The 63,899-nt window shown below is 40.1% G+C and overlaps 1 protein-coding gene across 4 annotated transcripts; it reads right to left on the bottom strand.

The window, feature by feature from the left end:
• Positions 1 to 19,922: 19,922 nt before the first annotated feature.
• On the bottom strand, positions 19,923 to 52,259 carry DCT (dopachrome tautomerase). 4 transcript variants are annotated; one of them, XM_057707379.1, is made up of 9 exons: positions 44,174 to 44,922; positions 43,460 to 43,580; positions 42,508 to 42,807; positions 40,013 to 40,113; positions 39,711 to 39,877; positions 37,402 to 37,581; positions 35,651 to 35,786; positions 23,801 to 24,002; positions 19,923 to 20,424 (listed from the first exon to the last, which is right to left on the bottom strand). In XM_057707379.1, the coding sequence occupies exons 2-9, from the start codon at positions 43,518 to 43,520 to the stop codon at positions 20,252 to 20,254; spliced, it is 1,320 nt and encodes a 439-aa protein (XP_057563362.1). In that variant the 5' UTR covers positions 43,521 to 43,580; positions 44,174 to 44,922; the 3' UTR covers positions 19,923 to 20,251. The 4 variants fall into 4 exon arrangements, 3 of the variants coding, with proteins under 3 accessions (XP_057563362.1, XP_057563359.1, XP_057563360.1); XR_009049007.1 differs by lacking the exons at positions 43,460 to 43,580; positions 44,174 to 44,922 and adding exons at positions 23,397 to 23,545; positions 51,390 to 52,259 and having other exon boundaries at positions 20,289 to 20,424; XM_057707376.1 differs by lacking the exons at positions 43,460 to 43,580; positions 44,174 to 44,922 and adding an exon at positions 51,390 to 52,253.
• Positions 52,260 to 63,899: the final 11,640 nt, after the last annotated feature.

Genomic DNA, 63,899 nt, shown 5'->3' with positions numbered 1-63,899 from the left:
CTGTGGAAAACAGAATGAAGTTTCCTTTAAACACTAAATATAGTAAAAATAAATAAATAAATAAATATAAACAAATAAATAAATAAATTATAAAACTAAACATAGAATTACCACATGATTCAGCAATACCACACTTTCAGGTATATACCCAAGAAAATTTAAAATGGGATCCTCAAGAGAGATTAGCACTCACATGTTCACCAAAGTATTTTTTGCAATAGCCAAGAGGTAGATGCAACCTAAAAGTCCATCAGTGGATGAATGGATGAAGAAAATGCAGATACATGCAATGGAATACAGGTCAGCCTTAAAAAAGAAGGAAATCCTTTCATATGCTAAAACATGGATGAAACTGGAGGACCTTATGCTGAGTGAAATAGTCCAGCCACAAAATGATAAATGAATGGTGGCTGCTAGGGGCTGGGGGTGGGCCAGGGGGAAAGGAAAGGGAAGTCACTGTTCAATGAGATCAGGTTTGCAAGATGGAAAATTTCTAGAGATCTATCACACAAGGAGGCACATATACTGTACTATACACTTAAAAATTATTAAAATGGTAAATTTTGTTATGTGGTTTTCATCACAATATAAATAAATAAGTAGATGATAGATAGATTAGATAGATAGATGGATAGATAGATGATAGGTAAGAATGCAAGTGCCCTGTTTCCACGAAGTCCAGGGTCTAATGTAAGTGTGGGAATATAGAGCAGACTCAAACAGCTGACTGTATAATTGCTGTGATAAGTGTGATAAAGGGTTTCACCATGCACCATGGAGTAAAGAGAGAAGCAAAGGGGTGCTGTGGAAAGAGAACTGGTTAAAAAACACAAGACAAGAAACCTCAGAGGAACTGTGGTATATTGAATGATTAAATACTCTTCTCCACTCATGAGGTATAAATAAGAAGTCTCTACATTCCAAATTGTCCGAGACAGTCCCATTTATATCTGTTGTCCCAATGTAATTATTAATAGCACCCTTTCACTCTCTGGAGACTGTCCCAGGTTTGAATGATAAATGACTTGGTCACCCTCGCTATGAATCATGGCTATTCACAAGATCAATCTGAACTCAAATGTTCATGACACCTTATAGTTTTTCAAAATATCAACCCAACTGAAGATATACTGGGTATTATTACTGACAACTAAGCTTTCTATTTAAATTTACCCTGCCTACTTCTATTGAAAAGCATCCACAATTAGAATCAAGAATCCAAAAATAACTCTGCTATCATCAAGTACACTATATAATCCCAGCTCATAAATGCCCACCTCTAAACATCTCAAAATAGACTGTACTTGGAATTTAATCCCAGGTGAATTACCCTCCTGCTTTTCAGTAATTTTGCTGAGTTTGTCAGTGAGCGAAACCTCTGACAGTTGCTGTTGCCCCAGAAGTTGTATTCTGGTTCCATTTGCTGCTGCTGGAAGGATGTGATTGGAGGCATGTTTTCTCCATTTGTGATCTTAGCAGTCCCCAAACATGTACAATCATTTCCTTTTGTTTCCTGAGTCACATGCACAGTTTTTTGATGAATGTCTCTTAGTCGATGGCTCTCAACCTTTCTCCTGCCTTAGCACACAAGACACACGATGTTCACATCAAGTGGTACCAATAACTTCTTATGCATTAAATGTACCCCCCACCTTTCTCTCCCGCTCAAATGAGCATGTCAGAATGCAAGGAAGTGATGGGTATGAAGTTATCATAGAGTTAATGAGGAATTCACTCTAACTCATAGGTAGTCATTCACAAATTTCACTCATTCAGTCATTATTTCTAACAAACTACTTGCAACATCTCCAGTTGATTCCTACCTTGGATTTATAAAACTGTGCACTGTTCCGTTAACATCTGGGAGGATGTGTTCCAAAGAGAACAAAGTGTGACATAAAAAGTGCCACCTGCTGACACCTAACATATAAAAAGATACCTCTTAGATTGAAGGCCACTGGCAGAGAGGAGGTTACTTTTAATTAAATCAGTCTGCCCTTCAAAGGCTACTTCAGGCTCCGTTTTGTAGGAGCATTTATTTCTAAAGATATTCTTTAAGGATCAGATGGACATAAATGTGTAGATTTGCATTATCTATAGAATAAATATGAAGGCTCCTAGTAGAATTAAAAATATGATACAAATAATATTATGTAAGACTTGCAAGATCTAGCCAGTGATCTAAAGTCAATTCATATGTTTATACTACAACATATGTTTGGGAATATATATAATTGATCAATACATATTCCCTCTCCTCAAGAACAAAATAATAACACCTACTAAAAAAGAATAACAGCAGCAACACAAATAATAAAAATGCCTAAAAATTGCTCTAAGCACTTCCCATGTAGTAATTCATCTTACTCTAAAAATAAAATATTTTTTAAAATAGGAGGTACTATTATAGTCCTAATTAGACAGATGAGGAAACTGAGGCACTGACAAGCTAAATGATTCTCCCAAGGTCACACATAGCTAGAGTTTATAAGATATAGAAAAATGCTGAAATCATTATTCATAATAGCCAATATTTGGAAATGACCTAAGTGTCCATCAATGGATGAATGGATAAAGAAAATGTGGTATGTGTGTGTATATATATATATATATATATATACACACACGATGGAATATTATTCATCCATGAGAAAGAAGGAAATCCTGCCATTTGCAGTAAGAAGGATAGACCCTGAGGTCAGTATCCTAAGTGAAATAACTCAGATGGAAAAAGACAAACACTGTATGATATCAAATACGTAGAATCTAAAAAAGTTGAAACAGAGAGTAAAATGGTGGTTAGCAGTGGCTGGGGATGGGGCAAATGGGGAGATGTTGGTCAAAGATGTTAGTCAAACTTCCAGTTATAAGATGAATAATTTCTGGGCATCAAGTGTACAGCATGATTATAATTTATAATACTGTATTTATACTAGAAAGTCGCAAAGAGAGTAGATCTTAAATATTCTCAACATGCAACAAAAAATGGTCACTATGTGACAATGGAGGTGGTAGCTAAGGCTATGATGGTAATCACTTTGCAATATATGTGTATCAAATCAACACCTTGTACACCTTAAACTCACACAATGTTATATGTCAGGTATATCTCAATAAAAGCTGGGGGAAAAAAGAAAAATGCTGAAATCCCCACAGCTGGAAACACAGTGTGGTTACTTGAAGAGGTACACAGCTCTGATGGAAAGGAGGCCAAATTCTGCTTGCTATGCAGTAGCATGAAGGAAGGAGAGAGCTACCTTTGGAAATAATGATCTAGTGTGGACTCCACTGCAGGCAAAGTACATGAAAAATAGTCAGTGATCATCTCATTTCCATCTATGCTTTTACTCTGCCAAGATTTTTCAAATTGTGCTTCCTCTGCATGCCCTGGGGTATGGGGAGAATGCATAGCTCTGGGAACATATGCATTAAGCCATATGTATATGCATATAAATATATACGGGCTAGAATAATTGATCAAAAGGAGACCTGGGGTTTGTTTGTTTTTTTGTTCCAACTCCACATGCTCCATAGAAACAAAGAAGGCAAAGTATTGACTAGCAAAGTTCCTGTTCAAGCTTATGGGGTCTTGATGACATCGAGGTAAGCCACAGTGGCTTTGCACTGTTTAAGAGAGCGTCTAACTGCTTGACTGAATTACAGCTTTATCATCACACTTTCCTATTTATTACTCCGTATGCAGCACCCCGTCCCCTAGAGTGCTGTCGGAAAATCCCACCCCAGCTGCTGAATTAGCCTAATCACACATCTTCTCTACCCCAGCCCCGCTCTGGCCACGGGGAGGGGGCCGGGAGCAGGGGGGAGAGGAGACTTCGGACGTTCGGGTGATGACGAGAAGCAGGTGCCTGACATTTCCTCCACGCTCCCAGTCAGCACGGCCGGCTGCTGTCCACCCTCCACTTTGCCCTGAGCCTTTATTAACCCAGTGTGGAATATGGCAATTTCCTAAGCTGTGGTCATTACAGGAAAGGCCATTTCTCCCCATAAGCCTCCCCTTGGCTGCTGTGTTCCTCGTGCTTGTTTAGCTCGTGATATTTCATGCCAAACATTTGAGAGACAGTGCTCAGAAATCACCGGGCAGCTCGACTGTGAAATACCACGTGCCCATCCATCAGGGGAAGGAGTAGGCTGCAGGGATGTTGTGTTTTGTATTTGCTTTCCATTCATTATGTGTTTCTCGCTGAGTCTGACTTTTCCACAAATGTTGAAGCCGGAGCGGACTAATGGCGCTCTATTAACACCAACTCATGGTGGTGATTACGCATCTTTGGAAAGTGCTTAATAAATACTATTAAAAGATTCTGCTTTACAGTGATGGCCATCATGCCAGATGTGATATTGTGTTTTTAGACAAAGGCAATCTTGAAAAGGTTTCAAGGTAACATTTAAAAAGTAATCCTGCGTTTGGTTGCCTAGCAAGATGCCTCATAAGCATTTAAAACACATAAGAGGTTTGAGTTTAGATCAAGAATGTGTTACCAGATGGTGACAGTAATTACCCTGTCCCCAAACTCGAATTGTATTTACCCTGTCTTTTGCCTACCAAGTTGCCAATTCGATACCCAGCTTTCCAACTGGAGCACACCATTTCATATTTCCTGCTGGTACTCATGTATTAACAAACGTGTGCTTTTATTAACAGTGTAAGACAAGAATATTTCAGTCATGTTGTTACACCTACTGCCTGATACAGATCATAAAGGACAAGGATAAAATTTAATTTGCAATAACTATTTGCAGCCAGAGTAATAGGTGCCCAGGAGTTCTTTGTCAGAGCATTCTTGGCTTTTCATTAAGTACTCAGCCACTAAATTCTTTTCAACTCTGGCAGAAGCAGCCAGGGAACACTTTGGAAGCTCTATAAAAGGCATTCTCCTAATCTTCAAATCGTTGGAAAGACTCTTTAGCATCTGTTAAAATATTTTTTTTCCTTCTAATCTGCCTGAAACGAATAGGGAGAAAATTCAGAGATGTTTCTTAATTAAGCAATAACAAATGGCGGAGGGTGGTCTGTGCTGAGTTAATCACAGTTGTAAAGTATGAAAAAAGGAAAAGAGTTAAGTACTGCTAGATCCTTAGGCATCCAATTGCCCTCTGAATGTGCCTTACTGCTATTATAAAGAAATCTTTTCTTATTTCAAAACTGGAAGATCCAAATATGGAAAAGCTCATGTGCAAGGAAGAGGGTCAAGGCTACGCGTGGGGCAGGGAAAAAAAAAAATGTCAGCAACTTTCTGGCTTTGTTCTGGAGAGGGGAGGGAGGAGGCATCCAGGAAACCATGCAGGACAAGGGGGCTCTTGTCTCTGCACTGTTGTCATCTAGTCCAATGGCTTCTGGGAACGGCCTTCAGGACTGCCTCCTTAACCAGAAGGAAATACAACTACAAGAACTGCTGGATGTAAGGCAACAGGGAGGTGGTGGCCCTAATTAAGGCACAAGGAGCCCGCTTCACCTACAGAAATTCCTGGTGGGATTCTGAGCTATGTGTTCATTCCACACACAGCTGGTATAGACAGCTGAGAGTGGAAAGCTTTTTCCCCCAAACCAGTTTGCAACCCCCCTCTTTAAAATCATCAAAAAGGTGATGACCTAAATCTGTAAACCTACTTTCTAGTCTCTATTTTCAAACTAGGACTCAGAACCCTGTACACACCCCTAACCAGCAAATCTGGAGCTCACCAGAGAAGCACTGCAACTCAAACTTGCTATCTCTTCAGGCCATTGACCCAGGAGTTATTTCTGCTATGCTTACGCAACTCTGAGATTAACACTAGGAATTCACTCTGAAACAGTCTTTTACACTGTTGTACATACTTCTCACCTCTGTGAAAAATTCACTCCTTCCTTAGGTGACCTGATTTTACGGAATGACTTGTTAGCAATAGCTACAGTAGCAACACAAACAACAAAAACCTCTATTGGCTCTGCCATTATAACCGTGATTTTCATCCTTATAAGAACTGGATGGAATAAGTCCACCATGCCACCCAGTCACTTTGTATTGTGTATCTTTTCACTTTCATTTGACGTTTTATTCCCCAAAGAGACCAAACCCTGGTGGTTTGGAACTCCACACTAAATACTAGAATAAAGTACCTAACTGATCTTCTTGTACTTTCTCCTCAGCACAGTTGATCCTCGTGGCTTGCAGACTCCATATTTGCAAATTTGTCTACTTGCTAAAATGTATTTGTAAGCCCCAGATCAATACTCAGGCATGTCTACAGTTGTCCACAGACACACATATGCACAGAGCAGTGAAAAATGTGAGTCCCTTGATGCACACATCCCAACTGAGGTTGAACAAGATGATGTTCTGCTCTCTCATTTCAGCTCTCCTGCTATAAATGACCGTCCTTTTTGCAGTCTATTTAGTGCCGTGCTGTTCACATGTTTGTGCTTTTTGTTGGTGATTTAATGGCCCCCAAGCATAGTGCTGAAGCACTGTCTAGCAGTCCTAAACTCAAGGAGTCTATGATGTGTCTTACAGACAAGATGTGTGTGCTAGGTAAGCTTCTCTCAGGCATGTTGTAATGTTTTGGACTGTGAGTTCAATATTAATGAATTGACAATTTGTATTAAATCAGAAGTCTTTAAATAAAAACACATGTAACACAAAGTTATGTATTGATGGGTTGATGAAAATGTCAGAGGGTCACAGGAACCCAACCCTGTATTTCCCCCCAGAAGCAGTGATTCAGTATTCACTAATTCAGGGTTTGCTGTGACTTTATGGAACATAATTACCATGAAAGACAAGAATCAACTGTATTATTGAAATTGTTTACCTTTAAGTTCTCCCCAACTCAGCTGGCTCCAACCAAAACTAATAACATGTGCAGTGGTCCTGAAGTTAAATCAAATCCATTTGAAAGGAGGTGTTTTTTATAGTCTCCTCTTTCAACATCTAATATTATAGATTTTTTGAAGTCTTTTGATTTTGGCCACAACTGGACCTCATTAAGGCCACGTTCCCCAGCCTTTCCCCCATATATGTGTTGTTCTGTTGTCAATAGATGTGGCTAGTTAAGCCCAGAAAAGCCCTGACCACCTTTGGCCCTTTCCACAATCTGAGGGCTAAGAAAATCAATATGGTAGCCTGCCCGTAACTCTGCTCTGAAGAATAAGAGAGCCTGAGATGAGCTATCATAAGGAATATTTGGAAATCTTCTGGCTTTTGCTGGCCTAGGGACTCCACTGATGCCCATATGCTTTTGTAAAGTAGGGGGAATTCCTCTTTCACCTCAGTCAGTACCTCCAGCAGACAGAGCTACATCATTTATCAGGCCCATCACAAAATGAACACGAGGGGTGACTTGCGCACGAAAAAAGAGCAGCTACAGGTACTAAAATAGAAACCTTTTCCCCTTCTTCCACGGTCTCTCTCCCAACTCGTCATGGTGTGTTTCAGTTTGCTATTTAATGTAACAAATTAAACTACAGTATACATTGAATTGGTCGTCTTTATATTGTACACTAACAGTTTTAAATGAAAATATGAGTGTATTTGACTCTTGCCGAAATCATTGACCTCACACAATTCATTCTTTTCTCCATATTTCTGACACCAATGCCAGTTTATTATCATTCAATTTTTTTAATTTAATTTTTTATTTATTTTTATTTATTTTGCATTAGATCTTCACTGCTGCAAGTGGGCTTTCTCTAGTTGTGGCAAGCAGGGGTTACTCTTTGTTGCAGTGAGCAGGCTTCTCAGTGCAGTGGCTTCTCTTGTTGTGGAGCACGGGCTCTATGCGTGTGGGCTTTGGTAGTTGTGGCACATAGGCTCAGTAGTTGTGGCTCGTGGGCTCTAGAGCGCAGGCTAGGTAGTTGTGGCGCATGGGCTTAGTTGCTCCTCGGCAAGTGGAATCTTCCCGTACCAGGGATGGAACCTATGTCCCCTGTATTGGCAGGCAGATTCTTAACCACTGAGCCACAGAGGAAGTCCGTATCATTCTATTTTGAAACCAATCTTATTTTACCACTCTCTGAACCCAAACCCAAAACAAAACCAAGGAACACAAATCTTTACTCCATCTTTGAGTTTTTTAGTCCACAATAAATTACCAAACCATAGATGAAGACACTGTCCAAGGTTATCCATGTTCGCTCTGCAATGATGTAAGGGCTGGTTTATATGTTACAAACCAAACTCTACACATGAGTATGCATGTTTTCTTGAAGGTTTGAAGGTTCGACTGCCAATTATAAAAGCCAGTGTATTCTTAGATTTTATTTAGCTGCTAAGAAATTCCGAGCTAGATTTGGTGTCCCTCTCTGTAATGAAATTATGTCCAGAAAAGGATATTATCAATTCCTCTGTCCTTTTGCTTCATTTTATCATTTTGATATTTTTAATTATCCTCTGTTTTACACTTTATTTGCCTTTATCCTCCAAAGTTTCTGAAGATAAGTAAGGCAAAAATCCCATGGAAATGAAATGGTCCTACAGTCCTTTTTATAACCACAAAGCATGAACTTCTGATTCATTAGTTGAGATTCAGTGAATGAAAGCTGACCATCTATGTGCCAGCGCCACTTGGTGCCTTCACATGTGTTACCTAACTCAGTCCTTGCAACTGGACTTTCCTGGTGGCGTAGTGGTTAAGAATCTGCCAATGCAGGGGATATGGGTTCCATCCCCAGTATGGGAAGATCCCACTTGCCATCGAGCAACTAAGCCTGCGCACCACAACTATTGAGCCTGCACTCTAGAGCGCATGAGCCACAACTACTGAAGCCCACACACCTAGAGCCCATGCTCTGCAGCAAGAGAAGTCACTACAATGAGAAGCTCACACACTGCAACGAAGAGTAGCCCCCACTCTCCATAGCTAGAGAATGCCCACGTGCAGCAATGAAAACCCAACGTAGCAAAAAAAAAAAATCCTTGCAACCAACCTATGAAGGAGGCCCTATCATCGCTTTGTGAAACTTGAGGTTTAGAGAACATATATTTTGTCCAATATCTAGAACCAGCAAATGTTAGAAAGAGAATTTAGAGCAACTTTTCTGCTTCTTAGTTTAGTGTTTTTTTTTTTCTGTTATATTGTGTAGTTTCTCCTCTTTAGTTTAGTGGAGTCTTGAAGATGGTTTAATCCATTCCCACCCCCACCCCCTACCAACTTTACAAAATGGCAAAATGAACCTAGGAGAGATCAGATTGGTTACTCAAAATCTCTCTGCCAGCAAAGGGAAAACTTGGGGCTGGATCTCAGTCTCCTGTCTCCCGGCCCACAATGGTGGCTCTTTCTGTGCTCTTTCCTTACCGCCTTCCTGTGGTTTAATCCTCCCAGTCTTCCTGACCTCTAGGGTCATGTTGCAGAGTTCTAAAGTTTGCAAAGGAAAAGCTGCCAGGCTTGGAGGGGAGATAATCCCTTCCCTCCACAAAGAAAGGGGACAGTGAGTTCAGAAAAAAGACTGGCTGGATGCCATACCCCATGTTCCTGGGGCAACCAGTACCCTGGGAGATGCCTGCGTGTGGTGTGGCACTGGAAGAGTTGTGCCCACCTCGACAGGCAAAGGAGGCCCCATGTTAAAGGGAAAGGGACAGCAGTGGACAACTGTGCACAGATCCTTTAGCTAAGAGGGGACCAGGGTGATCTGTGGACTGTTTACAACCTGTTTTCAAAATCCATACGGGAGGGATCATGAGAAATAAGGGCAAGAATAATTGATGAATTAGCAGTGCTTTTTCCTCCTGGATGAAGTCAGACTGAAGCCTGCATAAGCCCCAGCAGTGCTGAGTCATTCAAGAAGGGAGAAGCCCTGAAATGGGAATCCCACATTTCTTGCTAGTGGCTCAGATGTCATTTAACCCGAAACAAAAGAGACATGGTCATATCTGGACCCCAAGGTTGTAACCTCCATCATGCCTGTTACTTTTGGAAAAGGACTTTTTAATTAGGGTTAAGAATACAAGTTTCTGTCAATTAGTTGAATTGGAAACAGAGATGAGTGATAAAAGGGCCAAATTATATTTGCCTTTGTTTCCTTAAGTTTTTATAGTAAATATACAATCTCCAGGGTGGCGGGGGTGGGAAGGGATGTAGAGTTCGTCTTGCTTAGGTTTGACAGTTTATATAAATAGACGTTATTTTGATCTGATTAATGGCCTAAAGCAAAAGAATAATCCAATTGGGACTATAGATTAAAATCAGCCTCGGACAAGTGTCATTCGCCTGACAGCAGCAGATTCTAATTGCAATGATAGTCAATATCCAAAGACATTGAAGCTGAAAATCCAACAACAGATATAGCTTCCCAGAGAGTGAAAAACATTCTCAAACTTTTAATTACACCTCACCATTTCCACACCACCTCTGATGACATATTTTTCAGAACTGTTATTATTCTTCCTGTTCTTTTCCTTCGCAATTAAACCCATAGATGATCAGCTTACATTCCGTTAAGGCTACATCAACCCTTACTAGATTTCCATCTTTGTCCCCAATGTACTGAATGTATGAAACTTATTGTTAGCATTAATCATTTTTTTTGCTTCCATTTTTTACTCGTTTTTCTAAAATATTAAGGAGTAAATGTGAGATTAAATACTCAGAAAAGTGCACAAATACTGCAGAGAGAAAAACCTAACAACTCTTGGAATGGAGATGTTGATAGTGGGAAACTCCCCCCCCCCCCCCCCCCCCCCCGCCCCGCGGTGGAGTAGCTCACAGTTTTCATTGGTTTGCTGGTCTTTACAAATCCAAAGTGCAATTTGTAAGGCAGACTAAGTATCAATGCATACTTTTTGGAAGAATATATTCTACAATGGCCAAATATGTGAAAGACAAAATATGCAAAGGATGAAAAAGTGACCTCTGAAAGGTTAAAATGACAAACGGAAACCTTCACGTATGTAGGCATGTGCTAAGCAGGGGGGGTGAGGCACGCGGCTGAGCAGGTGGGGACTCTCTTCATTTCTCTAATAGCTCACACTCCAGCCTAAGGAGGGGAGTCAGCCCTTTCCCTCCCAACTCTCTGATTCTCTCTCCCTTCAAAGCCAAACCAAGGGATGAAAATCAAGGAAAGGGCAGGATCCAAGGAATATCCGTGGGAAAATCAACCTGAATCCGTTCTTAAAGTTCTTCATCTCTTAAAAAGAACTGGAAACCGGGAACATTTTCTCTGGCTTCATGGGCAGAAAAAATGAAATTGGTAATGAAGCAGAAACACCATGTCAATTGCTTAAAGTTCACTCACATTTAACATTTCACACCCCATTTACCGTCCAGTTCTGTCTCCACCAAGTGAAAAAGGCAGTGGTGTCCTCTGGGGCTTAGCAGGATGGCTGGCTCTCCTTGAAGTGCCCCTCTCTCTGTGTCCCTCCCTCCTTCCCTTTCCTGCCCTCCGGGGGTGAGAGGTCTTCATGCCCACGGAAACCATCTGTGTCTCAGTGACACCCCCGCCCCAACCTGAGCACCAAGAAAGCACACGGGTCCTTCCATCATGAATAAAAGAGCAGTGATCCTTCTGCAAGCCTTGCTTAGTTTTTCAGCTATCTTTGCCGGCTCTGCAAAGCCTTCTTTTGAGTTTGGAGCCACAATTTCCTGTCCTGATCAATGAAATTGGAACCTGTAGCATTGCTTTCACACACCAGGCATTCCAAAGGGATGTGACAAATCATATCAACATTTTAGCGAATGACTTTTCCGTTCCAGGCTGTTATAGACTGAATTATGTCCCCTCAAATTCATATGTTGAAATTTCAACCCCCAGAACCTCAGAATGTAACCATATTTGGCGATAACATCTTTAAAAGTGTAAGTTACAATGAGGCCAGTAGGGTGGGTCCCATCTGATTGGCGTTCTTATAAGAAGAGGAAATTTGGACACACAGAGAGACTCCAGGGGTGTGTGTGCACAGAGGAAAGACCATGTGAAGAGGCAGCAAGTCAGTAGTCATCTGCAAGCCAAGAAGAAAGGCAACCAACCCTGCCGGCACCTTGATCTTGGACTTCCAGCCTCTAGAACTGTGAGAAAATAAATTTCTGTTGTTTGAGCCACATGGTCTGATACACAGGCAGTGGTTCTGAAGAAGTTACATATATGAACTCAATTCATTCTTACAACAAGCTATGTGTATACAGAGCGGGAGGAAAATTATTGCTATGCTTTTGCAGACAAGGAAACTAAAGCCCAGAGCAGTTAAAAAATAAAAGTTAAAAAAAAGTTTAGGTGGCAAATAGGTGATTGAGCTGGAATTTAAATGCCACATAGTAAATGATTACACTCTACTCTGCCTTTACACTCAGAGGAGCCCTTCCTCACGCATTGATATGCTTCTCTTGCAATCTTAAAGGAAAAAGAAGAATTTCTTTTTACTCAACTGAAGGCATGGATTTTGATGTCTGGAAATAAATAAAGAACTCCTTTATTTCCTCACTTTAATTTTAAATAAACTGAAGATGAGTTTATCAGTCAGGATTTTTCATATTGTAACTCAACTCAAACTGGCCTAAATGAAGAAAAAAAGTGGGCTGCTTCAAACACTCCCTCAAGGAGACAAAATGGCTGCTGTGATTCCAGACCCCACATCTTCACACCATACCACTCAGGGATGAGACCATGACTTTTGGCTTTATTTCCTAGAATCCTCAGTAAAGATCCCTTTCTGATGTTTTTCTCACACTTCTGCATTCACGGCTGAAACACTGCAGTCAGGGGTAGGGAACAGAGTAATTGGTTTAAGACAGGTTTCCACTTAAATCACAGAGCTGAGGGTATCAGGATGGAGATGGTGGAGTCTTGTTAAATTTTCCAGGGGTTGAGGAAAGGAAGGATTGGGGAGTTATTGTTTAGTGGGTACAGAGTTTCTGTTTGGGATGGTGAAAAATTCTCACAATAGATGGGGGTGATGGTTGCACAACATTGTGAATGTAATTAATGCCACTGTATTGTACACTTAAAATGGTTAAAATGGCACATTTTATGTTATATATATTTTGCCACAAAAATTAATTTAAAAAAAATAAAATAACTTTCTTAACATGTTTCACTTCCATGCCAGCTGAGGCCCGTTCATGTTTCATCCCCAAAGTGCCCTTTTGCCACTGAAAATAGCCCTTGGGAGCCCTCCCTAACCACTGAACCACTGCCAAGGCCAATGGGCGTGAAAAGGTACCTGCCAAGTGTCAACAGAGAATTATGTTCAGATTGTACTGAACACTGACTTGTGACCCAGCTCAGGAAACACGGTGCTATTCACGGGAGCTGAGAACACTTATCTTCAACTGCCAGAGATTTCACATAGGGAAATAATTAAGGTCAAATCACATACTGGTGGTTTGAATGGGGGGAAAATACTGTAGTGGGCTTTCCAAGTAACATATTTTTTTTTCATGGCCTCTTTAGTGTACAGAGGAAGGGAACAAGTTCTAGTGGGGGGAAGCTACAGATACAAACAGGGAATGAGCTGGAGTCTGTCTTTTCTCTGGTGACTCTGTGTAGTTAGGTACATACCCAGAAGCCTCAGCAAAACTTTCAGAGAGCACGGAGTTCTTCTCCTCTGACAGCTACAACACAGGTGAGCAGATTGCCCTGTGATAAAAGCCATTCGGTGGAAGAATCTCTCCAGCAAGCAGCAAAGCAGGTAGTTTCCTGCCATCTAGCTGCAAGGTGAGTTCACAGTAATTTGATGTTCTGAGTAGCTGTTGTTTAAAAACAATGAATGTACATCCGTTATGGCCAGCGTCAACCTCAGAACAATTTTATCCTGCCTGCCTTTGTGCAGCTAAGCTGGAAAACGTGGGCTGTGACAAACTGTAGCAAAAAAGGAACAAATTTGCATGTCACTGGGTTGAAAGAGCTCTTTGATTGTCAGAGAGCCCGGAAGAGGCTGTCAGGCGCTGCAGACAGCGGCTCTGGGACGCACCAGATCTCCGCTCTGGGAGGTTGACAGCAAACGATTTCGAGTCAGCACGGGATCAAAGGGTTGGGACTATCTCAAGGAATAGTGTTAAAAACACAAAGACGCCTGCATCTTGATAAGAGGACCTGGCTCAGGAGAGAAATGCACAGAAAGGAAGAAAAACGACCTTGAGTCTAGAAAATGTTAACAAGCCACAGAATTGTAAAATGCCCGAAAGGGAAAGAAAATGTGCAGCTCACATCAGTTTCAGAGCTGAAAAGGTTGGAAGTTATGTGTTGGCGACAACTGAAGAAGAGAAAGTAGTACAATAGATAACTGTGAGGATTATGACTGAGATTACATTTCTGTCTTCAAGGCTAATCATTCGCTTGCATTACTTATGAGGTGAAGTACCAACATATGTGGTTTCGCTGAGCAGAACTCCTTGGTGTGTAAGCCAACATTTCTGAAATACAAATATTCTTTTAAGAGGAAAAGGCTGATTTGTAGCAATAGTCAAGACAAAAAAAAAAAAAAAAACACAGGAAAACAAGGTTTATTCAGAAGCAGCCAAGAATTGCAATGCCAGGCATGCTACTATGGGGAACCACAAGCAAGTCCCCCAAACTTGCTTTTTTAAAGAAGCAAATAAAAATATTGGAAATGAGACTTTAAGTAGAAATACAAATAATAAATGTGCTGCATTGGAAATTAAGTTTTCAGCAAAGTAACACATAATAACATACTCGTCAATAGGGAGTAAATGAACGATTCCCTTCCAGGGAAGACTGCAGCATTCTAAGTGTTTTGAATCTGATTTCCCCATTTCTCCGCTGAGGATTTTTTTTTTTTTTTCTTTTCCCTTCTCTCCATAAAAACAGCTACTGTCACCATGTCTGGAATCCCCATTCAGAGAGAACCACTGGAGAAAGAGAATAACAGATAGAGCCGGCTGGAAAAGTTGAGCCCCAATTTTTTCACTTAAACAAAACTTCTCAGAATAAGCAAATAAATGCCCTGCCTGTTTCCCCCCTCTGATCCTTACCTGGGTATACACACTATAGAAGAAAAAGCTTCACAAAAACTAGATAGAGACCATGTTTTCTTCATCATTTGAGATTCTTTATCTTTTCAGTCACCTAATATAAGCCCCTGTGGGCACCCAAGTAAACATTTGCTTTTGGTACCATCATGCCAATAGTCCAGTCTTGAAAAGTGGATTTTCCACAGTAAAGGACATTTTCTGACACTGCTCACATCCACACGCAAAATCAGATATTTATATCTGGTTTCAATGCACTGATCCTGTATTTTTTCTAAAAACTTTACCAAAATTTACCAGCCTCTCAATAACAGTTTTTAACTGAAAAAGAAATAGCCCCAATCTCCAGCTGCAGGATGATCTTATAAATAATATTTAATTAAATTATACTCACTGTGCATAAGACAAGCATGAAAGAGTTTTGCCCAGTGAACTGAAATATTCCCCCAGACTTTTACGGCTTGCTGGGGAACGTTTAACATTTTAAAGTATATTAGAAAGGAAAGCCTAAGAGCTTTAATTATATGATTACCTTGCCAGCACAGGAAATCATTTCCTTCTAAATATTGTGCTTTATCTGTTCTAATTTCTGAATTGATGGCAAATCTTCCAGCATTTGTTTTTTTTCTCTGACCCCAGGCTATTAACCATGGTAGAGGAAAATAGCTATAAGAAATTTACCAAAATTGTGCAATTTTCCAATAAAACACAAGAGGGCAGGTTTTGCTTTATTGTGAGCCTAATTCTACTCTGCTATTCATCAGGCTGGTCACTGTGTCCACTACAAATTCAGAAACGCTCAGTAACATGCAAAGTGAGTGAGTAATCAGAATGTCTACTCTGGCAGTGAACTCGCTAGTGTTTTAATAAAGAAAGACACGTTTAAGCCTTTCTACATGGTGTTACTTACAACACAGAACAGTTATATTTGGGAGACACCATGATAGTTTTAGCTTTGTTTATAAACCTTCAAAGGGGCAGAGAATGGCTAAAAAAAGAAAGGGACAAATTCAGTGGTATTACATCCAAGAAGTCTGGCTTGAATCAACGTGGCAAGTAACATATGTGGGTTAATGGTTTCTGCCAAATAGATGCAGTGTCGGTGAGAATATAGAGAATTCACGCCTTGAGTGGGAAGCTTTGTATTTTTGTTTGTTTTGCTTAGTTTTCAAAAACTTTATCCTATTGCTTACAATTTTCTTGTGTGTTGCTTTTGAGCTTTCATTAACCACCTGCCAAAACATAGTTAAATTCACAGGAGTTATTTTCATCTTGAACTGCCATTATAAGTAAAGTATCACGTCATCTTTGAGAGTTTCTTTAGTTTCACCGATGGGTCCATCCGTGTAAGAAAAGCACTGATTTTGTCTGGCTAAATAATTTGTCCACTAACTCCTTCCATGGAAACAAGGCTTTTAGGACATCAGATGGTGGAAGGCCCTGTGAGGATACTTTGAGGTCTTGACTTTCTACCCTTGTCCGTATAAATGGTAGAATTAAAGCCTATCAGTGGTGGGGAAAAGCTACACCCAAGAAGAAAATATGGCTGAAAAGTATCCCCCCATATTAGGTTGTATGAAGTAAAATTCTATGTAGCATATATTCAACTCCGAATCTGAAAGATAGGTTGCTATTCACTTCATGGCAGGGATACAAGACCCCATTATCTTCCGGTTTATCCAGTCCATGTTAAAACACATGCCAGAGGCCCTGAGTGAAAAGTTTTACCTTGAGGTTAGTTTATTCATTCAAAAAATATTTAGAGTACTCAGTATAGCAGAGCCCTGGGGAAATAGGAAGAGTTCAACCTGGGTTTTGCCACTGCACTGGAGAGAGTAATTATCTCCCACTGGGAGGAGTGAATTGGCTCTTTGATGTGCCTATATCAATTAACCACCACCATTTTCTAAGTACTTAAAGTGTTTTGATACAATGACATTGGAGCTGTACAGACAGCTTGTACAACCTGACCACTAGAAGCTTCAAGCCTAGAAGTAGAAGCGAACACCTTGTAATCATTACCTCTTCAGCTCTAGTTTCCTTCTTCTGAGCATCTCCAACAAGCTGACTGAGCTGGAAAGCTCTCTAGGAGGAGCCTGCCTCTGTGGGCAGTGACTTCAAGTGGCCTCCCTACTCACCCCCAACTCCAAAATCAGTCTTTAAACTGTAGGGACATCAGAGGTGACTCTTTACCTGGGAAAAAGAGTAGTATCTCATTTTCCTGCCTGTATAATAGAGAGCTAGGAAGCAGTAGTTGCTTAGAAACTCAATAGAAAGTAGAAACACCAGTTTATTTAAGGACTTTTTTTAAACTGAAGTATAATTGATATACAATATTATATGTTACAGGTGTACAATATAGTGATTCAGAAGTTTTAGAGGTTATACTCCACGTATAGTTAATATAAAGTATTGGCTCTATTCCCCGTGTTGTACAGTGTATCCTTTTTGCTTATTTTATACCTAATAGTTTGTAGCTCTTAATCCCCTACTTCTATCTTGCCCCTCCACCCTTCCCTCTCCCCACTGGTAACCACTACTTTGTTCTCTAGGTCTGTGAGTCTGCTTCTTTCTCGTTATATTCACTATATACGTATTTTTTAGATTCAACATGTAAGTGCAATCACACAGTATTTGTCTTTCTCTGTCTGACTTATTTCACTCAGCATAATGGGCTCCAAGTTTAAGGACATATTTTCAAAAGTGAAGGAGTTATTATGGCTTTTACGTATATACATAAAATTGTATGTATATATTGAGTGCCAAAAGGATGAGAATTGATGTTCACAAATTAAAAAACAATAGCCCCCAACAGACGAGCAATAATCTGCAAAACATGTATTTTTCTTTTCCTCGTTAATAAGTTTCCTACTTCTTGTTAATGTGAGATTAGGATTATTATAATTAGTAATATTAAATGCTAAGCAAGACACAAACTTACGTCAAAGACTTTTAGAATTTGAAGAGAATTTAATTCACAAAGGAAAGATGTTACTGGATTTCATTTCACTTTTGAATGTTAGCTTTAAAAAAGTATTTCTTTTAAAATCATGAGTCATATACATACACTTTTTCTAATACTGCAGATAGAAGCATATAAAGCAGTCTATTAATTGTCTTCAAGGTTGAATTTTTCCCCCATCATTGAGATGTATAGCCACACAATCCTCGGTGATGTTTTCTGAGTTTACTTGCATAATATTCACTGTAAGTAAATACCAACTTTTCACTCTACAGGTTTATTCTATCTTTAGCTTTGCTGAAAGGCATTCATCATTGATTTATCGTAATGTTAGAAAATGCTAGAAAATTTTATTCCTCTAATATGAACTACAAAATTAGGAAATTCTTTCTCTTAGAAAGGCATCATAAAACATGATATTTATAAAAAGTTGCACACACTACAGTTAAAAGGAGCTCAGTATAAATGGTTAGTCTTTATTTTTACTGCAGATAGATCTTGCTTTGAAACAAATCTTATGAGAATACGATGTATGAAAAGTCTGATATATCCTAAAGATAAGCTAGAGGTGGTTATGTGCTTTATAAAATTATTCATAATAGTTCAACCATAAAAAGTAATTTCCCCTGGTGCTTTTAACAAATAATTGATTCATACACAACTTTTCAGGAACATACTTCCCATGCACAGTTATATCTTCATCTTAACGTATTTCTCTTTTGGTTTAAAAACAGGATGTAAAAATGTGTTCCCCAACAACCTTGAATTCAGAGCATAAACCTGCCAGAGTGGACCACGTTAACAACACATTGCTGAATTTCCCATGAACTCTGTTAAAGACAGGCATTGAGATCTATGCATGTGGTGCTGGTTAAAGAGGTCCAAGCAGGGCTTCCCCCCCTGCAGGACTCTGAGCTGTCTTGATTCTCATCTGCAGAGCCTACTCTCAGATATACTTGATGAGACTCACTCACATTCAGTTCAGGTTGAGCTCTGTCCATTTCTCTGGCTTCTGCAGTCTTATTCCAGGGGATAACACTGGATATTGGTGAATCTCGCACCCTCTAGTCCCCACATATGGAGAAGGCTTCAGGGTGCTCTTAACCCTCATTCTTCACCCACAACTATTCCAGTAGAGAGGGGCTGAAATGGGTGGACAGAAGGGCCATCATCTTGATAAGTCTAAACATCATCATAAAGATTGCCTCATTCTTCTCTCTCATAATCTGATGATTGCTTAGCAGATCATATCCATTTAATGCTGAATTGTTATATTTTGTGTGGATAGTTTGCTTTTAAACAATAAGTCTTGAGTAGCATTCAGAAGTAACTGTCAGTATAGTGCAGCATTAATGAATTTAAAGTGAACTCAAAAATAAGCCAAATACATGAATAATTTTTCATTTCAGGATACCTAGCAAAGGAATTGGTTCAGGGTCAGCCAAGTGAGACCTCAGAGCAATGGAACTCTGATCAAATGGTCTCAAGTTCAGGATTATAGGCTCACCAGCCTTCTCCAGTCAGACTTTTCTGGAAAGAGTGACTCTATGTTCACTTCAAAACAGTGTATTAGTCAACTAGCTTAATTTAAACTAATTTAATCCCTCATCTGTTCATTTACCACTATAAGATCAATGTGTATTCAGCTATTGATTCTTGTGATAACTCTACTGTTAAGAACTGCAGACACTTTATAAACTCTAATCTAAAGTCTAATTTACAAAAGAGAACCAAATTTATCATTCATTCATTCATTCATTCATTCTCCATCCTATATGGAAAATAAGGCCTGTTTTCATCTTCAAAGCCATTTTAAAGGCTGGAGAGAAAGAGACAGAGAAAAGAAGAAAAAGAAGCCTCAGAAAGATGATCAGGAAGGCACCTAAAGGCATAGAGGTTTATACCTAAGAGAGACCCTGGAGACTCATGTAGCATCTGCCACCTCCCTGCCCACGTCCCTTTACAAATGAAGACATGTGGGCTACAAAAGATTTAACCATGATCTTGTCCAACTCTCAAATTATACTGGCCTGCACATTGCCATGAATCCACTCTATCGATTTTTTGGGGTGCTCTCAGAACACAAGGAGGCTTAATCAATATGGGGAATTATGACCAGATACCACCAATTGACATCAGCTCTACCTCGTTTGATGGTAGAGATACCCTTAAGCATTTTAGCTTGTTTGTTAAGTAAACAAGCAAACCAGAAACGACAGTTAAGCATCTTCCGTATTTGGGATCATCACCGCAACAGGAGGCGCTGTGCCAAAGATCTTCAGTGAAAGGAAAACCAGTGCTGATTCATTTGCCCATTGTCAGGGTCAGAACTATGGCTTGGCCAGTCTCTCCTCTAAGGTAAGGAGTGCGCATCTAGGCTTCTTCTGTGTATCTCTTGTTGCTTAACTGTGTCTCAATCAAGGGTGTATATCCTTTCCGAAGTCTTCTATATTGAAGGAGAAGCAGCAGCGCAAAAAGACCAGCCAAAACCACCAGCATCCCCATAACCACTGAGAGGGTTGTGGTCCAATCTGGAGTTTCTTCAACTGAAATTAAAGCAGAAGAGAAGGGTCTACGATTGGGATTCGCATCGGCTGAATATTCTTAGAAAAGGGAAGAATAAACCAATTTGCCTTTTGTATGCACTTCTGTTGATAAAGCAAAAAACTACACTGGCTGGAATAAAATTTATCTTCTCCTTCCTTACCAACTGTTTATCATGTCCACAATTGTTTTTCTTGAGGAAGTGGGAAATGGCATTCCATTATTTGAATGTAGCTTATTATATTTAAAAAATTTCTTACAATAAATACTTATACAGAACAAACCCTCCAAGGAAGTATATAACTACTTTTGTGAGTTAGAAACTCATTTCTAAAAGTGCATGCTAAAATGGTATCTGGGGAACTGCAAAATATACAACATTCAGGTCTAGAAATTCTGCTATTGTCTCTACCTTTTTTATGGGGTGATAAGTGAGTAAGAAGATGAGATTGGCTATTATAATAGGAGACATTCAATAGCAAAAGCAGATGGAATTTGGACCCATTTAAATAGTTGTGAATAAAATCTGAATCATCACAGGATAAATCCAATCCTCTATTCAAATATTTTATAAGCACTTTTCCACAAAATTAATGGATCGCACTTTTAGTATATTTATGCCTATTTGTTGTTTCCTTAAAAATTATCATATCCTTAGCCAGCTAAACTCAGTTTCTCTGAACTGGGTTCTTGTTCTATTCTCTACACTTCTCTAAATGTAAGACTGTCCTCCTGGTTATTTCCCTTCAATCCCACAGAGGAGTCTGACTCATCCTGATGGGGTTTCTTCAAGAAGATTTTAATTTGTCTCTTCCTGCAACAATCTGGCAGCATCTACTGCCATCCTCATCTTCTTAAAACACAGATTTTTATTCCGTCATTTCTTGGTTCAGGAGCCAAAAATTATTGTCTTTGTTATTGTCCAAACGCCTCTGCCTTGCTTTTTTTTTAATTACTTTTTTTAATTGGAAAATACACATTACATATATTTTACCACCTTAACCATTTTTAAATTAAGTCCCATGACATTAAATACATTCACATTGTTTTGCAGTCATCACCACCATCCATCCACAGAACATTTTTTCTCTTGCAAAACTGAAACAGTAATTCCCCAGCCCTCCATCCCCTCCCAACCCCTGGAAACAACCATTCTACTTTTTGCATCTATGAATTTGACTACTCTAGGTGCCTCATGTAAGTGGAATCCTGGTTTTTGTCCTTTTGTGACTGGTTTATTTAACTTAACTTAGCATAATGTCTTCAGGAGTCACCCATGTCACAGCATGTAACAGGATTTCCTTCCTTTTTAAGGCTGAATAATATCCCATTGTATGTATGGCCCACATTTTTTTTATACATTCTTCTGTCAGTGGGCACCTGGGTTACTTCCACCTTTATTGTGAACAACGTCGCTATGAACAGACGGGTACAAATATCTGTCTGAATACTTGCTCTCAGTTCTTTGGGGTATATATATGCCCAGAAGCAGAACTGCTGGAGGGTATGGTAATTCCACATTTAATTTTTTGAGGAGCTGACATATTGTTCTCCACAGAGCCTGCGCTAACACTCCCACCAGCAGTACATGAGGATTCCACTTTCTCCACGGTCTCATCAACACTTGTTATTTTCTGCTTTCGGGTAGCAGCCATCTTAATGAGTGTAAAGTGGTATCCTATGGTTTCTGCCCAGCTTTTAAAGCCCTCAGTAACCAGGCCCTTCTCTCAGATCCAACCTTAATTCATAGTCACCTACCCAACAAGCCTTCTACTAAAACCAGGCTTTCTTCTCACAGTCCTCTATATAGACTACATGTGCCTTTCACAGTCCTGTTCCCTGCTCTTCTTCAGTCTAAAATGCTCCCTTCTTTCCCCCTCACCTACCTAAGACCTACCATCTCTTTAATCTAGTTCAAGATCCAGCTCCTTTCCCAAATCCCTTTCTCCCTTCTCCAACCTTTGGTTATAGTTCTCTCTCCCCAGGCAGGATCGTAAATTTCTGTCAAACCAATAAATGAATGTAATTTGTATCTTCTAATGAGTTTATGCATTCTGGGCATATTTAAACTCTTGGTCTGTACCAGTTAATGGGCTGATGTCAGAGGACACAGAAGCTTTGTCAAAATGCACATTCCAAACTTTCTGATTATTATCATGTTAAATCTCAGAGAAAAGAGAAAAGTTTCAAAGAGATATTCTCAGCCTCCCAAAGAAAGGAAACTTCAAATCAGTAAAGGGAACAAGTTGCAGTAGGTGTATAACTGGAAGGAAAAACAGAGGACAAGAGTCCAGGGTCTGAAAGGCTTTGAAAGTTAGAGAGAGAGATACGTGACCTCAGAAATGGTCTTGATTACTTTGCAGGCTGAGATTTAGGGAAGATGAAATAGATTCCAATGGGGAAACGCCACTGGCAGACAGGCTGTACATTTCCCAGCTTCTTGACAAATTTAGAGATTTTTATTTTTTATTGTTCTACCTTCCTTTCTCAACCTGTCCTAAGATTCTTTAAATGGCACATGGAACTATATTGGGGCCTGGGCAAACATAAAAACAGATGCCCCCACATACACTTATCAAAATATGCTCCCATATTTTGAACCATGTGGAAAAGCTAACCAAAAATCTACAACTTAAAAACATGACTTCAAAATATTCATTAAAAAAAACAAGGTACACACGAAGCCCCACGCAGTGCAGTCCACCAGCAGGGCACTTTCCTCTTCACAAACCACCCCCAGCAGGGCTAGGATGCATTAACTGGCCAAAAAAAAACTGGTCTACTTACAAACTAATGTGGGTCTATAAAACAAACAAACAACAACAGCCTGTCTTTAAAATTTTGATAGTATATTCATTATAGATTTTTTGCATTAATTTGGGTTTTTGAAAATATTGCATTATGTTATTATTGAGCTCAAATACTGAATTTTTGGCCTCCCCTTGAACTTTGCTCACCCTAAACCCAAACTTGCCTTCAAGTAAAGATCTCCAGGTCCTGCTAGTCCCCATTCATAGGTGGCCAGTGCGTTCTGATTTTAGTGGTTAGGCATTTCAAACCACGGCCAGTTTCCAATTCATTCAAGTAAAATTGTCAAATCGGGTATAGTTGCAGATACTTCCCCTGTGAAATAACTTCTTTTAACAATTTTCAATTTTTTAAAACAAGAGTCATCCAACCAGTCCCTTTCCTGATGTTTAATTGATAGTTTAAAGGCTCATTTCGGTAAATATACATACTCTATTAAATTGCCAATAAACTTAACTACACCTGAGTGCTTCAATTTAAGGTCTTGGTTTACACTAAAAAGAAAGGAAAAAGGAAAGAAAGCTTCTTTAGAAGGTGAATGACTCACACATTAAAAGTTGCATTGGTTACCTGGCAGATCAATGGCATAACGGTAGCCAAGTTGGTCTGCAGTTAAAAAGAGTTCCCCATTAGTCACCGGAGGGAAGAAAGGGACCATGTTATACATCCGATTATGACCAATGGGTGCCAGCTCCTGAGGCCAGGCATCCATAGGGGGATTGAATCTTTTCATCCACTCATCAAAAATGGCATCAGTAAAGGAATGAAGGACCTGTAAGACAATTGAACATGGAGTTAACATTGATAGGTCTGTTCCAATCAGACCAAACTGGGGTTGGTCCTTCGTGACATCAGGAACTTCTTGGTGACGTGCCCACTGGCATTTTTAGTGACGTTTCCAAGGCTGTATGGTATATCTCTCCAAACAGGATTATAAACTGCTTCGTTAAGTGAGCAAATGGAAGTTCATGTTGCAGATTTAGCACTGGTTTAGGAAATTTGAGGCCTTCAACAAATTCATGTGAATTATTAGGTTCACAAAAAAAGGCAAGTATGATAAGATATATAGTGTAGTCAATATTCAGATGCTTTGCTTTTAACAAGGGAGAAAGACATTGTATTTACCAGTATTATAGTACAAATAGATAGTTAAAAAAAAAAAAAAAGACAGAAAGAAAAGAAAAGGAAAAAGAAAGGAAGAAAACATCCAAAATGGGTTTTCAAATTTTTCTCACTAGGAGCACCCTTTTATGTGCTCATTTTATGACCCTCTCATTTGAATTCTCAGTGTTATGCCAGCAAAAGAAAGTCTAAAAACGTTGTAATGTGCACAGTACTCAGTTTTATTTTCTCAAGGAAGCTGGTAAAGTTCTTTTCAAATACAACAATTATTACATGTTTTAAAATATTAACAGCAAAATTTCACACTTATAGTCCTGATTTTGCAACAGTACATAAATGTGAGAGTTCAGCCCAGGCCATTAGCGGTCCTCTTTCATTCCTAGACTGTCGCTCAGGGAGCCCAGCGACCCTGTCTGCTTTTCCTTCCCTGCTGTGTCCGCAGGGCCTGTCAACGCAGGGTTTGTTACAAGGGGGAAAGGAGACACTTACTTCAATAATTACTTATTAAATGAATTCATTTATCTGTTCACCAATTATAGCACTGCTCAAATTATACTATAACTTGTTCTTTGTTTATCAATTTCCCCTAGCAAGACCCCTAACTCCTAAAAGTCAGAAATAAGGTCTTTTCGCCTCTGAAGTTTTAGGCTTGGCATACAAATTGGACAGAGTTGATGCTTAATAAGTTCCTGTTGGCTGATGACAGTGCCATGCAAAGTAGTTTTATATTTTGTGCAATTCATCCAAATAGGCCTCTTTCTAGCAAGTGCTATTATTTCCTCTATCTGCAGTGCCGTTCCTTCTGTTTTCTAGTGTCAGAGTCTTTTAAGACAAACTCAGTGGTCCCTGTCCTGAGACATCTTCCCTGATTGCCCTCAGTCTGAATTCTCGGTTCTTTACACTTCTTAACCCCTTTAATTGCATTGCCTTCTGGCTTACATTACTGTTGTTTATGTAGTAGATAATAGTTTCAAATCTTACCTGAGGTTCCTTGTAGTTAGTTCACCCATTCAGGCAACAGCAATAGCTTTCTACATTCAGGACAGTAAAAAGAATCACATGATTTACTGAAGGGATTTATTTCCTGAATGGATTTTTCAAGTTCATGGCAGAGACAATCGTGTTAAAAGCCAAAACATCAAATTGTAAGACCTGGGCTTTCACAGAAAGAAAGGATTTTCTGAGTTCTGAAGTCTTGGATATGAGTAACAAAATTTAAGCCCTGAAGCAATAAAAGCATAGCGTTTAGTGCATAAGCAACAACTTTGGAGGAACACATGATAATGCAAGTGATCAACGTTTCTCACAAGCAGAGTTCAGGAGAAGTTCATCTTTGAGAAGCGGCATCAGCCCTGGAAAAGGAGCTGGTACAGGTCCCTGAAAACAATATCACGTGCCCTAAATCCTGGCAACTCCACATAAGGGTAGAAGGTTCCCAGAGAGGGTTTCATCCTCCAGGTGCGTCCTCGGGAGCCTGCTGGCCTCAAACAGAAGTTCTGCCTCAAGCATGGAGCCCGAGCAGTAGATGTGCAGTGTTTAAGGGTAGCTAGCGCTCTTGGTTGCTTACCCAATAGATTTTCTCCTCTTCCTCAATAACATCCTTTGTGTTTGGGGTGAAGCAATGTGCCCAGTTATCCATGAGATTTCACTGCAAGTCATTGGAGAGGACTTCCAGGAAATTTTGTTAAAGGTGGTTGTCTCAGCTTAAAAGTGCCCCCCTTTCCCTTTCCATCTCTCCTTGCTGCTTCCTGGAACATGGATGTGATGGCTGAAGCTACCAGCAAGCAAAGTTAAGAAAAGAAGCCACTCACCAAGGATGCTAAAGCAGAAAGACAGAAGGTGTCCATGATGACTATGGAAATACTACATCAGCCCTGGACTGCCTGCCACTGGAGCTCTTTTACACAAAGAGAAAAATAAACCTCTTTTTTTTGTTGTTCAGCGTTCTGTAATTTTGGTTTTCTCTTTTAAGCGGCTGAACCAAATGCTAAGTGATACCAGTAAAGGGGGTATACCAGAATGTATTTTCCAAGGAAGGCCACGCAACATCTCTTGAACTTTTAGAAACCATCTGAGTTGAAGTCAGAGATCAAATTGTGATTAAAAAAAGAGCTAAGAGACTCTCAGGGCAGAGAAAGATACAGATTCATTGCTGTAAGAGGCAAATAACTGGGTGGAAGCATCAGAACGCACCCAGTACAAACTGTAAATAATTAAGCAGGGGACAAGGCTCTAAAGCGACTCATAATTTGGAAAGATAAAAGAACGGGGAAGAGTAATACGGAGAGATTATAGGTCTCAAAACGGTTATTAAACATTATACAATAAAAGGTCTAGTAGGAACTACATACATACAGAGTACCCAATTTATAGACTGTAGTAAAAAAAAAAAAAAGCCAGTGTATGCCAAGAAGATGCAGAAAAGCCAATAGACAAAAATGCTATGAGCAACAATGTATCCAGAGGCTAGAAAGAGATGCAGTGCAACCCGGAGACTAGGTATTTTGGATAAAGTTGTGAACATTCTTCCTAAACGAAATACTCTGAATTGCTCTTGAGAAACAAATGGCATCTTTGTCCAGCACAGGTTGAAAATAAGCTAAGTTAATATCTCTGTAAAGACCAAATGTAATGTGAGGATAATAAATATAAGCAAAAGCAAAGTAAAAGTAATCTGTTGTTGCCTTATATCTGCTATAGAGATTCACAGTTATATTTTGGCATGAACAATTGAGTGCTTCAGAAATGAGGTTACAAAGTTTGGTATACAAACTTATTCTATCTTGTTCCAACAAAATAAGGACAGGTACAGGAAGGAAAAAAAAACACTAAATTTCAACTTGCAAGGAAGTTTTGAAGCAAATGGGCTTTCAAGGTAAAAATTTTTAAATATAATCCTTGCAGAAGAAAGCAATTGATCAACAAATATCGTGCTTTCAGGCATAAAGAAACTTAATAAAGTACAGGGAAAGCATGCATATCTTTTTCAAGATCATTCGAGGATAAAGTTACTACCAAACTTAACCTTCTCTTAGATTGTTACAAATTCAGATTCCTGCCATGTGGCATCTCGTGGTGATATGAAAATAGTATCTGTGCCTAGAGGAAGATTGCTGTGGAAACCTGAGGCTGACTGCAAAGACATTTGTACATTACCAAAGACCAGCTCACTGTGGTTTTCACCAGTTGAGTTCATGTATTATTATCCAGAAGATGTCATTCGTAATCAGAGTGGATCTTACTGTGGTAACGTGATGATGCTCTGGTCCTCTGAGAATTAATATCTGAGCGTTTAAAAGTCACGTGACAGACACACAGTTCCATATGTGGAGCGCCAATTTAAAACTCAAGTTAGAAGGCATAAGTAAAAAGTTGGGTCAAAATTTCTAAATGAGAGAATTCCTAATGGTAACTCCTAAACTCATAGTTAACCATGCTTGTTATTTTATGATAACATTGATTTATTCTTGCCTTGTTCTATCAAGGATTTGAAGCAATCTATAGTCAAGATATTGGTTTTACATACCGAAATAAGCCATTTGTAATAGGCATGAAATAGTTACACAGCACTCAACTTCTACTTAGCTGACTAAGCTCTCCCACAGGGAGGTGAGAACTCCATAGAGGGCACATTTAGTGAGAGAGAAGAAACAACCAGAGAAAACGGGTGTTCAAATAATAATAGACTCTCCTGGGCAGTGCTCAGCCCAGATGCTGTGTGTTTCCCATTTTGCTATAATCTTCTCTCCCTGTCCTTTTCTACCCACTCTCTCATTGCATCCTGAGCAGAGAGAATAGAAGGCATTTTGGAAGAGTTACGTAGGGAAAGCACCCCTTCTGCTTAAGTTGTATAACAGCATTGTACACAAAATGTACATATGTATACATAAAATTATACAGTATACATTGTATACAAGATATAATAGCATACATATAAAAAGAAACATGAAGAGCATTAGGAATTCAGTTGCTATATCCTTGAGGAAGAAAGCTTGTAGTTTAAGCATTAAGTTTTGAGCGGATGCAAACAGAGAACTACAGGAGAGTTCTGCTATTAGTATGTCAGCTTTAAAAGATGCGATGTGTGCCAAACTGCATACATCATAGGCAGACAATACAGGTTGAAAAGAGAGGATTGGGGTGTTGTTAGAAGAGATTCTAGATAAGAACTGAAATACTCCCAGGCCATTCAAGACTAAGGGACCACCAAACCTCTAGGAGAGAGGAACTCAAATCAATGCTAGAACCATCTTAAATTTGTATATAAATTATGGTTTGCCGTTATACTACTTAATTCACCAATAATGAAGCATATATAGTTCATCTCTTTGTTACAGGTTTAGTTTTCTCAACAGAGTAGGTGTTTATCCTTATAAAGCCTAGAGTTGAAAAGAACCCCTTCAGCTCCATTTGTCTATTTAGCACGTGCAAGTTAAAAATCAAACCATCCCTACACAAGTATAAAATAAGCCACAAGGATATATTGTACAAGACAGGGAATATAGCCAATGTTTCAAAATAACTATAAGTGGAGTATAACCTTTAAAAATTGTGAATCACTATATCGTACACCTATAACTTAAGTAATATTGTACATCAACTATACTTCAATAAAAAAAGAGAAAATAAGAGTATATCAAATAGAATGTGGTATACAGTTCAGTCAAGGGTATTTTTTGAATTTAAATATTATTAGAGCTTTTCAATTATTAAAAAAAATAAAATAAAACCATCCCCACCCCCCACGCAGACCAAGCCTGTGGAAACCCTGCCACCCTGGGAGGTCCTGCCCAAACAGGTGGCCAGCCACCATCTCTGGCACCTGAGCTCTTGTAAAACTCACCAAGATGTTATGCTAGTTAGGAATTGGTGGTTGTCTATCTCAGTTATTTTAAAATGCATACATTAAATAAGCAAATGTGGCATTTTAAAAACATCAGTCCTTACTCATGACAAAACCAATGCTCTATCTTCTCAAGTCAACCAAAATTATTCAGACCTGCCTCTTCACCAGTTAGTGTTATCAACCTGATCTAACAGGACAAAATGTCCTCAGCTATAATGAAAGCAATTGTGAAGGGATCAAATTAAGAATTGTCTGAACTGACAAAAGGCAAAATTGTAGCTGGAAGACTCAACGTGGGGAAATTTTTGAGTAGAAAACTTCTTATAATCTCTGCTCAGCCACTTACTGGTTCATATGATGTTGTACTCATCTCAGCCTCTCTGAACTTTCTTTTCCCCATATTTAAAAGGAGGAGAGTATTTTACCATCCACAGTTTTGTGAAGTTAAAAGATTATGTTTGCATGGCATCTAGTGTAGGGATGCATTAATAGGTGCTCAATAATATGACATTAACAAAAACTTACTGCACGTCAACTAAGTACCAACCACTAACTAACCTAACCTAAGTAAGTGCCTAACCACTGTTCCAGAGGTTGAATGTGGTATCCGTGATCACATTAAATTCCCCTAAGCTAGTGGAACCTAGAAAACACATTTCTTTATGAACAGAGTTTTATATGAACAGGTTTCCAAGAAAAACAAAATATCAAAAGAGGCTGTTGTATTTGTCACTAACTTACATAAAGAACAGATCGTTTCACTAATTCTCTTAAGAACCTTTAGTGTTTTTCCTCTTCCCAGAAGTCATTATCCTACATGAACTGACAGATCACAGAAAAGGAAATGCAAGTGGTTCTTTAAATATGTGAAAAGATACCAAACTTCATTTAGAAGAAAAGAAATGAAAGTTACACTCGCTGAAATATTTTCACCTAGAGGGTGGGGGAATTGTCCCACGCTACACAGCTGGTTGTAGCAGAGAAAAAAATCACTCAGCGTTCTGGAGGACAATTTGGCAACATCTATCAAAATTTCAAATGCGTTTATTTAACTTTTGAACCAGTGATTCTATCCTCTCAACTTATCCTACATGTTCATTTATTGCAGTACTGTTTGAAAAGCAAAAGATTAGAAAGCTCCTAAGCATCCATGAATAAGACAAATCCGTGCTATAGAATACCATTCGGCCTTTTTAAAGAAGTGTTTAGAAAAAGTAAAACTAACAAACAAACAAAAGAGTAAAACAAAATCACAGAAGTGTCTATAGTATGCTGCCATTTGGATAAAAAAGAGAAATACTTGTACACTTATAAAATATATCTGGAAGAATAGGGAAGAATGGGAATGGAGAGCTGAGAGATGGTATTGACACAGGGATTTCATTTGTACCTTTTACATTTGAACCGCTTATAATGTTATATTTTTTAAATTAAAAAATTTAGGAAACTATATAACAACCTAAAAATGTGTGCATTATATTGGCAACTGTATAAACATATAAGAATATGAAAGGAAGCACAGACATATATATACTACCAACTGTAAAATAGATAGCCAGTGGGAAGTTGTTGTATAACAAAGGGAGTTCAACCTGAGGATGGAAGATGCCTTAGAGGACTGGGATGGGGAGGGTGGGGGGGGGGAGTCAAGGGAGGGAGGGAATGTGGGGATACGTGTATAAAAACAGATGATTGAACTTGGTGTACCCCCCCAAAAATAATAAATAAATAAATAAAATTTTTAAAAAAAGATATGTAAAATGAAAAAAAAAAAAGAATATGAAAGGAAAGAAGCAGAAATATTGAAATGGAATTACATTTAAAAATTTTTTTGCCAATATCGCTGCAATTATAAATCATTAAAAATCATTAAACCATTAAAAAATTTTAGACATAAAACAGTGTTATTTTAATTACTCAAGATATTAATCTAATTGTGACTTTTTAAGAAAGATAAATAAAATAGATCTATTTTTAAGCACTTCACTGGAGGGAAAAAAAGCAATGTCCTATGTACTTCTTTTTTAAAATTTCAACTAAACTCATACTAACTCAGAAATATTTTATATTTGCTACTGTGACCTGTTAATTTTAGTAATCTTATTGCAGCCTAGAGTCAGACAAGGTCTTACAGGCTTAACTTAGTGTGGTTCATTAGATCTTTGTTTTTTTTGTTTTGTTTTGTTTTTTTAAATCTTTATTGGAGTATAACTGCTTTACAGTATTGTGTTAGTTTCTGCTGTACAACAAAGTGAGTCAGCTATATGTATACATATATCCCCATATCCCCTCCCCCTTGAGCCTCTCTCCCAAGCTTCCTACCCCACCCCTTTAGGTCTTCACAAAGCATCAAGCTGATCTCCCTGTGCTCTGTAGTAGCTTCCCACTAGCCATCTATTTTTATATTTGATAGTGTATATATGTCGATGCTACTCTCTCACTACATCCCAGCTTCCTCTCTTTTCTTGCTTTAAATTCTTAAATTCCTTTCTTATCCAAATGCTTGCCATTATTAAGAAATACAAATAAACAAGGATTTACTGTATACCACAGGGAACTACATTCAGCATCTTGTAATAATCTAATAACCTATAATGACTATAATGGAGAAGAATCTGAAAAAGAATGTACATACATATACATGCAATATTGTGTTAGTTTCAGGTGTAAAGTGATTCCATTACATATATAATATATACAATATTGTATGTAAATAAATCAACTATAGCTCAATAAAAAAAGAAAGAAATACAAATGGTAATAAGGCTGCTTGTATGTCTTAATTCCATTTAGAATTTCAATGTATAAGGTGAAGAAGAGACACATGAGCTATTCAGTGAGTACTAACGGTGTAACCTATGAATCTCCCAGCTACTGTGGAACTGAAAGAATTACAACTTGCCAAATGTACCTTTCTAAGAGGATAACATCCAAATATACTGGTAAGAATATTATCTTTAGGAATTGAGAAGAAAGTCACTAGTCTCTAACATAGTTTCTTTCATGTCAATTAACTGTCTAACTTTATAGGCTATTGGTTTCCCTCCTTTTTTTTCTTTTCTAGGTTATACCTACACTTAATATTGAAAACAGAACTACTTAGCATTCCTGTGATCTAATCTTATTTTCCATGATAAATGTGTGCATTTCCTTCAATTACCTTAAAATTAGAATTTCAGAGATTGGTTCAGACTTTTTCCTGCATTTTAACATTATATCTTCTTATAGTCATTACTCCGATCACATACAACTTTGTACTTCTATTGCTTGAAGAGATTTCGCAAAAATAAATTTAATAAATGTTGTATGCAGTGTTTTTGCATAAATTGCCTCATGAATTTGAAATTCCAGAAGCTATAACTCTGTTAACTTAAGTGCTTTAACCTGGCTTTCAATATTGTTGAAGCTGAATTGGCTTCAACATGAAACTCTTTGTAAATAGCCTAAAGTAATTGTGCGTTCTGGAACTGGTGCCAAAACAGTACTCCTGTGCCTTCAAAGAAGGGCTGTGGCTTTTTGTCTATTTATAGGTACATAACTTATACCAAAGAAAACAAAATTTTAAATATTAAAGATATTAAAAGCAACGAAGACAAGGATAATTAAGCATCTAGTGTCTTTGAACTACATGTAAGTCATGGAATTCCTTGTCTGTAAAGTCATCATGTGAGCTTATAACTGAAGCAGGAACAGAAAGATGACTAAAGACATATCTGTACTACAGAGAGGACACTGATTCCTTCGAACTGGGGTTGGCAAACTAAAGCCTGCTGGGTAAATAGGGCTCACTGCCTGTTCTTGTAAATGAATTCTTATCAGAACACCACACTTGTAGGCAGATAGAAGGCAGGGGGGGTGGGGGGGTGGGGGCTGGAGAACCAGACGTAGCTTTTTGACATAGGAGAGGCCATTTTAGGCCTAGGCTGTTTTGTGATCTAAGCCTGGCCACAATGCTTGCCCTTGAACAGGCCTCAGTAATAATGATCTTAAGGGAACAAAAGAACGATAGCAAAGATAACAAATCAGTTGTAAAGACTCTCAGTTCTGGGCTTCCTAGGTGGCACAGTGGTTGAGAATCCACCTGCCAATGCAGGGGGACACGGGTTCCATCCCCGCCCCAGGAAGATACCACATGCCATGGAGCAACTAAGCCCGGGTGCCACAACTATTGAGCCTGCACTTTGGAGCCCGTGCGCCACAACTATTGAGCCCATGTGCTGCAACTACTGAGGCCCACGCGCTTAGAGCCTGTGCTCCGCAACGAGAGAGGCCACGGCAATGAGGAGCCCACACACCACCGCAAAGAGTGGCCGCCACTCACCACAACTAAAAAGAAAGCCCACGCACAGCAAAAAAGACCCAACACAGCCAATAAAATAAATAAACAAATTTATAAAAAAAAAAAAAAGACTCTCAGTTCTGTTTCAGTGGTAAAGATTGGCCTGAAGCACTTTCTGGAGCTGTTCTGAAGAATCTAATCCCCCTTCTAGTGCTCAACCACTAGATCAGTGGAGCCTCTAAGGAGATGATGATGTTAACCTTTTCTTTCTTTCTTTTTTTTTTGGTTAATATTTATTTACTTATTATTTAGGCTGTGCCGCATCTTGGTTGTGTCACACAGGATCTTCCATGCAGGATCTTTGTTGCGGCATGCAGGATCTTTAGTTGCAGAATTCAGACTTCTTAGTCACGGCATGCAAATGAGATCTAGTTTCCAGACCATGGATCGAACCTGGGCCCCCTGCATTGGGAGCTCAGAGTCTTACCCACTGGACTACCAACTGAGTTGTGACTTCAATCAACTAAAGTTTGGACTTAGTTGATTGAAGTCACAGTTGTCGACCTTTGCCCCAATTCTATGCTCAATTCTCCTCTGCAGAAGCCCGTTCGTGAATATGCATGTACCCTTAGCTTAAAACTTCCCCAGTTTTGCTGTTCCTGGAGACACTGCTGTGGGAAAGATCCCCAGTGTTCTCCTTACTTGCTGCAAGTGATAAATCCTCCTTTTTCCTCATCGATCTTTGGCTTGGTTGCCTTTTGGCTCAATACTCACCTGGATACATCCAGGTTTTGGGTAACATACCACTTGTTTATGTATTGTCTATGGCTGCTTTCATGCTACAGTGGCAGGGGTGCAGAGCTATAGTGGAGATTATCTGGCCTGTAAGGGCTAAAACATGTGCTATCTGGCCATTGACAGAAAAATGTTGCCAAGCCCTGAACACTTAGTAAATTTCCTCAAAATAAGAAGATAAGATTTGGCAATCCTTGAGACTTAAGTTTGCAAATCAAATTAGTAGCATCACCACTATTACCTCTGGTAGGAGTGAAAGGTTTGGGCTTTTTTTTTTAATATTTATTTACTTATTTATTTGGCTGCACCAGGTCTTAGTTGTGACACGCGGGATATTCGTTGCGGTGTGTAGGATCTCTAGTTGCGACATGAGGGAATCTTTTAGTTGCGGCATGTGGGATCTAGTTCCCTGACCAGGGATCGAACCCAGGCCCCCTGCACTGGGAGCGTGGAGTCTTAACCACTGGACCACCAGGGAAGTTCCAAAAGGTTTGGGTTTAATTGCCAATGTGTCAGAGGATTCTGCTGTTCTACTCATAACATTTTGGATTACTGGGTGAGGAGTACTGGGACACTTCCTTATGAACATGGGTTGTATGTACAAATTATATAGTTTAAAATGTGTGTTTTAATAAAAACTCGTTTAGAAACATATGGTACTGATAGATAGCCAAGAAGGTAGGCATCAAAATGCTTGGCATAAGCTGATGGCTGAAATGATAGCCTGAAACGTGATGTGAGATATCAAGTTAGAGCCAGTGAACAAGGCAGGCATCCTACAAAAGAGCAAAACTGGCAATGGAGATTTACAGATAAGCCCCCACCTTATTAGAAGTTGGGACCAGCAGTCCACATTTCTAATATGCTGATGGCAGGAGCAGCTTATTTTTAGCCAGAATCCTTTGTGAAGTGAGGGGGGCCAGGGCCAAACACCAAACAGAGCTTTGGACCTCAGGTAGCTGAGCATCATGTAAGGGTCACGGTGTCTGCACAGTCCTTCCAGCCCATCACTTACCTTCAACACCACTCATTTCACCAATGAAAAATCACTCATCGTTATGCTAATGTATGATGTGTTATGCTAAATTATGACATAATTTATAACATTATTATGCTAATTTATGAAACCTCTGGACTGTAAACTCCCATCTAGGGTCATTCCAAAGCTAACCATCTCTAAAGCACAGGTTTCTGATGAGGGGACTTCAAACGCTATCTAACCACCCCTATGCTGTAGATTAAAATTAATTTACATATGCATACATTCCATTCACACAGAGAATAAAATACACATCAAACCTTAATCCTGTTGAAAAGCAAATAAATCCAAACACATTATCGAGGAAATTTTTCATCTATTCCGAGTCTTTGAACATACCACAAAAACAGGATCGTTGGCAGCAGAATGTGGCAAAGCATTTGTCCCATTCAGGAAGGAATGAACCAAATTATGAAGGCTCATCACTTGAGAGTCCAGGGTCCCGTCTGCTTTATCAAACCCTTCCAGGGCATTCCTGAGAGAAATCAGCATGTCAGCAACAAGAGTCATGAATCGATAAAGGTCTCTTTGAATTGTTTCCAGCCTAGAAAACAGTCTTCTAATTTGAGATTGTGTAGGGAAATGGGAAGCTCAGTTGCAGCTAAATAGCTAAGAATTAGCCACAGCATTTAATGATATCTTCTAAAAAGAAAGGAACTCCTAATCCATGCTACTTCCACACCCGCTCAGTTAGAGAATATCTCGTCTGCATACTGCATGACAATTATTTACTGGCATACCTGTCTCCCAGGTCAGACTATGAACTCCTAGAGGACAGAGACTGTGTTTCTTCGAATTTGTGTTTCAGGGTCTCAGCACCATACCCAGCACATGGTCTGGGGTCAATAAATATTTTTTGAATTAACATACAATCTAATATTCCTATTTCTCCACTAAATAGATCTGCTGCTTGACTGTAATACATTCAGCATTCTAAACACATCCCCAAATTCCCCTTACCTTTCTCTTTTTACCCCTCCCCATTTTCAGGAAATTCTAACTGTCCATACCCTAACTCAGTGATCCTCACATTTAAGCATTCGTCAGAATCGCTGGGGAAAAAAAAGATACATATTTCATGCCCCACGTTCAGAGTTTCTGATTCAGTAGGTGCGGGCTGGGTCCTAACAGTTTGTAGTTCTACCTAACTCCCAGGTGATGCCAATTATGATGATCTGGGCGCCACACGTTGAGAACCTCGTGCTTAACTCAAATCTATATGGCATGCAAACTGTGTCGATTGTGCTTTTATCACAATGAAAAACGAATGCATGCTCCTTTTCAAGATAAATGCCACCACTCGCCTCACCTGTGACACTACTCTGAGGGCTGCGTCCAACCCCAGCACAGCCTCTGGGCCTGCTACACTCAGCACCGCCCCTGCCGTAAGTTCAGCCTGCCCTGTCCCTGGCCCCACATAACCCACCAGTTGTACCGCTTACACACGGTTGAGAGAGAGAATCCAATTTGGGAGAAGACCATGAGTCTATCCGCCATTCCTTTTTGGAGTTTCAAAGATGTTTGTTTAAAATCTTATAGCCATACATATTTCCATAATTCTGTCTTTTCAGAGGGAGAAAATTATTAGCTGGCCTTTAAATTTCAAGTATTGTAATGTTATTGCTGTGCTGTAATCGGAGTCGCAGTTAGTCTGTAATCCTCCTCTGAGATCTCAGACCCCAATATTAAGGTCTATGGCTGATATATATGTATATACATACATATATATATGTATATTTTAAGGCAGAAAAGAAAAAGAAATAACATAAGCAAATACTTTCAAAATACTCTGTTTAGTGAGGTATCTTGGTCCTGAAGACTGTACTTATATGTGTACAGAAATTAGAAATACAAAAGGTGGTTTTGAGTAGCTGAGTTAGAAGATACTAAAACTACGCTATTAACGATAGTAGGTGGATGATGACTTTCTTGACACTGATGCTTTGTTATCCTCTCTTACCAAGCGCGTCCCTGTTACTGAGCTTTGATGTCGCCAAACACCTGGATTTCCTTCCAGTTCATTACAACTAAAGGCATGAAAATCTAAAAATATTGTAAAATGCTAGGGTCACAGAGCTCAGAGTACTAACCTGAAGCTGAAGGTAGAGTTCTGGAAGAAAGGAGGATTGTCAAACTTCTTGAGAGACAGACACTCTTGTATGTCTTTTAAAGTTGGCAATTTCTCACTGTTCCTTCCCACTTGATTTCTTCTCAACAAGCCTTCATATGTTCCATTACACAGGGTGACCCGGCGGTTGTAGTCATTCAAGCTAAGATGTGTGAGGAGATTAGAAATAATACATCTTAACGCAAGGATAGTGTCATAATGCTGAGCCCAGCAAACCAATCAAGTGATGGTCATGGTAAAATTTTACTACAGTTACCTTACGAGGGTCAAAAATATGTGGTAAGAGTACTGCTTAAGACAGTAATTATGGAATTAGGAGTTTTGAAAACAGACTCATAAACTATGAATCAACATGTAAATAATGAAGAAAAATAACTGTTCCATTGGACAGACAGTAAGAGGGTTTACTACACAAGACGGTGACTCCAAGATGGTGCATGTGAATCTTGAGTAACCGAAGAGAGAACAGGTAGATTGTAATGTTAATATGGAGCTAAGCCAGTTTTGGCGGAAGTGTCTTTGTAAAGCTAGGAAAGCATTTCAGGCAAACTGAAGGCAAATGAAGGTGGTCAGAGTAAAAACACAAGAAACAAATGAAGGACAGGTATTAGGAGAAACGCTATATTAGAAAATCTTCTAAGTCAGTAGGGATGGTTACTTGGTAAACGTGGAGGCTGAGAAGGTCCTGTGCCCATAAGATTATATCCCACATGCCTGTGGTGGTCTGGAATTCCACCATCAGAGCCATATTTCATTTGGTAGGGATAAAATTTCGAAGACATTTCTGTGTGGATTTCAACGAGTGAGGGGATCATACTGGGTACGTGAGAAAAGAATCAGCACACACGTGAGGATGAAAGAGGCCAGTACCTAAAACCTAGGTGAAAATGGCCCCCAGAGCAACCTTTCCCAAGTGTGTTCCAGTGAGATGGTCTGTGAAATGAGGGTGTCAGGGTCAGATAAGTTTAAGCCCCTCTTGGAAAATAAGAATATGGTTACTTACGAAAGGCTCTGAGACATTCTAAAATTTTAAAAACCTTTTTAACTCAGCATTCCCTAAATTTATTTGATCAGAAGAATCTCTTTTCACATACCATCTATTAATAGCCCAAGGCAATATGAGAGATGCCTTACGGGATGATGCTAAGTCACATACAAAGCGCTTACCACATCCCTATGAGCACTGCCTGGAGGGGTGTAGGTAAAGCTTAGGATGCAGAAGATGGGATGCCTGTGAGCTAGACCTAGACCCCTGAAAACATCCCAGTCTGGGATGTGGACAGCGAGGCTCTGTGCTGTGGAGCAGTCGAAAGGCACAGGACAACGGCACTAGTACAGTGGGGCTCCGAACAGGAGGATCGTGGAGGAAACGAATACAGGAAGACGGAGGAGCTTCTTGGGGAATCTCTTCCTGAGACGTGTGCCAGGGAAGAGAAACACATTTAAGGAATCACTGAGGTCATCATTCTTCAGGGGTTATGGTCTGCTTGTGTTGCTCTTTAGCAATTTTTTAAAAAAATAATAAACATTTGTTAGTGTCACCTACGGTAGAAAAAAGTTCCTGCACCAGATGCACATGACCCAATTTTAGTGCTTTAGAGATCGATCTCCCCACCCCATTTCCTGTTCCCCTCAACTCCCCAGTACCCTGTGGTCCAGCCATACCAGACAGCTTGTAGAGACTTTTCTAGCTTCCACACACGATGTCCCCTCCACCCAGGACACACCACCCTCCCCTACCTCTGGTTGAGAGGTCTGTGCCTCCTTGAAGTCTTGGGATAATCATCTCCACCTCTTAAAGACTTTCCCTGGTCCTCTTCTCGGCTTTGCACACACACCTATTAAAATACTTCTCACGTTGTATTGTAATTTGTTTACCAGCCATCTACCTTTGTATGTATAAAAGGATATTCCAAAGGGAAGCTATATTCTATTCATCCTTGTACTCCCAGCACTATTAAACTGCTTAGAATGTGATTGGTGTTTAAGACACGTTGGCTGAACACAGGAACTACTTCTCATTTTAAAACAGTTGATCTCAAAGTGATGGCCAAGCACACTCAATTCACAAGTGTGATTTCCATACCTCTATTTCTTTTTATTAAAGGGCTCAGGATTTTTTAAAATCCCACCTCCCTCAGGAACATAGTTTTCAGAAACATGTGAACAGAATCCAACACGCATTAGAAACAATTGTAAAGTGATTCTCCATCTCTCAGACATTAGGAAATACCATCTCTGGATTTCCACTGCAGGTACACACACCATTACCTATCACAGACAATTTCCCAGCTGGAGAATCTGGAGTCCTGACTAATCAGAGTTGGATCGTCTTGTCTTGCTGCCCCGAGCAGTTGGTCTGTACACACGTCACACTCATTCCTGCCGGTGGCAAAGTTCCAATAGGGCAAAGCAAAGGACTCATTGCCAGTAAGGCGCTAAAAGCAAAGGGTATGACCAGTCATTTAATTCATGTCATCAGATACAACAAGAAAATGTATATAGCAAAGACTGATATGGGTCTTGACCAAAAGTACATAGCAAAATTAAAAGAAACTAATGCTCCGACCAACCTGGAGCTCTCTCTCCAGCCACAACAAATGGTAGCGGTGCCAGGTAACGAAGGCGGGTCCTTGGTGGGAGAAATCTATAGCCTTGTATGGGCGCCCTGGTCCTAAAACAACAGGGAAACATATTAGAGGTCACAGAATAAATCTTTAAATGTTAAAGCTTACCTGGAATGTGTTTCAGAGCCAATAAGTCCATGATGTTTTAGTCGGAAAACAACTGTTTTTTTAAATTAATTTTTTATTGAAGTACAGTTGATTTATAATGTTTCAGGTGTACAGCAAGGTAATTCAGTGTGTATATATATATATACATATATAGAGAGAGAGATCCATATATATATATAGAGAGAGAGATCTATATATATGTTCTTTTTCAGATTCTTTTCTTTTATGGTTTATTACAGGATATTGTATATAGTTCTTTGTGTTATACAGTAGGCTCTTGTTCTTTATCTATTTTATATACAGTAGTGTGTATCTGTTAATCCCAAATTCCTAATGTATCCCCCTACCTTCCCCTTTGGTAACCATAAGGGAAAACAACTTTTTTTTGTCATTTACCTCTCTGAAAGCAGCAACAACCACAAAATCTCAGAAGCAACCAACACTTTTAGGATAAATTCTCCTTCATCTCTCAGAAGTTTGATTGACAGCAGAGATCCAGACAAATTCCATTCATCTTAAGAGCTCCTGTTATAAGTTTAATTTTTAAGCAACATTTCATGAAGATAAGAGTATCCCCCAAAATAGATCAATGAGACCAAAATGAAATTTATTTTTAAAAGACATTTTCTAACCTATTCCTTACAAATGCATGCATTTATAGGGAGGGATTAATGAGTAATAAAGGAACTTCAACTGCGCTTAGTCCGAATTCAACATTTATATAACCAAAAGGCACTTCCACGGATTCTGCCTCAGCCATCAATCAGCGACAACCACTAGCTGACAAGCATGGTTGCTGAGACCAGAAGAGAGAAAAAATACATTCAAACCAATCTGGCCAGCCTCTGGAACTGCCAAGTTTAGTGAAAAGCTTTGGGCAATTTCATGACCTCCTTACTGCCTATTCCATCCTTCTTCTCCCTCTCATCACAGCTTTTGATAGTTATGTAGAAACTTTGGCTAACTTTAGTTCTTTTTCAAAGCACCCATGATAACTTCAGAGAGATGAACAGACATGAATATAAATTTAATTCCTAGATGCGACCAGAACCTAGAGTCTGCTTTTCCTCTTGAGACCCTACCCTCTCATAAAGAAAACATTCCTCAGAGTGATGACAGGAAAACTTTAAAGGTTTATAGCCAGAAAAGCCTCCGTATCTATCGATAAAGACAGACAGATGCTTACCTGGGAGGCAAGTTCTAAAAAGACACACGCTGACGGGAAAAACCACTGTCGCTGCTGCTGCCTACGCAGCCCTTTGTGAACGTTTTAATGCAGAACAGAGTTTCAAGTTCTCAGAACAAAATCATGAGGGGAATCAAGGGAGGGGGAGCAAGTGACAAACAAGGACAGACGATTCCAGATGAGAATCTTATCATCCAGATTGAGCTCTCTGTCTTCATTCACCCTGACCCCAAAGAGAAGCCTCAAAAGTGGAGATGACTGCAAAGAGAGAAGTTGTTCAGAACAGCACAGAACAGAATCTGGACTGGCCCCCAACCCTCCTGGAGCTAACCGGTGGCTGTGGCTTTCCCTGACTGAAGATAACAGAGGATAAAGTTTGATGCACTAGACCAACGACATTCCTAACAGAAAACTCCCATCCCAGGCCCCAGTTTTTTAGGATCTGGAAGAGCAGCGCACCATTTTCTCAAGCATCCAACCTAACCGTGGTTCAAAGGGCTACGCCAGACTACATTGCTATGGCCCAGCTCATGCTTCTCCTTGACAATTCAGCGCCACAGCCCCTGGGAATGGCAGCAGCACACGGGCACCATGAGTGATGAAGTGATGACCTGAAAGTCTCACAGCTAATACATGTGAGTTTAGTGAGATACACGCTTCCCACACCAACCCTCTAACTCTGCACAAAGAAGCTTCATGTGCTTTTAGCACATGATCAGTTAATTCCTCTAATTTGAAGGAAAGGTCAGAGAGGGCGTCCACGGTCAGATTTAGCAATGTTTTCTTCTGGAATCAAAAGGAATTTGCCTCCACTTCACCGACTCTTGCCTTTGAGGATGAAAAGCTTCAGAGAGAAGAGTTTAGACACCGAACCCAAAACTTACAAATTACAAGGAGAGAACATTTTCAAATGTCCGCAGCCAACGTCCAGGGAGAAACCACCGCATTCTAACATCAGGCAGCATCTAATTCAGTGACTTTCATAAACCTAATCCTTACTTGATCCCCTGAGGTTGTTCTCTTGTCAGTTAACTTGCCTGAAAGTACTTCCCACCCACCCAACCCCAATCCCAAACCTATAATAAAATACCTTAAACAAAGGCAAAAAAAACAAAAACAAAAACAAAAAAACCACAAAAAACCTCACCTAATAATGTATCTCTAACGGAATAATAATGGAGCCAGACAAAGAAATCATAAATGCTGCAGTTGGCGATCTGTGGCTCGGTCCCATTGGGCCCGAGTAGGCCCAGCCAGTGCTGCGTGGTGATCACGTAGTCGGGATGAGGGGTGCTTTTTGCGAGGTCTAAGGCGCCCAAGAACTGCTCCCGCTCCTGAGGGGTCAAGGAGTGGATATTCTGCCGGACAACCAGGGGTTTCTTCTGATCGCAGTTGGGGCCGGTCCAGCCAAACTTGCAGCCTCCACAGTTATAGCCGGCGAAGTTTCCTAGTGCATTTTAAAAATTAGGGGAAAGATGGAAGAGGAAGTAAGTGTCTGCAGTTGGGAAGAAATTTCTGGGGTAGAACAGAAGAGATCAATTGCCTTTCCTTACTATCCTCTTTACATGTTTGTCTCTCCAAGTGGGCTGGATATTTCTAGTTCCTAGAAATATTCCCAGCAAAGAGACAGGACAGGAAATGAATTCCATGCTGTTATGAGCTAAACCGAGTCCCCACAAAATTCACATGCTGAAGTCCTAACCCGCCCGTACCTCAGTATGTGACTATTTTTGGAGATGGGGGTCTTTTAAAAAAGTCAGTTAAAATGAAGTCATGGGGTTGGGGGTGGGGGCAGCAGGGGATGTTAATCCAACATGACTGGTGTCCTCATAAGAAAAGGAAATCTGGACACAGGTACAGACGGAAGATAACGTGAAGACACAGGGAGAAGACATCCTCAACAAGACAGCAAGAGGGGCTTGAGAAGAATCCCAGCCTGCGGACACCTTGATTTGGGACTTCAGGCCTCCAGAATTGTGAGGGAGTGAGTTTCTGTGTGTCACCCAGTCTGTGGTCCTCGTTACGGAAGCCCTAGCACACTAAGACACTGCTGCCTTCCACACTCCCTTCCTTTCACGGGTCACGCAGGGTGTCCCTACCTGGGGCTGAGCTGCAGCCTCGGATGTCATCGCTGCTGAGCTCCCCTCCTCTGCAGCACATACAGAAGGGCAGACCCCAAACAGGTCATTGATTTAGAGAAGGAAGAGAATATACACCAAGCTAAAGGTGGAACCAAAATAAATAAGCAGATTTCCAGGAATTTAGGTGAAATCCAACATTTAAAAAGCTGGTTTATTTCACAAAGGAGACAGAGTTAAGACAAAATCAATGGAGGCTGGCAGGTCATAAAGGTGAATTAGCTGCCCTGGTGTCAGGAAGTGCAAATCACTGCAGGGTTCCCTGTCTTTGCACAAACGGCTCTGCTTTATCACCCCAAGAGACTGAGTATGCATCCTACCAAGCTCTAGGCATCTTTCTGATTAGCGTCTAAAGTTTAAATTATTTTAGCTTGACTTTTCCCTTTTTAGCCTTGATTATTGCTTTTGGTAAGACGAGCACCTCTTTCCTTAGGTGGTGATAAGTTAGAGAGTAAACATTTAAATATCATTGGGGTGAAATGTTGAAACAAAAAGGCATAATAACTCTCATCTCCCAGGGGATGAGATGGGTTATGTAAAGCATTTAACATGAGTGACAAGCTCCCTTCCTTCTCCTCCTCCTCTTCTTCCTCCCAGATCTTTTTACTTGCTCTTCCCTCTGTCTAGAACACTCTTCCCTCATGGTTTCCCTACATTACTCCTTGCCTGGCTTACCTATTCCTCCTTTAAGCTTCACAATGGGCTCTCTACAAGGTCACTGCTGATCCCACACATCAGAGTCAGATGATCCCATGCTGTGCTCCCACGACACCTCGTGCTTCCTTTCTCATTGGATTAATCATGCCAACTTGTAGACGTCTACTGGTCTTGGCTACAGGCAACTGGAAGGCGGTTATCCTGCTGCCTAGGCCTATGCTTGCCCTTGTACAAATGAATATTTGTTTAATGAATGAAAGGAGCATAAAGCCAAATCATCACAATGGACACTTTAAATATCTTACTATCTTATTTATCAATTATACCTCAATAAAGTTGAAATTTAAATTTTTTTAATTAAAAAAAAGGATACAAAAAGCATGTAGCAGATGATTCAACAAACCTCAATTTTCTTCTTCCTTTCTCTTTCTGTCTTTGTGAATTAGAAGGAAAAGCACGCTCTGCAAATAATTTTGATGAACTATAAGTACCAAAATAGACATCAGTAAAACATACCATCACCATAGTAAAGAGAGGATCTCTAAAGGAAAAGAAAATTTTCCAGCAGCATGGAAACAAAATGTGTCCTATGTAAAGAAAATGTATAGGCCTCCTTTTCTATTAACCCAATGGATTTTTTTGGAATTTATTTATTTATTCATTTATTTGTTTGGCTGTATTAGGTCTTCATTGCTGTGCACGGGCTTTCTCTAGTTGTGGTGAGCAGGGGCTACTCTTCATCGTAGGGCATAGGCTTCTCATTGCTGTGGCTTCTCTTGCTGCGGAGCAGGGGCTCTAGGCAGGCGGGCTTCAGTAGTTGTGGCACATGGGCTCAGTAATTGTGGCTCGAGGGCTCTAGAGTGCAGGTTCAGTAGCTGTGGGACACAGGCTTAGTTGCTTTGTGGCATATGGGATCTTCCCAGACCAGGGCTCAAACTTGTGTCCTCTGTATTGGCAGATGGATTCTTAACCACTGTGCAACCAGGGAAGTCCCATCCCAATTGATTTTTTTGATGGTTAAAGAAAATATCCTTAAAAATATCATAAGTAGGAAGAATTATTTTTATTTGGGTCCTATGCTCTTTATAACATACAAAATATTCTACCTACTCTTACATAGATTATTTGTATTTAAAAATATATATATTTAAAAGGAAAAATTCTACTGGTCCCAAGACTGAAAATCAAGTTCTTGAATAGTTTACATTAAACATTAAAATCTATGTTGATCACTGGAGTGAAGCTATTAAATATAAATTATTTAACAAATATTTATTCAACAGCTACTACAGTGTCAGATGCTACGCAAGGTACTTCAGGCTTCATGGCACTTGGATTCTGTTTATTTTCCTTTGGGGTACCTACTAAAATTGCATAATATCTATTTTTAAAACATCTTTGATTAAAATGTATCCCCTACTTTGGCAGCTTTTATAGGAATAGAGCATTTTTTGAGAAGTGATTGAACAAAATGCATGTGAATAATACTAAATATCTAAACTTTCAGCTGTTTACCTACAGCCAGATGATTGGAGGTAAATGTGTAGTCACAGCTCTACAATAGGAGAGCAATGCCTTCCTTTAAAATGCTATGAAATAGCACACACAAATTCTGAAGTAATAAATTCAGTACATTTCTAGATTTAAAGGCATAAAACTTGTCTTTGAATTTTGGAGTCTCATTGCTAAAATTGAGTAATTCATAACTTAGTTGCCCCCCAAAAGCAATGTAGAAATGCTAATAAGGAAGCATTTGTGTGGGGCTTCCCTGCAGGCACAGTAGTTAAGAATCCACCTGCCAATGCAGGGAACACGGGTTCAATCCCTGGGCCAGGAAAATCCCACATGCTGCAGAGCAACTAAGCCCGTGTGCCACAACTACTGAGCCTGTGCTCTAGAGCCCTCGAACCACAACTATTGAGCCCATGTGCCACAACTACTGAAGCCCATGCACATAGAGCCCATGGTCTGCAACAAGAGAAGACACTGCAGTGAGAAGCCTGCACATCACAACTAAGAGTAGCCCCCGCTCATCGCAACTAGTGAAAGCCCGTGTGCAGCAACGAAGACGTAACTCAGCCAATAAATAAATAAATAAAATAAATTTATAAAAACAAAAGAAAGCATTTGTGTGGATTTGAGCTCACCTATGACCCATAAGTGTATTTGATTTTAAAAATTCCTTTTCCAGCATGTCTCAGAGAAAATACACCCCACAGCTTTGCAGTGAGATCCCCTTCATATCTGAGCTTTAAACCTGATTTAAAGAATTTGTTAAAATGCTGAAGACAACTGAAAAGTGCAATAACATAAAAGCCTAGCACAGAAAATGTTTATTTCTTTAATTTAGATTTCCTAGTATTTCTTAACATCTATTTAATCAGTTAAAAGTTTTCATTAATCCACCAACAGCAGCAGCAAATACACACACACACACACATATTCATGGAGAGCAAATATACATATAGGGAGCCCTATATCTATCTATCTATATCTATCTATCTATCTATCTATCTATCTACCTATCTATCATCTATCTATCATCTATACACATATATATAGCAAATACATATATATAGGGAGCCCTTTTAGAAAGGACTGCATTATCTCTCACCGGGAAATGGAGAGAGAAAAAATAAAGGATCCCTGGATACCAGTCTATCACTGAGTATGTCCTTGAGCAAAAATTAAATTAAAAAAGACAAAGTCTTGGGACTTCCCTGGTGGTGCAGTGGTTAAGAATCTGCCTGCCAATTCAGGGGACACAGGTTCGAGCCCTGGTCCAGGAAGATCCCACATGCCATGGAGCAACTAAGCCCATGTGCCACAACTACTGAGCCTGAGCTCTAGAGCCCACGAACCACAACTACTGAAGTCCACACACTCTGGGTCCTGAGTGCCAGAACTACTGAGCCCACATGCCGCAACTACTGAAGCCCCTACACCTAGTGCCCCTGCTCCACAACAAGAGAAGCCACTGCACTGAGAAGCCTGTGCACCGTAACAAAGAGTAGCCCCTGCTCGCCACAACTAGAGAAAGCCCGTGTGCAGCAACAAAGACCCAATGCAGCCAAAAATAAATAAATAATTAATTAAAAAGACAAAGTCTTATTCCTACTGAGGACTGGGATAACAATGGAAAGAGAGTGAGAACAACCAAGCAATGCATGTCCCTACATGAACTGCATCAGCTCAACCTCCAAAGGCTATTAGATTAAATAAGCTTAGAGACTACCGATTAGTGACTTTACAAGGAGCTCTAAATAGCCTACTCCTTTTAATTAGAGATTCTATTATATTAATAACAATACTTTATACTCACATGAGGCCTTTCATCTGAGCTCAAAAGGATTTTACAAGTGTGGTCTCCATTACCCCCATTTTAGAGCTTGGAAAGTGGAGGCACTTAGTCACTTGTACAAACAAGAAGTTCTCAGACAATTGTTCATAAGCCATTTGGTGAGCATGTTTTTCAAAAATCCAAAGACACAGCTGCAACTGGTCTATGCTCAGGAATGCCAACTGGCAGCTGAGACTTGGAAGGTGAATGGCTAATGCCACCGTCTCCTGAAATTTACTTCTTCTTGACAATTAAGTTCAATAATTTTGGAGGTTCAATTTATCCCCACAGAGAATAGAGATCTTCTGTCTAGAGAATTTGAGCACATAATTTAGGGTTTTTTTCTCCCTCAGAGTTTGCATTTATTTCTTTTTATTGAACTAAAATCTTTTACCAACTTCAAGATCGTGGAGACTACGGGTGTTGTGTGTGTGTGTGTGTGTGTGTTTATTGTGGTAAGAATACTTAACGTGAGATCTATCCTCTTACATATTTAAGTGTAACATGCATTACTGTTGGCTCTAGGTACAATGTTGTACAAAACTAGAACTTATTTATCTTGCTTAACTGAAACTTTATGCCCACTGATTACTAATTTTTTTTAACATTTTAATTAATTTTATTCATTTATTGGCTGCCTTTTGGTCTTCATTGCTGTGCGCTGGCTTTCTCTAGTTGTGGGGAGTGGGGGCTGCTCTTCGCGGTGGTGCGTGGTCTTCCCATTGCTGTGGCTTCTCTTGTTGGGGAGCACAGGTTCTAGGTGTGCCGGCTTCAGTAGATGTGGCACATGGGTTCAATAGTGTGGCTTGCAGGCTGTAGAGCACAGGCTCAGTAGTTGTGGCACACGGGCTTAGTTGCTCCACAGCACGTGGTATCTTCCTGGCCCAGGGATCGAACCTGTGTCCCCTGCATTGGCAGGCGGATTCTTAACCACTGTGCCACCAGGGAAGCCCCTGATTACTAACTTTTTATTTCTCCTTCCTCCCAGCTCCTGGTAACCACCATGCCATTCTTTGATTCTATGAATTTGACTACTTTAGATGCCTCATGTAAGTGGGAGATTATTCAGTATTTGTCTTCCTGTGACCGACTTATTTCCTATTTTATGTCCTCCAGGTTCATCCATGCATCCATGTTGTGGCATATTGCAGGATTTCCTTCTTTTGTAGGGCTGAATAGTATTAAATTGCAAATACATACCACTTGGCTAGGATGCAGAGAAACTGGAACCCTCAGGCACTATTGGTGGGAATGCAAAATGGTGCAGCTGCTGTGGAAAACAGTATGGAGGTTCTTCAAAAAATTAAAGATAAAACTATCATATAATCCAGCAATCCCATTTCTGAGTATTTATCCAAAAGAATTTAAGTCAGGATCTCAAAAAGATATTGGCATCCTCATGTTCACAGTAGCATTATTCCCAACAGCCAAGATGCGGAAACAACCTAAATGTCCATCAAGAGATGAATGCTGTGTTTATCTTTCCACTGAATTAACAAAGCTCAAGGTCATCAACAGTCTGGTTGCTAATCTACATTTCTTCATTAGTAAATTTTGAGTGACACCAGAAGAATCCCAGTGATTCTATTTGCAAAACAATTTTGAGGCTACCAGAGTGGAGGGCTTTGGGGTGCTCAAGATTGAGTGTAACTTCTGAAGACTGCCTCCTAAATCATGAAGAAACTACCCTCAGAAGGCAAGCAACTCACTCTTTAGGGACAATAAACTGAAAGACAGATGTCTTGCTTAGGGGCATATGACACATCGCAGCAATTATTTACATATACTAAATAACTGTCCGGCTCAGTCGCTAAGGACTTAGCCTGGTGCCCTGAGGCTCAAAGGAAAAGACCATCTAGCCAACGTGAGTGGTGCCATCCAAAGTCGGGCTGGAAAGAGCTAGGGTCCTGAATGAGTCTAGACAGATCAAATCCTGGAGGAGGGAGATAAGTCACAGCCCAGCAGTGGTTCTCAGAGGCAGTCCTAGCCTTGACAATAGCTGCACATGGAGGCCACACACCCTACTTCCTCTGATTGGTTTATAGACATGTGATGTCCTTCTGGGCTTACAGGACAGGCCCCGTTTCAGGCCCACTCCCTTCTTAGGTATGTTTATTCTCCTGAGAGCAGGGGATCCCCTTTTATGCTTTGAAAGTAGGTCACTGTGACCCTAAGTTACTGCTACTTCTAGAGGAATATTTACAAGCATTCCCTCAGGACAGAGAGGTTACAATTTTCTATTCTGCCAACCTTGATTCCTTCCACCTCCACTTTTTAAAAAAACTTGCTAGTCAGGTCAGAAAGATGGAGGAGATGGTGATGAGGAGAGTTAACAGTTATATTTGAGTTCCTAACATCTTCTGCCCCCAGGATTCTATAAAATGGAGATTCCCAACCTTTGCAACTTGTGGTACTCTATCACTGATTGACTTGGAAATAAGTTTTCTAGAAGATTTTTTGAGTCACTGGACAAAGAGGTTACTGTGTAGCGTGGTTTCCAATCCTACAAGTAACATGAAACCTGCTGCGTCTCATTAGACTGAAAAACCATGAGAATCTATGAGACAATGTCTACAGAAGCAAATGCTCAATTAGCTTAGAAAAAATAAATAGCATACATACAACATGCTATTAAAAACTTTGTCACAATAATACCCCAAGTTCCTTTGAACCACAGAATTAACAATATGACTACAAAATGATTATAAAGCTGTAATGTTTTTTGTTCTCCATTATGGTTTATTACAGAATATTGAATATAGCTCCCTGTGCTATACAATAGGATTTTGTTTATCCATTCTATATGAAATAGTTTCAGAATTTTTTTAAGTTAAAAAAGTCTGATATCATTCCTACACCAACATCACAGCCTTGTGTACATTCCCTTAGTTTACCTTTTTATATCTTTATATAGCTCACCTCAATTATCTGTATTTTCCTATGTTCCAGCATCATAAAAGAACATTAATAAAAACATAATTTAAAAAGGGAAAACTCTTATGCAGCTGGACTCCATAGAACACTTTCCAAGGGCTTTGCTAAAGTTGCTGCTTACGCTTTTTGTGTCTCGCATGCCCTGGCAGCCTCTGAGTGTTTATCACTGCTGTGCATGTCTGCTGGACACTGGAGGGGAGCCCCACTACAGAGGATGTGAGACGGCTCAGAAGAGCCGGAGGAGTAAGACCTGCATACGGATTTCAAAGAAACAGGTAATAAGAGAGACCAAGGTCCAAAAGAGCAACACTGAGCAAATTTTGAAATGCTCACATCAAACCCAGACAAGAGTGAATAAAAGCCATTGTTATCTCTCTTCTTCAGCTCCCGAGAAAGCTCTGTCCTGCGACATCTCTCTGACGCTGGCAAAGTTACAACCTAGTTATAACCTTCATGAGCAAAATGTATCCTGCTTGAGACCTGTTCAAATCATTAGAAACGCTGAGACTCAGACTGCAGAACACCTACCCTCGACGTCTGTCTTCCAGAGGCCAAGCCTCACCCACCACCCTCTTCAACAAGTGCAAACCCATTTCAGAAGGAGAGGGCACCCAATCTATCTTGAAAGGACTTGCTCCGAGTTTCCAAGCTGACTCTTGGGCTCTTTAGCTTCCTCTTCCAACAGACAAGCCCATGGTGTGCTGGCATACGTTCATATAACCAGGCTTGGCCCACGGAATATTTATTTAGTTTTCATAACTAGATATACTAAAGGGTGTTTAGAATATACCAAGACATCAGCCTTACTCAGGTCGCTGCCTACGATGGACCGACTTGGTTTGCCTTTCAAAGCCTAGTCTGAGCATCTCGAGGGTCCCATCTCTTCCTTGGAAGGGGCTCCTTTCCCGGGGCCCTGCCCCACCCAGCTGGGCGCATGCACCCGTCTGCCCGCTTCCTCACCTGTGCACCTGCAGGTCCGGTCGAAGAACTTCCGCGGCCACCGCTCCCTGTCATCCTGGTTGCGCAGGACGTAAGGACCGCTCCAGGGCCTGGTGTCGGCCTGCACCTCAGCGCACTGGCCCCGGCCCTCCCGAGAGCCGCAGACGTTGGCCGGCTCGGCGCCCAGCGGCGGGCAGCACTCCTTGGCCTGCAGGCTGCCCACCGTCATGCAGACCCGGGGGAACTGCGCCCGGGCCCCCGGCGGGAGCGCACAGCCCAGGCAGCCGAGCAGAAGCCCCCACCGAAGGAGGCTCATTGCTTTATAACCGGGATAATTCTCTCACCTTCCACTCCTTGCTTCGATCTTGCTTCCGCTCTTGAGGGGGTTTTTGATTGGGGGGATTTGCGTTTTGGGGGGTATATTTTTGTTTTGCGTTGTATTCCTCTCCTCTTGAAAAAAAGAACCACAAAAATTACAGGACCCACAAATATTACAGAACCCACATGTGTGCACGTGTGTATGTGCACATGCATAGACTATTTTATGTGACTCAAACCACTAAAATTTAATCCCTTTACAAGCACCTCTAACAGCCAGATTTAATGAGGGTAGCTCTTCTTACCGCCTTCCCCCGTTAAATCAGGCTTTGTCTAATTGACTTAACTGACGGAGCGTTCCAGTCATACTACTTATTATACTGGTATTTCTAAACTCCCTCCTTTCCTCCTTAGCCCATGACTTTAATTGCCTTGAACTCAGTTCAAAAGCCAAACGCCGTTTCGCCTTTATTCAGTCTGGCTTGCCAAATCACGGGGCCTTGCGGGGTTTGTGTAAGGGCTGGGAGAAGCCGTCATTAGAGGGATTAGTATTAGACAAATCCTCATCGTTAGCACATGACCCAAAGTGCACAAAGAAGTAGATAAATTTTCTGGCTTTGCTTCAAGAGGGCCAAACCATCTTCATTATCTGGGCTCATGTGCTCCAGCCAAGCTTGTGACCTCAGACTTCCTGGGGAGTCAATAGATGCAGTGAGCTTGTCGTCAAAGGCCCTTCACAGACCAGCCCCACTGCTAACTGCAGTTCACTCCTGACTGCTCCTTGACGTGTGCAAAAGACCACTACAGGCTGTCACACAACTTAACAAATAAAGAAACATTTATTGAGGGCTGGTGTACAAGGAATTGCTTTGTTCCACAGTTCACAATGAGGGGCCCTCTTCCCTACAAACAATAACGTCCTATTCTCCTATTCAGCACATCTCTGCAGCAGGTTTTTGTTTTTGTTTTTGTTTTAATTAGGCAAAGTTCCATGCCACCAGAAACTCTAAATTGTCATTATCTAATTGTCAGGACGCAATGCGACAATTTGGAGCGAGGGCCTGCAAGTGACATCTTTTGATTTATGTTAAAGTTAAGCACTGTCCAGCTTCAGTCTAGCAGGCAATGCCTCCCCAGTGCTTCTGGGGGCAGCGAAGGGAGTGTCCAGATGAGCAGCGGTGACCACCTGTCTGAGCATCTCAACTCCCTCATGATGGAAACAGGACCCTCTTAATGCCATAAGGGTTTGTGCAGACAGCTGATGCAAAACTGCTTCAGACAGTGTCTAAGAAGGCTTTTTATTTGGTCATGAAAATACAGAATATTATGTTCCAAAGAAAATTCCTAAGTTAAAAATTCTTATATAGCTGTTCCCACCTCATGTACTTCTGTGCCACCCCCAGGATATTACGCTGCTGTGACTAGTTAAATGGCAGTTCTCAACTCCGACTCTACACTGTTTCCAGCCTGTAGCCCAAGCCCATTGAATCAGAATCTCTGAGGGTGTGGCCCAGAGTTCAGCACTTTTTTCTAACTTTTATAAGCCATTCTAATGTGCAGTGTGAGGTGAGAATCACTGGGTCAGAATAAAGGCGAGGCTCCAAAGGAATAAACTAAAGGAAATGCTCAAATCAAGTCAAATGAAATATTCCACACGTATTCGTTTCCTCAGGCTGCCTTAACGAATTTCTACTAACTGGGCGGCTTGAAATAGCAGAAATGCATCCTCTCACAGTTCTGAAGTCCAGAAGTCTAAACTCAATGTGTCGGTAGGGCTGAGCTCCCTCTGAAGGCTCTAGGGGAGAATCCTCCTTGCCTCTTCCAGTCTCCAGTGGCTGCTGCCATTCTTCAGCTTCCTTGGTTTGAGGCCACACGACTCCAATCTCTGCCATAGTGTGTGGCCTCTTCCTCTCTGTGCTTTAATACTGCTGCCCTAGATGCAAACCCTAAGCAGGTCAGAATAGAGTTAAGAAATCCTCATCCTGATACAGGAGCCTGGCTAAAGTAATAGTTTGGGGTCCCTCTTCCCCTTACCTTAATCGAATTATCTTTTAGTATCAAGCCACCAGCACACTAAGGCACGTCATCACAAAATGTCTATTGTAAGGCATTTTTATATCATCTCATATACACCACCATGTCATTTTTATGAGGATCCTGGGGAGAGATTTCTCTCCCAGTTCAATATCCAGAAAAGCTGTGCTTCCCCATAGCAACTAGCTTGTCCTGAACTTTTAGATCTTATGAATCTTAGGATAGTGTTTCTTTCTTTGCCTTGGCCTTCTATGCTGCTTAGAACCAAATTCACAGCCCCATGTCAAGTAAGTGATTCACACGGTGTTTTGTTTGATATTTGCCTTCCCATATGTTTCTAGATACAGGGATTCTTATTTTATCCTTTTGTGAATGTATGTATTTCTCCAGTCTATCTCACATTCCTTGAAAAAGGAGGCAAAGAGATATATAGATGCACACATACATTTCTGTACAAATCCAATGGTAATAAACTCCCAGCCAAGTTGTTTGTGAGCAAACTGAGGCTTAGAGAAAAATTGAAAAAGAATACCTGAGACACTGGTGTAATTAATCAGAAATCTAAGGACATAAGCCTAGAAGATCTCAGATCATGAGTATGGGGCTGTAATTAAACATTGCCTTATTTACAAAAGGGAAAGTCTTTGCTAGAAACCGAATAGCAGAATCCAGGAGGAAATACCTCATTGGCGTATTGAGACGATTTGCTGGAGGCCATAAAATCAAGGACTATTCTATGGAATGTTCTGAAAGCCAGTAAAGAGAGGCAGCTGTATATCACAAAGGGAAATAATCTGAGTAGAAAAGTGCCTTATCAGAAAGCAATATATTTTACCCTATTCTTTTACAGTTGAGGCAGAATCACCTGTGCAGAATCTGAATGAAAAGAGGTGTTCTGCATACTGTGATTTTGCATCTCAGCATATAGTACCATTTTGCACGTTCAGAAGGACTCAATGCGAGATTCTTTAGAGAATTTGCTAGTGGACGATGTGGGGTGGGTGTGCAAAACTTTGGAGGTAGTATGCTAACCATGCCTTCCCTACATTCAAAGGAGGAAGAGATGGCTCAGAGCCTGGTAAGCAATCAAATGGGGTGGTAAACATTTTAGAGCCGTTGCTAAGATTAATATAGAGAAATCAATCATCTGCATCTTTCTTCTTCTTGTCAGCGAGTTGCCTGCTCTTTCTCCATGCCTCTGAATGTGAAAATCCTCCCCGTTTTCGGCCCTGCTGGACTCCTCTGTCTGATGCTTTTTGATCTATTCTCTGCAGCCACATCATGGGGGAAAGAGATTATTTTTTTCCCGTATCCAAATTGTTTCCTAAATGCTGGGCATCTGTCCCGATAAGGGTTTTGCTTTCTACATCTAAGAGCTTTTCTTTTCTTGGTGGTGTGAATTGTTCTTCAGAGGAATCAAGGGTTAGGAGCGGGCTGTGTGGTTTCTGGTATTTCAATTGGGTGCATTTTTTCCCTCTTGCATGCATTTTTTGATAGTATATTCTTAAGGCTGTGTTTATACATCAAACAGGGTTTTTAATTTCAGATTTTGCATCATTCATCTTTATATCTGTCTCAGTTCCTTGTTGTGCACACCTGTGCCTTCTAATCTTTATTTTATCATTTGGGTTTTTATCCTTCATCCTGGTAATGGGTACTCAATATGGATTTTTTTTTACGTGTACCTCTATAATTTAATGACTGACGGTAAGTAATATAGCTACTCCTCCTTCAAAATACAGACATGTGGAAAGGAGGGATTCACTCCCCTTGCTATTTCTGATCAAACCCAGCAAATACCACCTATACATTTGTAAGAGGTGGTATGGCCTGAAAAATGTAAATTTTTTAGACAATTTTAGTACTAATAGATGACCATAGTTTATAAATGAGCAAATAAGACAGCTTAGGATCTGGAAGGATCACCAAAATATAATGTCAAGAGAAAAACATAAGATACATAACTATGAATTCACTATGCTAACAGGGTGAGGGAATATGTGTGCCTGTGTGTGCGTGTAAATGTATAGAATATTCACAAGAAACTGGCGGAGTGGCTGTCTCTGGGAAGGGGGTCTAAAGAGCTGGAGAACCAGAGGGAAAAGGAGATTTGTTTTCATCCTATATTTTTGTACATTTTGAATATTTAACCACTCACATGCAGTACTTACTTTTTAATCATAAATTTTAAAATTTAAGTTAAAAAATTTAGGCCTTCCTAGGTGGCTCAGTGGTTGAGAATCCGCCTGCCAATGCAGGGACACGGGTTCGATCCCTGCTCCTGGAAGATCCCACATGCCGTGGAGCAACTAAGCCCGTGTGCCACAACTATTGAGCCTGTGCTTTAGAGCCCATGAGCCACAACTATTGAGCCCATGTGCTGCAACTACTGAAGTCCACATGCCTAGAGACTGTGCTCCACAAGAGAAGCCACGGCAATGAGGAGCCCACGCAACACAACGAAGAGTAGCCCTCACTCACCGCAACTAAAGAAAGCCCGCACACAGCAAAAAAAGACCCAACACGGCCAATAAAATAAATAAATAAATAAATAAATTTATAAAAAAAGATTTAGAATGATGGGTAGTTGTGAGGATGGTATTATATAAAGGAACTTCCTGTAAGTAGTAAAAACCTTTGGCACATCACAGATTTGTTTTCTTGATCTTGGTTCTGCTAGTTACTAGTTCAATGGCCTTGGACAATGTGGTTATCCTCTCTCAGCCTCAGCCTCCTCATTTATAAATCACATTCACACTTACATACATACACACACCTAACCTAAGAATCTAATTATAAGTACACTTCATAATATATTTCTTTTTGGAAACTATGTCAATACTTCTAACTTCAGCACATGGAAAATATTCTTAGCCATTATGCAATATTACTACCCAGAAATGAAGGGAACTGTTCTTTCCTGGATTTTGCTGAATTAAGTGATTATGTGCTATGTTTACAGGAATGCTATTCTCTTAGCCTTGGACTTAGCAATCTCCATCATTAATTATAACATACAGATGTGTGGACAAAGCTTAAATAAGCCACAGAGACTGGGTAAACCAGATTTGAGGCAACTCATTAATTTCAAGAGCTGACAAAGGTGAATTCTATCATTATAAATAAGAAAAATAAAAAATAAATCTTCTTCAAAGAATACTTGACCTGAATTTGATGCTTTATACCAAGCTCATTATTTTATCACAGCTGTCAAAAAGCGTCTAACCATGGTTCCTGACACCGTCTTTGGAAATGATTCCTTCTCATTTAATCTCATCTAAACGAATTCAGTTACTTTTAACAGGCCAAGTGTGCGCACTCACACACACACACGAACACACAAACATACATAACCCAAAAGAATAACTCTAAACTTCCAATCATTTTATAAGCTATAAAAAAGAAATACGTTCTTACAAATCACCACAGACAGCTACTAAATTTAACTTTTGCTATTATGAATTCTTTTCTAAAATGTGTTCTAGTATAAGAACAGATTGAAAGGTGTGCAAAACAAGATAATTTCTTGGAGATTTTGGTTTACTTTGATTATAAGAGGTGCTTATAATAACATAATATTTTTATAGTCATAAAAATCAATTGAAATTTATGAATACCAACTGTCTATTTATGCCATAGAAATGGATTTCATCTTGAGCAGGATGATTCAAAGCCCAAGTCAGAACCCAGCAGAAGATGTAAAAATGATGGAGGGTTGAGCAGTCCTCTTGGTGGAAACGTTTGTCCTCACCGAAGACTCAAGGAAATGCAAAGCTGTAAGTGAAGAAGCAAAGTCATGGTGCACATGGGGACTGGGAACTACAGAGGGTGAAGCGTTAAGGAGTCAAATACACATTAAAAAAAGTACCTACATTTATATATTAAAAATAGATAAACCTCCCTCTGTCTTCAATTTCCACTGAAGAAATCTGACCTCATAGGATCTGTCTGGGTTGCCCAAGATCACACAGATGGTGTATTGGTTTGCTATGGCTGTCATAAGGAACTGTTAAAATATAAGCTAAAGCATATTAAATTTTTTAAGAGTTTATTTGAGCAAACATTGATGTGGATTGGCTAGCCTCAAAAGGGAAGTGGTTAGGAGCTGGGGCAGGGTTTCTGTAGAGGAGATGCAGAAGCAAAGCAAGGAAATTTTTTGATTGGCTATGGCTTAAGTGGTTGCATTTTGGGGGAAAGCCTAGTTGGCTGTTTATGATTGGGTTGTTCTTAAACTTGAGGCTTTTACAGGAATTCTTTCTGGCTTAGGTTCTGATTTGCTTACATAGATGACCAAAACATTAGAGCCACCTCAGACCAATGGCCTTCTTGTTTGGTTACTTTAAACACAAAGTACCACAAACTGAGTGGTAGAAATGTGTTATCTCACAGTTCTGGAGACTTGAAATCCAAGATCTGGGTGTCGGCAGGGCCATGCTCCCTCTGAAAGCAAGAGGGAAGGATGTTTTGCAGACTGTCTCCCACCTTCTGGTAGTTTCTTGGCTTGTGGCAGCCTAACTCCAGTCTTCACATGGTGTTCTCCCTATGTGTGTGCCTCTGTGTCCAAATATCCCTTTTGATAAGGACACAAGTATATTGGTCTAGAGGTCCCCTACTCCAGCAGGACCTCATCTTACATCCGATTAGATCTGCAACAATCCTTTTTCCAATAAGGTTACATTCTGAGGTACTGGGGTTGGGACTTCAACATATAAATTTAGTGAGGAAACAGAGAGGGAACACAGTTGAACTCATAACAGATGGTAAATGGTGAAACTGGACATCAAAATTCATAAACTCAACCTCTTTTCACAACCCTCAACATGTCCTCAAACTTTTGGCTTTAGAAGGAGCCTTGGTGTGGGTCATATGGATGGGAGAGACACTGAAGAAATGTTGGGGAGACACCATCATAAGCCTTAGCTGCTTTATAGAGATGCAAAGAATTCTGCTTCATCTCATCAGAAATTCCGAATTGGGTGAGGGCAGCCTACTTCTATAAAGGTTAGCATTTGTCGGGTGGTACCAGGAGCTCCTATTATTCTACAGTCAGTCCTATACATGGTCTCTTTGAGGCATATTATCTCATAAATTATTGATCTGATGAGAAGTTTCCAAATTATTTAGAAAAACCAATACTCACCCAGAGTCAAAAATAATTTACCCAAGACACAGAGCTAGTTAGTGACAGAGCCTCAGTCTCCTGACGCATAGTACAGTGCTCTTCCCTGACACCAGGCAACCAGGGGGAGTAAAATATGAGATATGTCTTTCCTGATATGGACACTTTTCTCTCTCTCATCTTTGTCTCGTGTATCTTATATTTAAAAGTCACTCAATTCCCATCTTTCTGCCAACTCAACAGTTAGGGAAGGACAGATTAAAAGTACTCAATAATATATATTAAACGAATTTATGAACGAGAACAGGGAAGCACCGTGCCTTCAAGGGTTAAACTCTTCAGCTGAACATCCAGGTGGTTTCCTGACTTACTGGCCCCTCCATCTCTATGGAGAGATCCAGGGAGCTCCTGTGCTTCCTTCTGATTTGGGAGGTGGGTTAGGCTCCTCCTGGGAAAACTTTCCATCTCTTCCCCTCTCAGGTTTTTCCCTTGAACTTAAGTCTTTAGAATCTCCGAATATGGCTGTTCCTCTTCTTGTAGAAGAAACAGAAGCTTCCTTATATATGGCACCGTGGCTGGAGACTGCATTAACTTCCAGATGCCCCTGTCAAGGCTCCTTCGAGACTCTGTCCTGCTCAACAGTCTCCTTTGGGAATAACCCTTCCATCAGTATTCCACTGCTACAAACATCCTAACTCTTCATAGGTTAAGTTTTCTGTTCACAGAGTCCCCATAACCTGATGACTAGAAGCTGTTCCTTCTCATTTATATACTAACTTCATTCAAGAAAATAATCTAGATTTAAGGTGATTGCCATGTAACCCTTTAAGGAAATATTAATACTTGAATATTTTAACATATAAAGAAAAGAATATATCTTAAGGGAGGCCTTTATTAAAGTATGAGAGAGAAGGCCAATGTTGCAGAATCCTACCACGAATGGCAGAGGTCCCTGCTATATACAAAGTTTGGTGAGGAGCCAGACCTGTCTCTTCTTCATTTTCCTAGGTATTAAAATCCCGAGAATATGTGACATTATAATATAGTTTTGCAAGATGCTACCATTGGGGGAAATTGGGTAAAGGGCACATGGAATCTCTCTGTACTATTTCTTACGACTGCATGTGAGTCTACAATTATTGTAGAGTAAGAAGTTAACTTTAAAAAATCTCTAGAAGAAGGGAGTCAGCGAACACATTGGTAGAACCGCAGTTGCTACTGCATTCAAGCACTCAATGACCCTTCCAGGTCACTGATGGAGGCGCCGATACAATCATGCTGAGTGACATCTGTCATTGGAATGGATTCCACAGTCTTGAGTACCACAAGCAGTACACTTCTTCCTGTCAAACCCAGCTTCCTAGTTGAATTCTTCACCAACATCACCACCACCCTCTCTCCATCCCCCAACTTGACTGACCTCTTCAAATCAGTACACTGACCTGAATAACTGATCAGATGAAGAGGGATCTTTCCAAGGGAAGGGGATTACTATCGTGTTTGTCTTTGTATCCAATGTCTAACACAGAGCCTAACACATAGTAACTGAATAATAAATGTTTGCTGCAGGAATAAGTGAATGAGTGAAGAGTAAACGATAAACAGTGACTATCATTGTCTTAGGGTTCAAGTTAGTTGGGGGTGGGAACTTACTCGAAATAACTTGGTAATTTCTTACAAATCAAAAGCCCAAATTTGGGGTTTAATATAAATTTTTTTCACACTACTTCTGATAACAATATACACATTCATTTCAGAAAATTTTTAAAATGTGGAAAAGTACGGAGAAGAAAATTTAAATCACTCATAATCTCACCACCCAGAAGTAATTCTGATTACTTTTTTGCTGTTTATCATTCCAGATGAATGTAATTATTCATCCCTTCAATAGAATTTTAAAAATCAAACTGGAATTATAAAATACACATTTTTATAGTCTACTTTTATCCTCCATTTAATTATATGTCAAAAACGCTTTTCCATAATTTGCAGTTGTCAAAATAGAGAGCAAAGGAAGGCTGAAAGCTTCACTGCAGCAAAACCACATCAGTAATATCGAAACACAGCAGTCACAGAGAGTGGCAGCATGGGGTGGGGGGGCAGGGGAGTGCCTTGTTCTTGGAAGGCTCATTGTATCAGATTGTGAAAACCCTACATCTGTGGACTAAAGAAAGCCAAGACTCTTTTGCAACATGACTCTGAAGGAGAGAACAGTTTGGGCTATTTTCATAACTAATAGCATGTATAAGGAGCTATTGGATGAAGGGACATATGACACTAGGGCAAATCTCTGGCTGCATCTTCTTAGTTACCATCCTCAGGAGACACGCTAGCCTCTTGAAATTTAGGCTTCCAAAGAATCCAGGGGAAATACCTGTCCCCACTTGTGCTGAGTGAAAGAAGCAATACAGAAAGAGTTGATACTGTATGATTTCATTTATATAAACTTTAGAAAATGCAAAGTAATCTCAAGGGACAGAAAGAAAGGGACGGAAAGATGAGTGTTTGCCTGGGGACAGGATGGCAGGTAGGGATGTGAGGAAGGGATTATAAAGGGGGCATAAGGAAACCTTTGGGGGTGGTAGATACACTCGTTATCTTGATTTTGGAAATGGTTTCACTGGTACATAGGTGTGTGAAAACTCATCAAATTTTAGACTTGAAATATGTGCAGATTATTATATGTCAATTATATCTTGATAAAGCTGTTTTAAAAAAAGGTGCCAGAAGCAACCAAGATGTCCTTCAATAGGTATATGGATAAGCAAACTGTAGTACATACACAAAATGGAATACTATTCACCAATAAAAACAAGCTATTAAGCCATAAAATGACATAGGGACCTCAAAGCATATGGCTAAGTGAACAAAACAGTTAAAAAGTGAAATCCTATATGATTCCAACTACGTGACATTATAGAAAAGGCAAAACTGTGGAGACAGTAAAAGGATCAGAGGTTCAGGAAGAGAGAGGGAGGAATGTATAGGTGAAGCACAGAGGATTTTTAGGGCAGTGAAACTATTCTGTACGATACTGTCATGGTGGATACACGTTATTACACATTTGTCAGCACCCATAGAATGTATAACCCCAACAGTGAACCCTACTGTAAACTATGGACTTTAGTTAATAATAGTGTATCAATATTGCCTCATCAATTGTAATAAAGGTACCACACAAATGCAAGATGTCAGTAATAGGGGAAACTGGGGAGCAGGGGTGAGAGGGTATGTGGGAACTCTACTTTCTGCTCAACTTTTCTATAAACCTACAACTGCCCTAAAAAATAAAGCCTATGAATATTTTTTTAAAAATTTTAAGGTGCCAGCATTTATAAAATTAGGAGATTCCACCTAGAAGTTCAAATCTCATGCTTACCCTGAAAGACTAGAAGCTCCAGCAACTCTGCATTAAACCCACCCCCAACTCCCCAAACTCTCCCAGACAGTTCTTCTTGCCCCACGTACACTGCCCACCTGGCCCCTGTAGGTCTCACGGTTGGTGACACCTGCCTTCCGGGGGTGGATGGCCTCCCAGGATCATGGCTCCTGGCAGACCCCAGGACACATTTCCTTAGAGAACTCTTCTTATCCCTTTGTCACTTCTTCCTCAGTCTCTATCGTTTTGTTTGGGTTTTGCAAGTCTCTTTTAGGTGCAATCCGGCTCACTCATCTCACTGGGGGTTCCCTGAGACTAGTTCTTCCTCTTTGTCTTTGGAGAGTTCCTAGGCTGGGTTCTACTCAAGAGCACCTAATTGATACTATTCATTGATCTCCAGTGCCTTCCCCCATCACTCATGTACTCTCCCCTGTGCAGCAAAAGTAGAGCATCCATGTGTGAAATCTTGTTTAAACCTTTGGCTTCTTGGGGGTCTTCCCTAGCATTATCCAAGCATTTATCCTCTTATGAAGGAAGGATCCATTTCATTATAGAAAGTTTATAGGGACTTTCCTGGTGATGCAGTGGTTAAGAATCCACCTGTCAATGCAGGGGTCACAGGTTCGATCCCTGGTCTGGGAAGATCCCACATACTGTGGAGCAACTAAGCGCGTGCACCACAAGTACTGAGCCTGCGCTCTAGAGCCCGGGAGCCACAACTACTGAGCCCATGTGCCACAACTACTGAAGCCCATGAGCCTAGAGCCCACGCTCCGCAACAAGAGAAGCCATCACAATGAGAAGCCTGCCCACTGCAACGAGGAGTAGCCTCCACTCACAGCAACTAGAGAAAGCCCCATGCGCAGAAACGAAGACCCAATGCAGCCAAATAAAAAATATATATATATATATATAAAGTTTATAAACTATTAAAGAGGCCAAAGAAGAAAGTCATTCATTGATTCCTTTACTCAGCGATAACCATGGCTTATTAATTGACTCATTGATTCCTTTACTCAGCGATAACCATGGCTTATTAATTGACTCATTGATTCCTTTACTCAGAGATAACCATGGCTTATTAATTGACACTTATACTTCAATCTGTTTTCAGCACATACACGTAAATTTAAACAAAATTGTGATGTGTTCTATATTATAATTTTTCCATTTAGCAATATATTATTCAAATGTTTCTCATATGATTTTTAAAGGTACATAATAACTCACTGCACCATAAATAATTATGTTATAATTGATGTAATCAATTTCCCTATTTTGGGACATTTTGAGTTGTTTACAGTTTTTCACCTGTATTAACAATTCTGCAACAAACATTCTTGTTACTTAATCTTTGTACTCATCTCTGATCGTTTCTATGGATTAAATTCCTAGAAGTAGGACTGTTGTATCAAAGTACACCTTTATTTTAATGTTATTGTTACATGTTCCCAAATTGCCTTCCAGAAAGACTGCAGCATTCCACTACCAAAAGCAAAGCATGCACGTGCCCAAGAAATACTTTCATCTTTAAGGCCAAAACTTAAAGAAAACAGTGTATTACACGTGTCATTAGTGTTTAAATTTTAATGGATTGGGAAGTGCATGTCAAAATGCAAGATGCAAAAATTCAAAGAGAAAGTTAGAATATAACACACGACCTTCATGGAATATGTAACAA

This window comes from Hippopotamus amphibius, chromosome 14, assembly GCF_030028045.1.
Source record: "Hippopotamus amphibius kiboko isolate mHipAmp2 chromosome 14, mHipAmp2.hap2, whole genome shotgun sequence".
Classification (NCBI taxonomy): Eukaryota; Metazoa; Chordata; class Mammalia; order Artiodactyla; family Hippopotamidae; genus Hippopotamus; species Hippopotamus amphibius.
Note: the sequence above shows the minus strand (reverse complement) of the source record. Positions and strands in the feature narration are given on the sequence as shown.

Bases quoted from the DNA above. Each gene is read 5' to 3' on its own strand.
- DCT (XM_057707376.1), bottom strand. From the start codon at position 51,684: ATGAGCCTCCTTCGGTGGGGGCTTCTGCTCGGCTGCCTGGGCTGTGCG. The intron at 40,114-42,507 runs GTGAGGTTTTTT...CTGTTGTTTTAG, and splicing joins CGTTAGAGATACATTATTAG to GACCAGGGCGCCCATACAAG. The intron at 35,787-37,401 runs GTTAGTACTCTG...GATTTCTCTCAG, and splicing joins AACTCTACCTTCAGCTTCAG to GAATGCCCTGGAAGGGTTTG.